The sequence below is a fragment of the Zeus faber genome (assembly GCF_960531495.2).
Source record: "Zeus faber genome assembly, chromosome: 5".
NCBI lineage: Eukaryota > Metazoa > Chordata > Actinopteri > Zeiformes > Zeidae > Zeus > Zeus faber.
Window position 1 is genome coordinate 12,361,470 of NC_137192.1, and position 58,615 is coordinate 12,420,084.

Consider the following 58,615-nt stretch of genomic DNA (forward strand, 5'->3'; position numbering starts at 1 on the left):
TATGGACGAGGTGGAGGATACAGCTGCAGCGTTTTTACTCAGGCGACCAAACGCACTCTCCAAAAGAAAGCAAATCTGAAACCGAAGTCCACTGTGAGAAAGTCTGGTAGAAATCCGAAGCAAGGTAAGGACATCGAGTGGACGTTTGGAATTTGAATCAATCCATCAGATAGGAATATATTATTATATATTATATATATTATATATCTATTATTATTGTCATTATGCTTGTTTGCCTTTTCCGAGATGTGTGTATCACGGCTGCTGCTGCTGCTGGTGCTGCTGCTCTGTTTCGGGGTTCAGCTTTCCCATGCTCAGCACTGGTCCCACGGCTGGTACCCAGGAGGCAAGAGGGAGCTGGACTCATTCACCACCTCAGAGGTACCACCCAGGGCTTTATCTGCATGTGGGAGAGGATATCGTTTTAGTTTTGTTCTGGTTGGATAGCTAAGGAATTTCTATATATAAAAAATATGTATTATAACTATTATTATTATCATTATTATTAGTAGTAGTAGTATTTATCGTATTACTATTATAGATGTATCTTTAATATCTATGTATCTATAAAAATTATTAGCCGTCCAGCCAGGGCTTGACCCCTAATAATAAAGGGTTTGTTGGATCCAGGGTGTTTCAGACATTTTAAGGTCCAAGTTTGATCCTCATTGATCTATATTTGGAACAGGAATTTGTTAAAAAACTTTCCAAAGGATGGTGGGATGAGTTTGTGGAGCAGGGGGCTTTGTGATATCATCCATTGTTATATATGTGCAGATTGTAACTCCAGGAGCGGGGTTTGGGGGGGACTTTTGGGACCAGGTGCGCAGTGTAGACTCCATCGGTTTAGTGGTTGCTTTGCGCAGGATTTGAGATGGATCGACAGGACAGACAGCAGGAGCCGATGCTGCGTTCCATGGGAACTCAATAAAATTGTAACTTGTGTGAGTAGTAATGCTCCGTATCACCAGAACTTGGAAAACTGTGATTGATCTCAGAAAGTCGTCACTGCATTACTGCTTCACCGCGTCGCCATTGCCCGAAATGGCACCAAAAGGTCACGTGAAAAAACTACAGGGTACTGATTGGTCACAGACAACAGTCTGCTAATAACTCCTGAAATACAAGCAGTTTATTAACTGCAGAGAGGAGAGCACAGTGGATCACTGATACACCACGGTCCACAGCTCATCAGTCTGGATCACTGATACTGAGATGTCATATATCAGCCTCTGAGAGTACAGCTGTATTCTGGCATGCACCACAGTGAGTTAGCACAATCACAAGCCCTGGTTTACAGCCAAACCCAGATGGCTTTGTCTGAAAAAGTAGGAGGCTATTCAGAGTGGCGACGGGGAAGAAAATAACGTGGAAAAACACATCCCGTTCAAGGCGGTTACATAATTAGATCTTCCAGAGTAAGTCAAATTCCAAAGTAATGGTAGTCTACAATTAACGTTATATTTCATAGTCAAAGACAGATTTCTGGCCATTATAACATAAGATTGTATTCCATTTTAAACAATTAATTTGGTTATATATCATGTTGAATTGTACAATTTAGTTCTATGTCATCTTGAATTGTAGTTGGTTATAACATTAATCTTAATATATTCTAGTCAAAGTATTGACATCGGTCTATATTTCGAGCACGAGCTAGTTAAAAAACCTTTTTCTCTAGAATGTTGAGCTGACGTACCGGAGGTAGCTGAGCAAAGGGACCAGGGTTTGGTGGGGTGGAGGAAGAGGAACAGGATGCTGATATAATCATCAAAATTTTTATATATGTGCAGATTGGGGCTCTGGGCGGGGAGGGGATTTCCCATGGGGTAAGTTGGGCGTGGGGTAAAGACGAGCAACAGCACGAACTGACGCTGTGTTTCTTTGGAACCAGGAGATTTGTAATTGGTGCCGGTAGGAAGTGATGCTGCGTTTCATTGGAACTCGGAAAACAGTAATTCGTTACTGACACAACTACATGGGCCCAGTGCATTGCTGCCTGCAGCTATAGTCATTCTTACTATTATTATCATTATTATTATAATTATTAGTGGTCCAGCCCGCAGGGCTGGAAAACTATTGTTTTTGTTCGGTTTTTTATTATTTATTTTTTTCCTCTGCATTTTTCTGGCTAAAAGTGTCGCACAGCAACTGCCGAACCCACAGACATGGATTAAGTGTCGTTTGATTGAGGGAATTCCAGACATTTTGTAGTCAAAGTTTGATCCACATCAATCTTTATTTGGATCAATCTTTATTGGCAAGTTGCTGAATGTTGGCGGACCGGGTTTGGGTGATGGAGTGGGGCCGTTTGTGCCATCAAGTTGTTCTACATGTGCAGGGTGTGGCTCTGGGGGGGGGGGGGGGGGCTTTTGCATGGGGTAAGGTGTGCGGTGTAGACCCCATTGGTGTGTATTGACTGCTTTGTTCAGGATTTGCGCCGGCTCAAGACAACACGGAACTTGGATAATTTGTTTGAACTGATGCTGTGTTCCATGGGAATTTGGAAAACTGTAATTCATGACCAGCGTCTGGGTCGTTGCTCAAAAAAAGTAATGTATTAAACATTACTTGTTACTTGGGAAAAAATGTATTCCTTACTTGACCTAATCACTCCCTGTAGAAAGTAATTTGATACACTACTTGTTACATTACTTTTGCGTTACTCCACAACATTGCCTGAGATGCATTGTCACCTGACTGCCACACAGTTGGGCCGCCAGGGGCGGGGTAGACCATGTGGCACTGGCTCGCGGGTGTTCAGGGGCGGCGTGGAGGGGGCTATCCTTGGCTATCCTTATTAGGTTTTATTGTTAAGTGTAAGTTTTAAATGTTGTATGCATTGTTATGCATGATTGTTCAGTGTTATCATTGTCTCAGTTTGGTTAGCAAATAAAGAGACTGTTAAAGCAAAGTCTGTCTTTCTTCACCAACTGCCACAAGACAGACAGAGACAGAGATTCCTTCCTTTATTAGTTAGATATGGAATTTATGTAGGCTGATGCAAGTAATGAGTGATGCAATGATTGTTTGCTTAGTAACTGTAATGTAATTACAGAATTGAGAACAGTCACGTGTTACATTACTTATTAAAGACAAAGGTAATGTGATAACAGTACCCCAAACACTGGATTAGTGCGACTAACCTAGAACCTGTGTATTGTTGCCTGCAGCTATATTATTATTTTTGTTTATATATAATTATTTGTTTATTAACCGATATCATTACATTTTAAATGCTTATGATGATTATTATTTATTCAAAATCCACCCTTCTAATTCAGCAAGTAAAAAAAAAATGCCAACATGATTTTTTCGCTAACTTTGAATCTGTGAAATAACCACGCCCGATTCTTTTGCATTTAAGGATTGGAAATGTGGCATTATGAAATGAAAGTCCCCTTAAATAAATACGTGTGGAATTATGAAATCAAAGTCCCATGAAATGAATGAGAGTGTTTGAACGTCCTTTTAAAAAATATATATACTGTATTTTTTTTTAATTTAACAAAATGTACCCGTTTATATTTACATTGATTTACTGCCTCATTTATTTATTTATTTTAGTATTTATTTCATAGGCATATTTATTCATTTATGTATTTAATATTTACTCAAATGTCTCTCTCTCGCTCTCGCTCTCTCTCTCTCTCTCTCTCTCTCGCTTTCAGATTTCCGAGGACATCAAGCTGTGTGAGGCGGGGCAGTGCAGCTACCTGAGGCCCCAGAGGAGGAACATCCTCAGAGACCTCTTTGTGACTGAACTGGAAAGAGGACACATGGTGAGGACCCGGCAAATACTGCATGAAGGACAAGAAACGCTTCAAACAATAACAGACGAAAGTTTAACAAAAGTGTCACAACCTCAATGTCTTTCTAACTGGATCAACCTTTCCACAGTTAGACGCCCTGGCTCGAGAGTTCCAGAAGAGAAAGTGACATCGTTCTATCACGGGAGGCTTTTTTCTGATTTGGGAAAATCAATTCATCATCTTATTTATCTCTTGATTGGATTGGTGCTCTGTGCTGGTTTATTTACATTCTCATCCTTGTCAATACATCTCTCCCAGAATAATTTGCTGCTCCTTGGAGGGTATATTCTCCAATAAAGGATATATTTTGGTATTCATTTTGTGTTTTGTCATTTCAGTATGCCAACGAGTGTAATAAAAATACATATGTATTTGTCATGTGTGGCTGAATTTTTTCATTTTCCCTTAATAATTATTGTAATATCAAATTATTATTTCTTAACTCAGTTGCCCTTTAGTACTTTACATTTTGGAGTGAATAGGAATATGAATGCATGCATGCTGCATATTTTGTTCAATATGCACAAATCTGTTAAAAGTTAAAAAAGAAAATTAAAAAGAATCACTTAAAAGTTGTAAACGTGGGAAAACCATCCTTAACCGTGGTGTCTAACAAAATTTGTTACACAGTATATTGGTGTAAACAATACCAAAGAAAAAATCAAGTTTATAAAATTATATTAGGAGCATGTTTCCCGGTTGTTTTCAGCTTGTCACAACTCGTTGCCTCGTGCTGCGCATGTGCACCCCTAGGAAAAATGTCCTTCACTCCGCAGCTAGCTATGGAGTCGCATGCTAACAGTATGGATTTTACTGTATTTTTTCCACAATGACCCCTCAGGACTGGGTATATTCAAAAACATGCTGACCTGCCGACCATGGGGCCCAGACCCGAACCCGCAAGGTCATAGGTCATAAATGTCTTTATCCACAAAACCCATTTTGAACATTTTGTGTTCCGTTATATGAGCTCTGTGCAGAATCTTGTATTGGATGAGTTGCATTTTGGAATTGCGGGTCACAGAAAAGGTGTTGGTGGGAACAGCAAGGTCTCTTTCCCATTCCATTGAAGGTAAAGATAAAGTGTCATCTGTTTTTAATAAAACTTTGTATACTCTGGAAAAGGGATTTTTTTTTTAAATTACCGATATGAGTAAGATGTTCAATTATCGGAGGTGGTTGTAAGATGTTGTTCGTCAATTTGATTTTAACTTTTAGAGACTGCTGTAGTTGAAGGAATTGAAGGAAGCTGTGGCCACCGATATTATACCTTTGGGTTAAGGTTGGGAAGGATATAAGCAAATTGTTTTCAAAAATGTGTTCCAGATGAGTAATTCCTTGTCTTTTTACCAAGACCTGAAGATTATTGGTCTGTTTTTAACGAGAAAATCTGGGTTGTGCCAGATTGGCGTGAATTTGTTTGGCGATACAGTGTGACTACTGAGTTTAAGGAATCTCCACCAGGCTAACAGAGTTGTTGCAATTAATGGGTTTTTAAAGCAATTAGGCATCTAAGGAAGCAATGACAGTATTTAAGTTGTTCCTTTGAGATATGCTGATCAGACCGACTAAACGGTGCATATTGCTGGATGAGTGTCTGCCTTTGACAAAGCCAGTTTGGTCTGGGTGAATTATTAATGGAAATTCTTTTTTCAGTTCTGTTGGTTAGTGTTTTACTAATAATCTTTGAATCGCAATTAATAAGGCTTATGGGTCTGTAACTGGAGGTGAGGGTTGGGTCCTTATTGGATTTGAGCAAAATCGAAATGAGAGCGGTGTTTATGTGCGGAGGCATGGTGGAGGTTGACTTAATCTATGTAACCATTCTGATGAATAATGGGGATATAAATGACCAAAGTGTTTATAGAATTCCACTGGGTAGCCATCAGATCTGGGTGATTTATTGTTGGGCATAGAGAAGAGAGCTTTACTGAGTTCTTCTTGAGTAAGTGGTCGATCTAATGTGGTAGCCTGCTCTGTGGAAAATTTAGGGAGATCGATATCATCAAAGAATGAGTGAATGTTTGATATATTTGATTCATTATCTGAGCGATACAGCTTATTATAAAAGTTTCTAAATATGTCATTGGTGTCTTATCCTACCCTGTGGCTCTTTGATGGCTGTAATAATTGTTTTTTCTCTGTCGCGTTTCAATTCATTGGCCAGAAATTTACCTGATTTGTCATTGAATTCAAAATAATTTGTCTTTTGATGGATGATATTATCAAGTTAAGATGTAATTTTCCGGATTTCATTTCGGATTTGCTTAGTGGGTGAGTGGGCTTGTTGGGAGTGCAAATCTTTTAATCGTTGTTCGGGTATATTTTGGCATCATTGTCCTTTCTTTTTCTTGTGAGTGGAGAATGAAATAATACTACCTCTTAGAACTGCCTTTGCTGTTTCCCAGAGTAAGGATGGTGATATTTCTGGGGAGTCATTCAGTTCAATGAAGGAAGGCCATGCTCTGGAAAATAAATGGTTAAATTCTTTATCTGTCAAAAGTGAGGCGTTAAACCGCCACCTGCTGGGAGGGTTCCAGTTTGTTTCATTTATGAGGTTGAAACTAATCGGCTCGTGATTGGAGATTACAATAGTGTGGATTTCAGGATTAGTGATTCTGGACATTACAGAGTTACTTGTCGAGAAAAGGTTGATTCTAGAGAAGTTTTGGTGGGGTGGTGAATAATATGTGTATTCTCTATTATGTGGATTATTTGATCACCAACAATCGCCAAGAGCAAGATCACTCATATATTGTTTAATAGTGTCCGACAAACACCAGGATTTGTGATTATTTCTGGTTTGTGAACGGTCTAAACTTGGATCCAGTGCTGTCTCCTCCCAATATTATAACAGAGTCAGGGAATTCTAAGAGTTTTAAAAATATATTGAGAAAGAAATTTGGGTCGTCCTCATTGGGGCCATATATATTAGCTATGGTTCATTTGATGTCATCTAAAATTCCGTTAATCATTATGTAACACCCTTCTGTGTCTGATATTGTAGTTATATTTTGATATGGGATACATTTATTGATTAATTTTAGAAACATCTCTTTTTTTGAGTTGTATGATGCAGAAAACATCTGATTAACCCATTTCGTTTTGAGTTTGAGGTGCTCGGATGCAGTGGGGTGAGTATCTTGAAGTTGACAGAAGCTGGGATTCATCCTGGTCAGCTGATTTAGGATTTTGCTACGTTTAGCAGGTGAGCCCAAGCCTCTCACATTCCAACTAACAAACTTAATGGGTGTCATTGAGGTTTGTTAGGGGGTGATAAATGTGGATTTGTAGTTTTCCAATGCAGCAACACAGTGCATCCAAGGCAATAGCTATACTACCGTTCCTATGTTTTCTCATAGACAAGTCTATGTTTTCCTCCTTTAGATTCCTTTTTACTGTCCTAGTATTGCAGGAAGTTTGTAGGGATATATATCTACACAAACAAATGACAAATAGACAAAGATAAACATAAAACATTGCATTAGACATACATATAGAGAGAATAAATAGAGTGAGAGTGATGGAAGAAGTAGGGAGGGAGGGATTATGGAGATGAGATGATGAGAGAAGTAGGGAGGGGAGATTAGGAAGGTGAGATGATGAGAGTGGGCAATATTTTAAATCCTGACATAGCATGCTAGTTTCTGCATCTTGCAGTGTTTGATTACCAGAATTACCAAAATACATAAATTATTATAAGAATAACGGGGATGTGGTGGAGGAGTCTCAGAATAACAGACCGTCTATATATAGTTTATCAACAACCAACAATATACCCTCCTGCCGGTTCTCCTTCAGGATGGGGTATAGCACCTTCTGTCGGTATTGATCTCCGGGGGTAATTGATTGTTCATACCCAGCGTGGTTCCTTTCAGCTCCCATCCTTTGTTCCCCACGTGGTGTCCCAGTCAGTAAACCTGGTGGAAGGTGATCTGCTTCACAATGTCCATGGGGAGTTTCAGGGCGGTGTGGAGGAAGTCTTTGTTTTCTGGGGACTTGGTGTTGTTCTCTGGGATCCAAGAAAAGATGAGGTCGTCCTGCGTACGTCTGGATTGTATATCCAGGATAGACTCTTTCATTATTTTATTTTATTTTTTTAGAACCTCCACCTCCGTTGTGAGGCCCTTCGCGGAGGTTTTTGATCCGCCAACCGGAAATCAAGGCTGGCTTTGATCTCGGAAATGTCTCAGAGAAGCGGACCAAGCAGGTCCAGCTTCTTGTTAATCTCATCCAAGACACTAACCTCTACAAAGCTCGGGATTAGATCATCTGTGTCTGCCTGCTGCGTGCTGCCCGTGCGGCCAGAGAGAGAGCGGTGGAAGCATGTTGTGATCAATAAACAAGATGAGGGAAATAAAGTATGTAGGAATCAGTGCAACTTATGCAGAACCAACTTAAGATGTCATCCGATGGTGAACATTATCTGCCAGCAGCTCAGCTCAAACTGATTAAGGCTTAAAAGGAGAAAGCAGACTATTTTAGAGAAACATAGTGATTTGCAATAGAATTGTAGATTTAGAGCACAAACGTAGATGGACTGACAGACAGAAAGACAAGCGGGGAGGCCATGTTGTGTGTGCTCTCTCAGGGAACATCCCCATTACTCTATGCTGCTTGGATGGCGGGGTTCCTGCACAAACTAGACTTCCTCAATGATGTCCTGCCATTCTGGAGAGAGAAGGAGAACGGCCCAGTACAAAACACAAAGTCAGAACCTTAATCAGTAGATTTCTGAGCTCAGGATGCAACCATAGCACTCCAATATGTTGAACTGTAAACTGAAATATATATTACTGTTCTCTGATCAAACACACCAATCCTGGACATAATAAATAATAAAAAATAAAGAAAATCAAACAACTTATCTTTAATATCTCATGTGTTTCATACAGCTCTTGAAAGGCTCAGTCTTTTGGTGGCCGCCATGATGGTGTTTGTTGTTGGTGTTTATGTTTCGTCCACTAAATGGCGACGTTTTGGAACTTTTCCTACTGTCTGGTCAATATAGCTACTGTCCACAAGGGGTTGGTGTGCTTTATTCCATTTTCACTCGTTTAAGTTTCAGAGCCTTTTTGTTTGTAGAATTCAAAATAGTTTGTATGAAGGCAGCAGTATCTTGGATGCATTTAAACAATATATATATCTTCACATGTCGAATCAAGCTTATTTTATTTATGTCAAAATATTTTAGCATTAAGCAATATATAACATTCATTGAATTAATTTGATTCGATAACCATACGTTACAATAAAAAATACATTTATTATATATAATTATGAAAAACATTATAAATCTTTAAACTCCACAAATATTTCCAAAAAAAACCCCTTCCCATCAAGGCTACAACAGAACGAGTCATATTCTTTCTGGACAGACTTCGGCACACTGCCGTAGACATTAAATACTTCCGGTGGAGCGGAGTAATATGTATTAGGAAAGTCACTAAAACAGGCTACACCTTTATTCATTTTTGATAAACACCTCCACCTCCTGTGGACACTTCACGCACACTCTCTCTCTCTCCTACGTACATAATAGTAAATCAACATGCTCCATACACACACACACACACACACACACACACACACACACACACACACACACACACACACACACACACACACACACACACACACACACACACACACACACACACACACACACAGGTATTATTTAATCAAACTTTCAGACAGGCTTTATTGATGCTTGTTGAGGCTACTCCAGTAATCTCCAGTGTCACATTAAGTCGTCATTGTGAATGTTAATTTAAAAATCTGAGCTTTTGTTGATGTACTTGACTTTAACATGTTAGGGATAAAGTCTTAAAGTAAAGTAAAGTTGTTACCAACCATTACATTTGGGGATCTTTGGCTGCCGAGTGATAATATCCAAAAACAGGTAAGGCCAGAACTCCACATGCAGGGACTTCTGCAGATGGGCTTTAGATGATTTATGCGATGAGGTTTATATGCCCTGAGGTATGACGAAGTAACTGAGTGTAATTAAATAAAAACATATATTCTATTCTATTCATATTCTACAATAGTTACAGAAATTTGGGAAGGGCCACCATCTCATCGTCATGAATGAGTCACACATTGCCACACACACATTCCCACGAACACCTGCCCGACTAGGTCTCTCTTTTCTTCTCCTTTGCTATAGTGACAAGAGTTTTCAATCAGTCCGGTTTCATAATGTTTTTGTTAAATACATGTTTTTTTAGACAAGAGCAAAATCCTCCAATTCTCAATGTTACATTTTGGTTTATCTGCCATGTCTGCAAAGTTCAAATTAAACACAAGTTTGTGGTTTATGGCTATATCAGATCACCTTGACCCTTGCTAAAGCTAGCCCTGGGTCAACACATTTTACATCTAGGGATCTCCTGTGCTACCTGTGAGGATGAAAATCACACTTCCCCGACAAATTATTTTGTGGGATGGTATGCGGGTAATCTAAAGGTTATTACATTTCACTGCATATATGTATGGAAGTATGTATATGTATGTGACAAATAAAAATCTTGAATCTTGAATCTTGGTTCGATCCCAGGCTCCTCCTGCTAGCATGCTGTAGTGTCCTTGAGCAATACACTTAACCCCTAATTTTTCCTGATGGCTGCGTCCGCCGGTGTTTGAATAATTGTAAGTCGCTTTGGATAAAAGCGTCTGCTAAAAATGTAATTTGTCTCCGCTCTTACCATCTGCGGTACTTCCTGGTGACTGAGAAAGGCGCTATATACTATAGGTATATAGTACACTATACTATAGGTGAACGGCCGCCCTGAACCACTGGGATCAGGGTGGCTGTTCACCTGTTGCTCATAAGAGCAATCAACGAGCAACAGGTAAATCACCCACCCCCAGAGACACACACGGGAGAGCCTTTGACATGACGTGTCCATCTGCTCCGAGCTTGTTCCATCATGCCACAAAAAAAAATGGTGCGTTTGCAACACTTCTGCCTTTGTTTCTGTGTCAGAGGGTCCTGAAAACGCCACTGGGATGGCGTGTGGCAGGCGGAACTGCCACATCGTAGTTTGCTTTCAAATGCATGTGCAGAATCTATACGTACATGATGTTCTTTCAGGTTTGCCACATCATTTTCAGGTTTCAATGAAATATCAAAAATATTAGGTCATAGATTGGAAGACGAGAGAAATGAAAATCAAATAAAATGTTAATTCAAATAAATATGATATTTGAGAGTTTCAAGTAACTGTGCATGACCGTTAATAATTTTTGAAATTGTGGTCATGAGATTTTTACGGACTTGTTTTGGAAAATTTGTTCAAAAAGGTGTTAAATCGTAAGTAAATGTTTTTCAGTTAACACTCTCAAACACTCCAGACCTTGTTATTAATATTAAAAAGGAAATTTGTTGATGCAAGTCTTTTTTAAAGATTTCATGTTTGAATAATTTGAAACCAAGATTTTATGAGAATCACCCAAATTACTTTTGATTTGCTTGCTTTGCTTTGGTCACTATTTGAAGAGATTCTTTTAACGTAAAGCACTTTTGCGTTACATGTTGTGTATGAAAGGTGCCATCTAATCTAACTATAGAGGAAGGAATGTCTGTCTGTCTGTCATCTCGACAACCGTTCATCCGATCTCCTTCACACTTGGTGGGTGTAATGCTGAGGACCCAAGCACGTGCAGTGTCGAATTTGGACACACAATATGTTTAATATTAAACTTTCCATAAATCAAGCTCGAGTTCAAGAGGTTATTTGTCACATACATATACATTGACACTTTGTTAAACTGTGCCAATAAAATGTCCTCGAAAGTCTTACATTCTGAATGGGCCTGCACTAGTACAAACAAAGGTTATTATTATTATATAACCGGCACGGAAGTTTCAGCTATATGCTTTACTGAGGTGTGGTGGAGATGCTGTGTCTTATAGATACAGTGAGAGAAACTAGACACGGACAAACAGCTCGTATAAGGCACAAGGTGAGTGCTAAAGACAAACTTCTCTCTTTATGATTATTCAAAGCCTCTCTGAATGACCATATGGCCATATTGGATAATATTATCATGTGTTTAGCCAGTTGGCTTTCCCTGTCAGCTTCTTTGAACATAATGACTACAATTAATGGTAGAAGCTGCAGCAGTCCTCCACCTACTGGTTATAAGCTATATCAAAAAATAAAAAAGGAAATAGAAAGATATTAAACTAGTCCAGAATAGGTTCATAAGAAGGAAGTCACAGCAACATCGGCTGCTGTTGGAGAACACCAGAATTGACAGCAAGAAGGACAAGAGCCGTTCTGAAAGTCAAAGTTGGTCAAATCCTCACCCTTGCAACTTTTATTTTCTAAGGAATGTGATGACAATTTGTTGACTTTTCTGGTCACCGGAGGGCGACACAGAAGTGTACTATGTTTGTTTATGGTTAAACAAGACTAGTAGTCCTGAGTAGTCTTGAAATTCGTGTTTTGTGAACAGTGTTCTGATGCCTATTGGTGTTATTGTTAAAGCAACTCTTTCACGAGAAGGTTTGGACGTTCCGCAGGCTGCCTTGTATGCTGTGAAAACTCTTTGGAGATGTCTCTAAATAACTGAGGATGTGAGGTTTTCCAATTCATTGTGATCCTGGTGCTTCACAATCATGGTCCCCTGAGTCCTTTACCGTCCCCTTGTGGACAGTGTTGGTACTGTCATTAAGCCTCTGGGAGCCGAATGGACATGAACGCAATTTTGGGGATAGAAGCCCTAAGATCACAACTGTGTTTTACAATTGAATACGTGTTGTTTCTGTGCTTTGGAAAGGAAAGTAATCCTCCCAAACAAACCTCATTAACTCAATCCAATTCCATGATCAAAGTGGTGATCCATCTGTCTGTGTCGGTGGTCTACACTTTTTTTACACTATTACACGGTGACGTAGTTTATTTGTCAACATTCGCATTCACTCTCGTCTGCCGGGCTCAGTTTCTCTTCGTCCAAAGTGGGCCTTCTTCTGATCGATTGAAAGGCGTACCTCACCACCAACAATGGAAACAGCAGATAGAAGGCCACATGTCTAACAGAAATACATTGAATGGATGTTTCTTATATAGTGCCATCAATCTGTGTGTGTGTGTGTTTGTGTGTGTGTGTGTGTGTGTGTGTATATATATATATATAAATAAATGTAGATAGCTAACCTCAAAATAAGTTAAGAGAAGGATAAGTAAAACAGGTAGAATTAAATCAAGAGAATACCAGACACCCCCTACATTTATTTTAATTGATTTCCTCACTCATGTAATGCAATTGCAATTTACGTCACTCATCCACCTCACCGCTAGATGTCGCTCTTGCGGCGGGTTCAGAGGAAAACTTCCCGCTCAAACGGTCATGCGCACGCGCAAATTCAGATTAAACGGACACGAGTTGCGAATGGTACTCGTATCCTGTTCCTTACTGCTCCAGAGGTATGTAAAAATTAAAAGTAAATGTATTTTTGGTTAACCCTGCACCAAAGCTGAGATATATATATATATCTCTCAATCCGTGCAGTATTTTGCAGCCATGTATATCTGTATGACGTTGTGCCAATGGCATCCACACTGGAGCAGCACAATGAGAGGCTCATCAAAGTGCTACAAATCATCCAGAAGTATGGACTGAAGCTGAACGAAGCAAATTGTCAGTTTGGTATGAACAAAATCACCTTTCTGGGAGGCAAGCTGTCCGGAGCGGGTGTGGAACCACAACAAAAGCAATATTGGAGATGCCCAGGCCCGAAGATAAAAAAGAAAATTGTGTGGGAATGATCGGTTTTATTGACAAATTCATCCCGAACATGTCCTCAAAAACAGAGCACTGGAGACAGCTGTTTCACGACAAATGTGAGTTCAAGTGGACTGACAATCATGAAGACCGGGCACGACCGAAAACCACTCGCACAACAGAACCGGTGCTGACGTTCTTCGACCTGTCCAAAAAGACAAAGATATCCACTGACACGTCGAAAAACAGGATTCGAGCTGTGCTAAATACAGGCTTATGGAGAAGATTGGAGGACAGTCGCCTAAGCACTTAGAACGATGACCAGGCTGAATGTCACTATGCACAAATTGAAAAAGAGTGTTTAGGATGAGTATATTGTGGCAGTTTCCCTACCTGCGCAACCCAAGGGGCGTGTTCAGGGACCTCCGGCACAGAGACACAGAAGACGGGGTTGTAGACACCAGTTTATTGTAGAGGGTGGGTTGGCTGGAATTGGCCCAGGTGCAGATAGAAACATGTCATGACACAGGCTCCTCTCCTGAGTGTGTGTGGGGATGGGGTTTTACTTGCAGCTTGTTAGACCAACCAACGAGCAACACGTATGCAGCCACTCTAATCCCAGTTACCTAGATCCAGGTCATGTGTGGCTGCTCAGACCACACCATCCCCACACCAAATAAACGAATTCAAGAAATCCCACAGCTATGTCTATGGCCTACCAATGTTCGTGGCAGAGCCAGACTACAAGCCATTACTAGCCATCATCAAGAAAGATCTCAGCGAGATGTCACCGCAAATTCACAGAGTGAAGCGCACAGTGAGAGTTCCACGGAGACTGATGTGAATCTCGACGTGAACCTGATCGCTGAATCGTTACCTGAAACAGAGAAAGACACAGGCCTACAGAGTCATCGAGAATCTGAATGAGGGTCGGCCTAGAGGTCAATGTCAAAAGTATTATAACAACAGAGCAGAGCGTTGTCAACAGGCTTCTACTCAGAGAGCACAGAATTGTCATTCCTCAGCAGGGGCATTGCTAGGATTCAAAAACATCAGGGGCTCAGCCCAAGCAGACCATGCCGCTCCAGGCACTCTGTTGGCGGAAGGAGCGGGGCGGGGCTGCAGCTCCAGCAGATGCGCACTAGAGCTCCCTACCTGCATTTTTGATCACTGATAAAAATCTTTCCGAGGGCTTTAATGCATGATCGGAATGACAGAGGAATAGATCCGGGCTATTTTTTTTTTTTATTCTTATTTTTGTGAAAATTTGATCCGGGAATATTTATAAATATGCTATTTATAAAATATTCGCAGCTGAAGCACCAGACGGCCACCCCTAACGACGCCACTGTTCCTCAGTCACTGAGACCGTAGATGCTGAAAAGGCTGCCTGAGGGGCACCTCGGTATAGAAAAATGCAAGAGAATGGCCAGAACAGCCGTTTATGGCCAGGAATCATTGCAGACATCGACGGGATGATCTCAGGTTGTGAGACCTGTCTGAAGCATCACGCAAAACAGCCAAAGAGCCTATGGCAATCACAGATGAGCCATGGAAGAAAGTTGGGACTGACCTTTTCCACCTGGATGGAAAGAATTACCTGCTGGTGATCGACTACCTTTCAAACTATCTGGAGATGGTGTTGCTCCCCAGCATGTCTGCTACTTGTGTGGTCAGACACATGAAGTCAGTATTTGTAAGACATGGAATCCCCTAGATCATCTACAGTGACAATGGACCAGGCTCCAGCTGCAAAGAGTTCCAGAACGTCGCCGAAGAGAATGACTTTCGACATGCAGCAGAAAAAGGCTTTCACATAGTCAAACAGCTGCTCAAGAAAGCACAAGACAGAAGCTCAGATCCATATCCAGCTCTATTAAGTTGCCGAGCTTCACCGCTAGAACATGGCATGTCTCCTGCTGAGCTTCTGATGGGACGTAGGTTATGCAACATGTGTCTGCATTGCAGAACTAAATAAGCACAAAGAGGTGAAACGGAAACAAAAGTATTTGCAAAGGAGACAAAAAGCAAACTATGACAAGTCATTGAGAGGCTCAGTGCCACGGGCAAGGCTCGACGATACCAACAACTGGAACAAGAAAGCCACTGTTTTGGAGATCCCACACCGTCAGAACGGAGGATGGTCAGATCCTGAGGGGGAATCGAAGGAGCTTGCTGAAAACACGAGAGACACTTCAAGAACAGACAAACGAAGAAGATCTAGCCTGCAGCGCATCAGCCGAACCACTAGCTGACGTATTGCACTTGTAAAAGGCAAAAGGAAAATGTCTGTTTATGCTGTTCAAAAAAATGTTCATGTTTGTGGTTCACAAAAATGCTGTATAACAGTTTGAAGTTGCCAGATGAAGAGTTTGTTTGTTGATAGCTTACATCTAAAGAAAAAGGGATGTAGCGTTAGGAGTTATTAATACGTCCGACCACCAGGGGGCAGTAAGATGAGCGCTATAGCCGCTTGTAAAGCTACACTGGCATCCCTTGATTAGACCGCGAGATTAAGTCGAGGTAGACACCACTCCATGCCGGATGTACACGTTAACACAGTTTGCTGCAGTTAAATAATCATATTTGATGAACCCCACGTTTCTTCTGTTTACATCAGAAAACATTACACATCCTTGCCTCTTTTCTGCTCACTCCCTTATTTTGTTATTTTCTTCCTTCATTCCTTTGTTCCCCATTTGTTCCCCTGCCTCCCTTCCTTCTTGTTCACACTCTTCTGTCACTTTCTGAACAACTAGACTTTTGAAAATGTTGCTTGAAAGTCAGAAAACTCCACCTCCAGCTCCAAAATTGGTAGCATTGGTGAGAAATAGGCTTTGTTTATCACCGGTCGCCACGGTGAGGCTAATTCATGACGTCCAATTACTTAACTCAACGCTGTGAAGACGGTGGAGGTGGTTGTGGATTTCCGGAAGAACCCAGCCCCGCCCACCCCCATCACCCTGGGTGACTCCCCAGTCAACACTGTCCTTCTGCTTCCCGGGAGTCGTCATCGGCCAGGACCTCAAGTCACTAAACATGCTCAGGGTGTACTTCCAGCGGCAACTCCGACACAACTCCTGCCCCTTCCCTATAGACACTACACGCTAAATTAACGTAAATTCCACACATCCGTCAATATGTTACATTAAAGCACATGCTTCTGGACTATCTGGACTAATGCACGTATTGTTAGGGGGATGGATGAGGGGGATGGTAGCTCAGGCGGTAGAGCTGGTGGTCTAGTGATCTAAAGGTTGCTGGTTGGATCCCAGGCTCCTCCTGCTAGCATGCTGTAGTGTCCTTGAGCAAGACACTTAACCCCTAATTGCTCCTGATGGCTGCGTCCGTCGGTGTTTGAACAATTGTAAGTCGCTTTGGATAAAAGCGTCTGCTAAATGACTAAATGTAAATGTAATGTTATACTTCATACTGTGAACATTTGTACGTTCCTGCACAAACTGTACAGCTCTTTATTTAAAAAACAGCCATATTTTACACATTTTTATATATTTTACATATTGCTTTCTTATAGGCGTTAATGGTAAAAGTGCTTTGAGTGGTTGTGGCGGCTATAAAAGTGGAATATTAACAAAATACATTTGTAATTTACCATTTTCCTCCCAGGTTAAATCCACATTTCCACTGCGTTCATCTTGAAAAGCACAGAATCTTTCATTTTTCAGGCAACTTTCATTATTTCAGCCTCTAAGCAGTCAAGCAGGTAAAACCTCCAGTTGCAGTTGGACAGTTTGGTTCCAGACTGCCTGTGTTTTGGCAGCCATTTTGTTGTTGTTTAGTTAGATTAGGAGGGAACATGGTGCCGGTGGAAGCCTCCCCCAGCTGCAGGGACGGGGCTCTGGATCTGGATGCGTGGCACAGTTGCAGTGTTTGTAGTTCCCCCAGTCTCATGGATGGGTGTGGTTAATGCAACAGAGGGCTGTGTTGCTTTCACATCTCCATCACTCAGACGCCACACGTACTCTATACTTTGAGTTGAAGGAAACATGATCTGGTAGTTCTTTATGGTGATCTGGTACTTTTTCATCATGACCTGGTAGTTCTTCATGGTGACCTGGTAGTTCTTCATGGTGACCTGGTAGTTATTTATTGTGATCTGGTAGTTCTTCATGGTGACCTGGTAGTTCTTCAAGGTGACCTGATAGTTCTTTATGGTGATCTGGTAGTTCTTCATCATGACCTGGTAGTTCTTCATGGTGACCTGGTAGTTCTTTATGATGATCTGGTAGTTCTTCAAGATGACCTGGTAGTTCCTCATGGTAACCTGGTAGTTCTTCATGGTGACCCGGTAGTTCTTCATGGCGACCTGGGAGTTATTTTTGGTGATCTGATAGTTCTTCATGGTGACCTGATACTTCTTTCATGATGATCTGGTCATTCTTTCTAGGGAGCTGGCAGTTCTTAATCCTGACCTGGTAGTTCTTTTAGGTGACCTGGCAGTTCTTTAAGATGAACTGGCAGTTGTTTAAGGTGACCTGGCAGTTCTTTAAGATGAACTGGCAGTTGTTTAAGGTGACCTGGCAGTTCTTTAAGATGAACTGGCAGGTTTTTAAGGTAACCTGGTAGTTCTTCATGGTGATTTGGTAGTTCTTCATGGCGATCTGGTAGTTCTTTAGGCTGATCTGGTAGTTCTTTATGGTGATCTGGTAGTATTTTGATGGTGATCTGGTAGTTCTTTATAGTGATCTGGTAGTTCTTTATGGTGACCTGATACTTCTTTCATGATGATCTGGTCGTTCTTTATGGTGAACTGGTAGTTCTTCATGGTGACCCTGTAATTCTTCATGGCGACCCGGGAGTTCTTTACGGTGATCTGATAGTTCTTCAGTGTGATCTGGTAGTTCTTTATGGTGATCTGCTAGTTCTTCAAGGTGACCTGGTAGCTCTTCATCATGACCTGATACTTCTTTCATGGTGATCTGTTAGTTCTTTATTGTGTTCTGATACTTCTTCATGGTGACCTGGTAGTTCTTCATGGTGATCTGGAAGTTGTTTATGGTGATCTGGTAGTCCTTTATGGTGACCTGATACTTCTTTCATGATGATCTAGTCGTTCTTTATGGTGACCTAGTAGTTCTTTATAGTGATCTGGTAGTTCTTCATGATGACCTGGTAGTTCTCTGTGGTGACCTGGTAGTTCTTTATTGTGATATGGTAGTTTTAAAGAACAGTGATCTCTGTGTACTGATTCTGATAAGCCTCCTCCTGGATCTCCATGGAGAGCTGATCCATTCTCTGGAAGGCTAAGTATCCCTTCTTACCTAGAGAGAGAGAGAGAGAGAGAGAGATAGAGAGCCTTATTTCTGCCTTTAGACAGGTAGATAGACAGAGAGACAGACAGACAGACAGACATACCAAATGAAAGAACAGTCTCTCTGGCTGCATTGCGAAGCTCCTCGTCGGCTGATCTCCATAACTCTGAGATCTGATCCACACTCTCTGTGGCCTGACATGCATTCACACCCACACGCACACACACACACACACACACACACACACACACACACACACACACACACACACACACACACACACACATTTTTTATACCTTTAAACACTGTAACATGGAACATTTATTTTAAAAAGGCAAAGTGTGTGTGTTTGTTTCTCACTCCAAGGCTCTTGAGAGCCAAACAGGAAGCTTGTTGCACTCTGACATCAGTCTGCTTCAAACTCTCTGTGTAGTAAACTACAGCCTAGAGAGAGAGAGAGAGAGAGAGAGAGGGAGAGAGAGAGAGAGAGAGAGAGAGAGATCTGGTGGGTTTCGTATGTGGCCGCAGGAGGGCACTCATTAACCATTTACAATAGAGATTCTCAAACTAAGAGGCTGCATAGTGGGGTCCAACACTCAGGAAGTAAATATTTCAGTCGAAACTCGACAAAAATGGACGCGGCATAAACGCTAAGTCGTCCATCAAGAGCTGTTCCGGGGAAATCTGTTTCAAACACTCGTAGGATCCCACGGAGAAAAGCCACTTAACTCTAAGATTGATCATTGTTCTCGTTCTCCTTTAAGTGATTATTCTGCAACTGCATGGTCCCGTTTGTTGTATTAAAGCTTCCAATGATTCAAATATTGCCACACGATGACACTAAATGCTGATAAATGGTGATCCTATGGTTGTCATGTGAACATGGCCTACTCTACCTCTCATGTCTCAAAAGTGTTTGAGGGATATTTCAGGCTATAGGGTTTTGTTAGAGGGTCAGGTTGAATTCTATATTTTTTGTTCCTCTGATCCAGCAGTTTTGGTTGGAATCCCACCCGACACAGACACTGGCCGGTGTATCGGTGGCATCGCTAGATAAAACACAGGACAATACAAGTACAGACTTTTATTTTGGCGACTAACGGGAAGCCCACCTTGCTGCGGAAGGCCTTGCAGCGTGCCGCCCGGCCCAGGCATCTGGCGGCAGCTTTGCACACCTTGTGGTTGCAGTGGGTGTGCAGGGCGGCGAGGGAGTGCAGGGTGACACCCAGTGGGAGGAGCTCCGATAAGCCCCGCCCCCCAAGCCGATTCAGAGCCCGCCTCATTTTGGAGCCATGCAGTTCCGATACCAGGTGCACTGTAACACAGAAAGAATAACAATACTGCACTAATTCTAATGTGAAAATGTGAGTAGTTGTACTGTAGTAGTAGTATTGTTCATAATAATATTATTAAATAATAATAATAATAATAATAATAATAATAATAAAAATAATAAAAATAATAAATATAGCTGCAGGCGGCAATACATAGGGTCCATTTTAGTCATGTCAGGTTAGTATTATAGGTTCCGAGGTTCCGTCACACTGAGGAAATCCTGCCGTGATTGAGGGTTGCTCCGAGTCCGCCGTGTCCACGTGGCGGTCAAGCGGAGGGACGCTGGTTTTTTTTGACGTCGATTTTGTTTTGGAAATAAATTGTGTATCAATAAAATCGCAGTGAAGCATCTAATTTTTGTCTGATATTGTTAATGTTTTAAACATGTTTTTAAGTATGTCAGTTACCAATGCTTCATTGGCTCATATGTTCAACCAATCACCATGGACTTACGTCACTGATGTCCCTCAAAAACGGTGTTTTAACAATTACAATTGTTCCTGGATCAGACAGTATGGACACAAAAGGAAGGGAACTTCAGAAATGTCCCTTTCCTCCATCCGACCATTATGCATTTTTAAAATAAGGCTACTAGCAGGGCCGTTTCTTGCTATGTGCGGACTATGCGGTTGCATTGGGCCCCTGATGCCACCAGGGGTCCCCCAAGCTGCCAATATAGCCTTTAAAAACTTTTTTTTTTTTTTGAATGAAAATGACCTGTCTCTCTTGGTAGCCAGGCGCCCTCTCATTCTGTGTAATGGCCTTATTTATTTTATTTATTGTTTGTTGTTTGGGGTAAAGGGATATTTGTATATGTTTAGTATTTATCAATTGTGATGTTTGCCTTAATTTTGATTCCTTAACAAATTTGTTCCTAGCATTTAAAATAAACATTTTAAGGAAAATGCAGCATCTGTCTCATATATGCAATTTCGGAGATGTTATAATGCAGATTAGGTGAATCCTGTGATATTTAGTAGTTTCTTGATGTAGGGCAGCCCCGGTGATTCCTATTTATATTCATGTTATGTAGGTTCAAATTGCTGTGGTCAACTTGAGATATTTGATTTGAATTTCAGAGAAAAAAATATTAAATGTTAAATATTTTTTCACAAATCTTAGCCTATTTTCCTGCATAAGTGCACCGAATTGATGCATTTAAATGCTGAATGCATGTCCTCGGACCACCTCAGAGGGTTTGGAAACATTGGGAAACAACAAAAACATTGGGAAACTATGCAAAACAACATTTTGCATTGGGAGGCTGCGGGCTGGATGGCTAAATGGCTTTTTAATAATAATAATAATAATAATAATAATAATAATAATAATAATCAAAATATTATGAAATAACTTGATTAATGGGATATTTAATAGAAGGGTTAGGGTTAGAGTTGGAGGGGAAATAATGAAGAACATTCACCAGACTGCATCTTTTTGATCTTGACCCCGCATATGTATAGTATACATAAATGTAATTGTAGTTATTGATGTATCAATCTTCATGACTCTGAACCTTTCTAAACATGAGCCTGGAGACTGAGGGACTGAGTGAAATGAATGACTGAGTGTGTGTTCTGGGTAGATGTCTGTGACTGTATTTAAATAATGTGCTGAAGCATGTGGACGCCAAGAATATCAGAGTTATGGCATACACACACACACACACACACACACACACACACACACACACACACACACACACACACACACACACACACACACACACACACACACACACAGTCAGAGACATGTGCATGTGAGCACAGCCCAGCACAACAATGTGTGACCACTGGCGGCCATGTTGACAGACACAGGACAGATGCACCGAAATGTGGAAATGTCTGGAATTCTCTCGTGCTCTTGTATTTTCTAGCACAGCCGTTCCCAACCTGTGGTGCCAGACCCCCACAGGGGGTCGCCAAATATCATATGAAGGGTCTTGGACGATTTGAGGCAAATGTTTAGTTGAATTAAAAATTGCAATAAATCTGTGAATATAATGTGTTCTGATGTACACAGGGTCCTTCAAGAGGTTCCAGCAAAATGATTAATAGTTAAACTTCACCATTATTTATTTTTTAGTTTTCATATAGGGAGTCTCAGAAGGGGAAAATGTTGTGGAATTCCTGAAAAACTCAGCAGGAAGCCCAGTGGGTCACTGGATTCCTGCTGAATAGAGAGGAATAGCAAGGGTCTAAACATGTCTTTAGGCAGCACTCATGCAGTCACATTATGCATGTCAAATGTTATCTAGTTCTTTACCATTTAAAGTGGATTAAATTCAGATAGCTACAGTTGGAAATCTCCCATTTTGGTTTGGACTTGTGCAATATGATTGTATACAGGAGTACTGAGTTAATTAGAATGTAAATACAATTATCCCCCTATCCATCGTATCACTGTTCACTATCCATCTGTGAATCCATCCAACATTTCATGCATCCATCCATTAATCTCTCCACCCACTCACCTGTCCATCAATCTATTCATTTCCCCCATCCAGCCATCCATCCTTCCACTCACTAATCCATCCATGAATCCATCCATCCATACATTCATTGATTCATCTGCCTGTCTATGAATCCATCCATCCATCTTTCCATGAATCCATCTATCCACCCACCCATCTGCAATCTGCTTGGTCCAGTACAACTTTCTTAAGATGTGACAATAACCTGTTACATTTAAAAGTCAAAAATCAATGTCAATCATCTTGGAATAAACCTCAGTAGATTCTGCTTAGAATAGATATGTTTTTGTTCTGCACCTTCTCTGGAGAGGCGGGAGATGTGCTCCCCCATGTCATGGATGCTCCAGCGCTTCAGGTAGACCGACAGCTGGAAGAGGGTTATCCGGTCTGGGCTGCGGACGGGCCGGGAGCAGGGCACCATCCTGGAAGTGACCTGGACCTGCTCCAGGAGCTCGCTGAACACTGGCAAGGAGGAAGAAGAGTAGGTTTCAGATAAAATTTGATTTTAGAAATAACAGTCGTGCATGCATGACCATATTTGGTTTTAATGAAATTGCTCATGGTTTCCATGATGTGTTACATATAGTAAAATATGAAAACATGTTCATATATATACAGAGATTTCAATACACTGGATATTGAAGTCCCACATGAACATTTCTCTAAATACAAATGCATTCAGTGTGAGAAGGCTGTCAACTTTGATTGGCCAACCTGCATCATTTCCCTGATTAACTTCCTGTTGACTCACGTACCTTTCTCTGATTGGCCGGGCTGCTTAGCCTTCACCTTGTGTGTGTAACGTTTCCGTAGCGCCCTGGAGAAACTGTCGGCCCGGCAACAGAAAGGAGGGCTGCCGTCTGTTAGACACTCGTCCCAGAACAGAAGCAAATCCTTTGTTCTCTGGCTCTTATGGAGGACTGAGGAAGAGGAGGAAGAGAGAAGTCAATCATTGATTCAGCTGTGCAATGTGTGAAAATCATTACATAGATAGTCTACTGACTGTCTCTGGCAGAGATGGTATCGTTCTTCTCCAGGAGCAGAGCGCTGACTCTGTCCAGGACTTCAGCTTGAAGAGAAGTTTCATCGAGAAGGTCTCTCCTGGAAAGACTGAAATCTGCTGAGCCCAAAGCCTGCAAAACAGCAGAGTGTGTGTTGAGTTGGGGGATCTCATGTTTTCATCTCAGGTCTTTATATTTGCTATATTTCCAGCTTCATTTTTCAAAAGCTGGATTTTTCACCAGTGAATTTAGTTTTGTATTGAGGACGGTAGGACGCAAGATAAGAGCAGAGCTTGTTAACCCTGGACCTGTCTGCTGTGAAGAGACATGTTTGTGTGACATACCTGTAGGAGTATAGTGCAAATATCAAGGTGGGTCTCCAGGGTCTGGTCAAGACTCCAGCTCCCAGATGTCAGTGGGGCAGCGAGAAGCTCTTCCTCGGAAGCTGATTGGTCATTGTGGCAAAGAAGGCCAAGACTCTTCTGAGTGCTGTGCTGGAAAGAACTGATCCTAATAGATCGGTTCACACATGTGCAAGTTACACCAACTGACTCAAACAAACAAAGTAAAAGAATGTAACATATCCTTTTCCCAAGTCACTTTAAAAAAGCTGAATCTTAAAAGAGAATCCTACTTTTCATCATTCGTCAAAGTGACAGCTCCATTGATTGTACTCTATGTGCTGCATTATTGCATTAAAGTGCTGCAGTCTTTTTAAATCCATCTCTGGCACTCTGTCTTATTTGCTAGGAGGTTGCAATTTTAGAAAATCTGACCACTTAGGACTCTTTCATTACAGATGGAAGTACAGGATACATCCTAGTTAGGTTCCTTAATTTGGTAAAATTTCCAGGAAGTGTTGGATGGTGACACGATGACGCTTGACCTCATCACATGAAACTACATTGCTTGCTTGTCTCATTCCTACGCAGATACACCAAGGTCTCTCGGTGAACTCACCCAGTGTCTTTTAGGCTCAAGCTGCCCAAACACGAAGTGTCATCATCCTGTGACAGGAAGTCAAAGCTTTCCATGACTTCCTCCACAGCCAGCGTCTCCTCAGAGGACGAGTTCTTCAACAGCGAGAGATTATTCTGCACACACAGTCACACAGTTATGTCAAGCTGAACAGCCAACCCTTCATCCATTTAATATTGCAATATGCATACAGGGTATTAGAATTGTCAAGGATCCAAATACAGGTCTTGTTTAAATGGTAAATGGACTACATTAATATAGCTCTTTTTTAGTCTTGCAGCTACTCAAAAAACTTTACAGTACATGCCTCACATTGACCAATTCACACACACATTCATACACTGATGGCAGTGACAGCCGTGCAAGGTGCACACACCTGCTCAACGAGAGCTGTTGGGGGTTCAGTGTCCTGCTAAAGGACACTTCGATGTGCTACTAGGAAGAGCCTGGGATCGAACCGCGAATCCTCTGATTCGCGGTTGAATGAATGATCCCCTCTCCCTCCTGAGGCACCTTCACCCCATTAATGGTTAACCATTTGGCTACCTGGCCACATCTCTAGTTCCCATGCTTGACAGGTACCTTCAGTATTGTTGCCAAATGCGTGATCTGGTTGTCCAAGGCTCTCAGTTCCTTCTCTGAACAGTTGAGGTTCTGCAAGAGGCTCTCCAGTTGGACTACCAGGGCTCCCAGCCTCAGGGACAGAGTCCTGTGCCGGGGGCCACTCCCCACCTCACTCCCCTGGGTAACAGCTGCAGTTTGGGGTAAAGATGGAGGGTCGACTGGGGATGGAGATGTGGATGGAGCTCCTTGACCTTCTTGGGGCTCCTGTGATATGATGAGAATTAATGCAATGAGTAAAACCATTATGATGTAAATACAATACAATAATATACCAAGATGGCCTTTGGTACTGTCACACAAAACCCATTTGACCTTCACTAGAAAAAGGACATCGCTGTCCTCCTTACCTGCCTGCTTTGGGTGTCCCTGCCTGGGGAAGGACTGTGTCCGAAGCCCAGCCGCTGCTCAGGGTCTAGTTCTCCAACTGTGTTCTGTCTGAGGATGTCTGGAGTGCCAGACCTACGCTCAGGTCATAGCAATCATACATACAATTGATATATTAACTGAAGTTTATAGCTTCTCTGTGTATGTTTTATCTACTCGTTGTTTAATAAATAAAGTTTGATTTATTTACTGGTGGATTGGTTAAATCGTACTCGTTGACTAACAAAGGTATAAAATATCAACATTAAAACCCAAAGCCTTCTTACCTATGCAAGGGTGAGAGGGACTCTGTGTTATTGTCCTCTGGTGTGGTAGGAGCATCCATGACACTCCCCCATCCTTCTTCCCCCTCCTCCCCTGCTTTCGTCCCCCTCTCCCTGTTCTCGGTTGCTTCTGGGAACCTTCCTTCCCCCAGGGAGAGCTGGGTCTGACTGCCCCCCAGACTGGTGCCCTGGCTGGGGCTTGTGGTGGACCCGTAGCTAGACATCCGTGTGAGACTGTGGAGCATCACAGTTTGGTTTGGTCTACTTACGTACAGTAACCTGAGGAAGGATGTAGCTACACCCTAAGACCTTGGACACTCCAGTATTTGAGACAGATACATTTTTGCAGAAAATATATTTCATTTCAATATATTCTTCATGACCAGCTTCGTTTCTGACTCGCTCGGTTGTGCAGTGACCTAGGTGTTCAACCTCTGTGAACTTTTTTTTCACACAAATTTTAGTTTTGACCAATAGCCAGCTCTACTCTTCCTCTACTCTACCGTCCTCTCCTCTAGTTCTACTTTACCTCTACTCTGCTTTACTCTACCTTGCTCTACTCTACCTTCCTGTCCTCTACTTATGCTCTACCTCTACTCTACCTAGCTCTACTATACCTCTGCTCTATATCTGCTCTACCTCTACTCTACCTCTACTCTTGCTCTACTTGTCACCACTCCATGTATGCGTGGTTCTGTAAGACAAATAACTTACTCTTACCTCTGCTCTACTCTACATCTACTCTACTTCTACTTTACCTCTTCTCTTTATCTACTCTACCTCTGCTCTACCTCTATTTTAGCTTTACTCTAACTCCCTCTAGTCTACATGTACTCTACCTCTTCATACCTCAACTCTGCCACTTCTACTCTACCTGTTCTCAAGCTCTACTATACTTCCTCCAATCTGTAGAGATTTGATGAGGGAATCCACAACTTTCATCAATATCTTGAAAAAAGATAAGATATTTCGGCACAGTGGCTCAGTGATTAGCATTGTTGCCTCACAGCAAGAAGGTCCTGGGTTTGAGTCCCAGGTCCTTTCCATGTGGAGTTTGCATGTTCTCGTGTTTGTGTGGGTTTTTGCCGACTGCGCTGGTTTCCGTACACCATCAAAGACATGTTTTTTATGGGGTAAATACATGGTGCCCCTGACCAAGGAACTGGCAAAAAAGCTGGAGTTGTTCCCTGGGTGCTGCAGTGTGGCTGCCCACCGCTCCTAGGTATAGAATGGATCAATTGCAGATGATGCCTAATTTCCCCCAGAGGGATAAAAAAAGTATGCCATTTATCTGTTTGGTGGACATAAATATGTCAGATAAAAGATAAAAATACCACTTTACCTACAATTTCCCACCTGACCTAACCACCCACTGCCTGATTACCTGTGGTGAAAGGGACTAGCGGTGCTTGTTGAGCTGAGGACTGGAGTGCTGGCTCTGTGGGCGGGATCAGACAGGTAGTTCAGCAAGGTCACGCCTCCTCTCGAGGGCCGGGGCCTGGACAACAGTGAGGGCATTGAACCTTCTGGGTCCTGCAGCTGACGGACCATGGACTGAGAGAGAGAGAGAGAGAGAGAAATGGTCTGCCTTAAGAACCAATTCGCTTCCTAAGTAATGAGCAATTTTACTTTTTTACTTTTACTGATCTGATAGGCTAAATTGACAGGGCCAAAAGAAGAGCTTGGACAGCGGCATGAGACATTTCAATATATTCAATATTTTTCTAAAATTAAAAAGCCACAAATGTGGGACATATTGCTGTAATTTATGAGTCGACATAAGATGAGATATTTATAAGGAATACCTATACTTATATTCTAATATTCTCAGTAAAATAAGGGCTTGAAGGTGTTTTTATACTCACTATATAATACTTCTCAGTAAAAGAAGGGGTTGAAGGTGCTGTCCAGCTGTAGGTTGAACTCTTTCTGCTAGGCGAGACGGGGTGCACTCTGTCTTCACTGTGAAATGGACTGACGCACACATGCACACATATGCACAAATGGTTGTAAGTAGGCAGTTAGAATGAAAGAACAAAGAAGTGAGGGCCAACCAAAATGTCCTCACTTCCCCAAATGCCCTCACTCTGAAGGTTAAAAACTCACACTGGTCCTCACAAGTATACCAATGCAAACACAGACACATTCACGCTGAAATATCCCATCAGAGCCCATGTGGAAGACCAATACTAAGTACTAATACAAATATGAAAGAAGAAACACGGCAGAAGGTGCATTGTTTCTGTGAAGAGACATTTAAATTGAATTGTTTATCAGATATTTTGTTGGTGTGGTTTCTTGGATCTTTATTAGAGTAAACTCAAAACAGAGTTTGGAGCTTTGGGGTCGCTGAGCTGACTGTATGTTTGTGCCTGTGCACCTTTACAGAGGTGACTCAAGTCAGACTCAAGACCACAGCCTTGAGTCTGACTGTGTGTGTATGTGTGTGTGTGTGTGTGTGTGTGTGTGTGTGTGTGTGTGTGTGTCTCTCCCTTAAGTCTATTGTAAATTGACTAAAAAATTACCTCCTCCTCCTCCATTTCCTTCTTTTGTAATATGTTTCACTTCTACTTGTTATATATCATATTTATATACATCAGAAGATCATGTTGCAGCAAAGATCTTCTATCTTTGCTGCAAGATGATCCCTCGATAAAATCAACTTCACTAAAAATGGGAGATTATTCAACTTGACAATATCCCAGGCCATCTTGTAAAGTACTGAAACTACTACTGCAGTAGGAGTAGTAATAAAGTAGTAGTAGTAGTAGTAGTAGTAGTAGTAGTAGTAGTAGTAGTAGTATAAGTAGCAGTAGTAGCAGTAGTTGTAGTAATGGTAGTAGTAGTAGTAGTAGTTCAGCAGTAGTGGTTGAACCTACTTCCATGTGACCTCCAGCTGTAGTTTGATGGTTCCCAGTTCAGTGATGTCCACCAGCATCAGCTGCGACCGAGCCACGAAGAACTCAGCGCTCGCACACGTTACCATGCCGACCAGCAGCCAACCCAGGCCCTTCGCCTCAGTCACCTGTCGGGATGGATGAGGAAAACAAAAGTACGACTTAAACACCGAAAGGATGCACACATTCCCTGTGTTCAGGAATCAAGAATGCCCCCCGGACGTTTGTGTTTGGGTTTGTTTGGGAGCTTGAGAATTCTACAAGCTACAGTTGACCATGTTCAAATACCATGACGACTAGAGTGGATTAGCTCCGATGTCAGATATGTTTTCCAATAAAAACCCACGCAAACTTAACTGTCACCATGTTGCCATGACGTCAGGTCTGTTATCTCATCAAACTCTGGCGATCTGCCTTAAAATTCCGACTTGTACATCACCGTGTTGGGAACAATTATCAGCGTCATAGACACATTTGAATGGATAAACACTTGGTGTCGTGCTTGTATTTCAATCATCAATGGAAATAGCATAGGGGCGTTCCTTGTGACGGAGGGGACTGTGTCCTTAAAGGCATAGAGTGCCACACTGTGTTTTCACCTTGATCTCGAAGTTGTGGTGCATGTGAGGGAGGAAGACCATCTCCTCTTCCTCCCAGGACTGAGAGTCGTCCGATCGGATCTTCCCTCGGATCCTCCAGCGCTGGCGACCTAACCGCACCACCACCTGGTCACATGGTATCCTCAGGTCACATGACATCGTCAGGCGACATCATCAGGTCATACGACCACACTATGCTACTGGTGGACACTCACCTCGTACTGGTCTCCAGGACAGAGTCTAGCGAAGCCGATCAGACCTGCAAGTGAAACCCCGAGTGTCACAAGAGTCTGTGTGTGCGTGTGTGCGTGCATGTGTGTGTGTGTGTGTGTGTGTGTGTGTGTGTGTGTGTGTGTGTGTGTATGTGTGTCTACCTTTCATTTTGATGTGCAGTTCTCCCAGTAGGATTTCCAATTCTCCTTCCATCACTGACATGTCCTGCAGAGATAGATAGATGGATGGATGGATAGATGGATGGAAATAAGTGCTACTATGTAATTTGTTTTTACTAGGAACTAGGGGCTAGTAACTAATTGGTTGGTTAGGGTGTGTTACGCTCAGTCTCTAGAGTGACTAAAGAGATCTATTTGATATAACAAGATAAGAATGTAAAAATCCTAGGGGGAGTTTTATATGAATAGAAACATCTGCTGTTCAATGCAAAATTACAGGACTTAGGTTCCCAGGAGAATAAAGCAGAGCTCAGTAGTCCGTGGAGCAGCCGTGGACCTGGTCTGATGTAAACACGACATTCTTCCAGAAGAACCAGCGGCATGGATGGGGGGAGGATGCAGTTACGCTGGGGTTGGAGCTGGAACGGGCTCCTGTTGGACCGACGTTCCAGTGAACCTCTGTGGTCGTCACTCGGTCTAATTATTCCATCGCAAAGATTCCGAATCTGGAGTAATTAAGGAGTTCTGTGGGAACCAAAAACGCTTGCCGTTGCATTCTTTTGATTCTGAAGAGATGAACAAAGCTCCTCTGTTATGGACGGAGGAGGAAGGACGGATGACAGTTTGGAAGAGGAGTCCCACTCTGACCACCAGGGCTCAGAGGATGTAAAGCTTCTTCTCTGTTTTTATACATTTCTTCCTAGATTTCCATTCCAACGTCCAGCGGCCGCGGACAAGCCCATTCAAACTCCAATCCCATCTCATGGGAAGCATGGAAGCATGGCGGCCGCTTGTGGATGCAGACTTAACAGGGTTTAGGATGGTTTGTGATGTCCTGTGCGCTCTCCCCGTGTGGTTGTAATGACCTAATCAGGCCTTCTTCATGTTGCCACATGTTCTGTCCATTGGTTGAAGGAGCCATTCAGCCTCCAGACCAGACTTTCAGGCATGCTGGTACTTAAGGCTTGACAAGGAGACCTCAGGGATGCTCTTCTGTCCTCTGACACAGGGTTCCTTCGCTTAAGAATTGACATTGGCTGTTCATCTTTCTTATTTACAGCAATGTCTGGATAAGTACATAATGTTCAACGTTTTCTTGTAGTTTCATTTCAATCGCCGGTGAATTAGAAAAGGCAGAGTGTCTTCAAGTCTTCCACCTTCCGGAAGTTTGTTTTACCAACGTGCAGCGTAGTGACCAGAGGGGAGGTGAAGTGATCCTGAACGTCTGGACATCTTGGCTCCTGGAGGCCCGCCTGCAGGTCGCTCTTTATCACGCGTGACGGTGTTTATCCGCATTCAATCCGCGTCCGTCAAACACATATTCACACCTACGTCCGGCTTGACCGGTTCAAAAATGCATGCTGGCGGGGAACTGCATTTGGAAATTACAAGGGTTTGTTTTTTTATCGGTGAGTTGAAGTGATTAATTTCATTAGGATAGTGTGAAGAGAAATTATTTTGAGAGACATCCCAAATTTACTTCAAATTGTATTTTCTTTGAAAGCTCTAGGGGGGAATCACAGGGAGGTATTTATGTATTCTTAGACCTGGTAATATATTAGAAATTCATTTTTTTAAGCCACAATGTTTTTGAGTTTCATAACCGTGACGACGCTTGGGACGCTGGGGATGGATGAAAACCGACATTCTCGTAGCTGTTCATGGATTTACAAATGAATACACACACACACACATACACACACACACACACACTAACGCACACAAAAGACAACCTGCATGCTGTGTCGGTGGTTGCGACCAAGCTCCAGGAGACTTTCTCTGGAGGCCCGTGTGGACGGAGAGAGAGAGAAGGCTCTCTTCATGTTGATCGCCCCCTGACACAGTCTCCACTGGATGCAGTACCCTTCATACAGCTCCTCCACCTGGAAGCACGGGACACATTCGCTGTGATTGATGAAAACAGGCATGTCGTTTGCATGTGACCCCGGCGGTGTTTCTCCGTTTCACCCGGAACAAAATAAAGACTCCTTCACATAAATTAGGGTGATCTGAAGACGAGCAGACCTTGCTGATGTGGAACTCCAGTCTGCGGATGAACCTCTCCAGAGCTCTGATCTCCTGTGAAAACACTGAATTAACTAACGTACGATCATCAAACGTCACGTAAAACACAACAGGGTGAATTTGCTGTCAACAGTTTGAAATTTCCACAAACAGATCGAGACACAACTAACCTTCTCCAGGTCATAGAGAAAGGCCTGAAAACAGAGACAGACAAGTTCATACAAAGTTATACAAATATATTGTACAGGAAATAGTACTGAAAGTTGAAGGCCCCTGAGAAAATATGTTTAAAGCTATTTATCTGATAAATGTATATTTCCCCTGAAAAAAAAAGATGTATGTGTCTGTACTCACTAGTCTGGAGTTGCGCTTGGTCCCTCTCTGTTGGGAAGACAGGAAGTCCATCTCTGCCTGGTGACCGTCCAGGAACTCCCTACAGGAAGTGACCTTGTCAGTGCTCCTGCCATGGAGTGTGATACTGATACATACTGTATATACATCTAATTTTGCTATTGTACTATATCTGCTTGAGTTCCGATTCCTTTACTACTTGAATTTTCATATTATTTCACATTATTCATATTACATATTATTCATATTTGTTTTTATTTATTTAACCTTTATCTAACCAGGTTCGCCACGTTGGGATTGAATCTCTTTCCCAAAGGCCTCGGCCACGAAAAGCAACGCACGCAAAAAACCCCAGAAACAATCAGAAACACTCCGAAACGGGTCCCACATTCAGTATTAAAAATCTGAATATTTTAATTTATTACACACTTGAGGCCTTTGCGAAGCGCCTGGAAGATCCTGTCGACCTGCTCCGGCTGGCGGCTTAGGAGGGCTCCGCCAGCCCTGCTGGGAGAGAGGTGGATCCTGGGAGATTTACTTCCAGCCAGAGTCCTGGAATAGAGAGAGCTACGGCCTGCAGAGGGTCTGAGAGAGAGAGAGAGAGAGAGAGAGAGAGAGAGAGAGAGAGAGCGAGAGAGAGAGAGGGGTGATACATGGAAGGAGGAGATTGACTACACAGGGAATAGAACCCCAAACCCTGTGTGTGCATCTGTGTGTGTGTGTGTGCGTGTGTGCGTGTGTGTGTGTGTGTGTGTGTGGGAGACATGAATTCAAACACCAAACATTTATAAACCATTAAAGTCATTTGGGAAGCGCTGTGTGTAATTATGCACTAATAAAACATTTGAACTGTTTCATATTTGACATTCTTATACTTTGAGTGGTCGCATTGAAGCTTGCTGTTGGTTTTTTCTTGCACACATTCAAACAGTGTGTATGTATGTGTATGCATGTGTGTGTGTGTATGTGTATGTGTGTGTGTGTGTGTGTGTGTGTGTGTGTTTGTGTGGGATTTAAAAACTTTTATGAGCATTTGTGTGCTTTACACACACACACACACACACACACACACACACACACACACACACACACACACACACACACACACACACACACACACACACACAGGAAGTGCATTCCAGGGCTTTGAACTTTGTTCCCCCAGTTTCCAGATGATTCTTTGTCACATGGGACATTGTTGGGGCCTTAGACCTCAGTTTGGTTCCCTTCCCAATAATTGTAATTGTTCTTAATTTATTATTAATTTATTATTAGCAATGATGAGAAGACATGAGATAATCTCCTTCACAATACAGGGTCTGAAATATGTATACAATACAGTAGCATCTGCGAGGAACCTCAAGCTCGATCATTTATCAATCAAGCAGATATTATTCCTCAGTCGACACCATGTGAACAGAATGTTCACAGGGTTCAAACTACATGGATGTAGAGCCAGCCGGATGTTTATGATTTCCCTGCCGTGTGACTGGCCGACGCCCCTCGTCGCTCACCGCCGCCGTCCCGTCAGAGAGCTGAACCCAGTGAAGGAGCGACTCCTCTGGACCGGACCGTCCGACGGGGAATCGAAACGCAGCTTCACCGACATCCTCTGTTAGAAGGGAAGGGAGAGAGAGCGAGAGAGAGATAGAGATTAAAATAGTTTCATGAAATGGTATTTTTTTGAAAACCACAAAGTTTTAAAACAACTCAGTTCAGTGTTTCTCATGGAGGTGGTCAGTAGAATCTTCTATGATCGAGATGAGAGAGAGAGAGAGAGAGAGAGAGAGAGAGAGGGATGACAATAAGGTGAGTTGGAAGAATAAGAAGTAAGGACACAATAAGGAGGAGGTGAGTAAGCGGTAGATGGAGAGGCAGGTCAGGATATAGAGACTGAGAACTGCAAATGCAAGATAGAGAGAAGAAAAGGTAGAAGAAGAAAGAACGAAAGAAAAGTAAAATGAAAGGCGTGAGAGGAACAAAACACTGTTCCTCATTTACTTTAAATGCCCGCGAAATTGTGCAACAGCGCCAATGTCTTATTTGCGCCAGAGGACTTTCCCCGAGGATTTCCGTGTTCCCAGACAGAGTTTTACGTCTGATCATCGGCGGTTGTTTGGTTTGAGACTCTTGCGATCGCTTCAGACGGCGCATCACTTTGGTGTGATATCGTCTTACATCTAAAGTCCAGGCTCCTACAGTGTGCGAACTGCTGTGTCTCTGTCACGGCTGAAGTAGCAGGTCGCGTCAGGGTTTGCACAGACTGCAAGACCAACTTGGCATGGTCACATGATCACACGGTGCAAAACGTCCGCCTCTGTCAGAAGTTCTGCTGAAAATGGAATTTACCCGTTGCATATCTGCAGCCTGGTGTATATCACAAACTGTGCCTGGCTGAGTGGCGACGGAGGGACAAAGAACCAAACAGTGAAAACATGCAAACAGCGGTTGGAGGAACAACTTGGAGATGATGATCCTCCTCCTCCTCCTCCTCAGAAGAAGAAGAAGAAGAAGAAGAAGGGAAATTCATCCTTTGCTTTTTACCATCCTGACTGTAGTTCCAGAGCCCGTGCCTTGCTCAACGGCATAGGCAGAATAGTGAACCCGACGTTCACAGTCTTTTAGGGTGGCAGGAAACATGAGGAGAGCGTGCAAACTCCACGGAGACCCCCAAATCGGGTTCAAACCGAGAAACCTTCTCGCTGCGAGGCGGCAGCGCTTACCACAGCTGCACCCTGCCAGAAAATGGTGATGACGTACAAGCAAGCCGCCAACTCCTTGACCAGGGTATGCGCCCGTCGCCCGAGACGACACGTGCACTATTGTTTTGGGTTTTCCTTCGGTCTCCCACGGTGTCACACTGAAATGACCCGGGACCAGCGACCGACCTCCAAGATGTTTGACCTCTGAACCAAAGACATAAACATCTGCTGGAAGACACCAAGGAGAGCTGAGGGGAGGGAGATGCGTGGACTGGTGCGGATGAACAGAAAGATGGAACGAATTAAGGACGGGCCAACCACACACGCACGCACACACACACACACACACACACACGCGCACACACACACACACACACACACACACACACACACACACACAAACACACACACACACACAGACAGACACAGTGTTTGTTTACAGCTGGGATGTCAGGAGAACACACTGTAACATAATATGTTAGTAGAAAGTTATGATGACAAAGGATGAAAAATTGAAGAATTCCAAGCGGTTAGGAGTGGATATGATGGAGGGATGGAATGATGGAGAGAGAGAGAGACAGCGAGAGAGGGCTAAGCTAAAATAATTTGTAAGATAAACTGTAAGATGTATGGGATCCAACGTGTGTGTGTTTGTGTGCGTGCGTGTGTGTGTAAGTGTGTGTGTGAGCATTTGACACACACAATGAACTTGATTCCATGAGTGGCAAAGACAGGACCTTGTCACTCTCTTCATTTGTTGTCAGACACTTAACAACGCTGGAGACAAGACATTTTAGATTACTCACCTCTTCCTTATTTTGCCCTTACATCTTATTCTTTCTTCTAACTCAACTTATTGTCTTCCCTCTTTTCATCTCTCTCTCTCTCTCTCTCTCTCTCTCTCTCTCTCTCTCTCTCTCTCTCACTCTGTCTCTGGTTCACAGCAATCCTGTTAACATCGTGTGTCATTTGGAACATACTTTAACCAATCCACTTGGACATTCCAAAAATGTCCAACCAGATCAGTTGGAATATAAATTCTAAGAAAGTAGAACCAATATAGACAAAAACAACCTTTAGGCGGGAAAAAAAAGGTGGGAAACCCCTGCTACAGACCACTTCCACTCTATAGACCACCCCAATGCTATAGACCACCTCCCTGCTATAGACCACCTCCATGTTATAGACCACTTTCACCCTTTAGACCATCTTCATGTTACAGACCACCTCCATGCTATACGGACCACTTCCACGCAACAGACCACTTCCACTCTATAGACCACCTCCATGCTATAGACCACCTCCATGCTATAGACCACATCCATGCTATAGACCACCTCCATGCTATAGACCACCTCTATGCTATAGACCACCTCCATGTTATAGACCACCTCCATGTTATAGACCACCTCCATGCTATAGACCACATCCATGCTATAGACCACCTCCATGCTATAGACCACCTCCATGCTATAGACCACATCCATGTTATAGACCACCTCCATGTTATAGACCACCTCCATGCTTTAGACCACATTCATAAGAAACAATGAGCTGAGTTGTTTTAAAACTTTGTGCCTTTCAAAAAACACCATTTCAGGAAACTATTTGGGCCCCCCGGACATGTGAAGGGGTCCCCCCAAGTTTGAGAAACACTGATAAAAAGGTGTCGCTATGTGAGGAATCCACCGTCCAGATGTAGTTGCTGTTTGGGGCTGGTATTAGCTTGTCAGCTGATTGGCTGCGAGGAGAAAGGTCAGAGGTCAGCAGTGACTATTGTACCCAAGGGTGAAGAAGAATGAAGCTGTGGGAAACAGGACACACACACACACACACACACACACACACACACACACACACACACAATGTACAAATGCCTGGTTTAAATTTGGATAAAACTTTCAAAGAGCTTTGATGGAGAAGAAGAACAGAAGGGTGGAGGGGTGAAAGAGGGGTTGGACAAACAGAGGTAAATAAACAAGGCAAGAACAGAGGGATGAATCTGAGAAAATTCAGAGGAGAGAATAGGACAAATAAATCAATCAGAGGAGAGGGGGGAGGAGGGTGGAGGAAAAACAGTGCAGGTGGGAAGGGAAGGAGGGGGGAAGGGCAAGAAGGAGGGATGAGGGAGAGAGATAGAGGGAGTCAGGAGGGAGGTATATCTTGCTTTCCATCACTGCTCAGCTTTCACAAGATTTTTCTATCCCTCCTTCACCTCACTCTATCTCTCTACAGCTCTCCGTCTATATACCTCCACCCCCCTATCTCAATCTCTTCATCTCCATCCCTCATCTCTGCACCTCTTTATCTCTCTATTCCCTATATCCATCGATCCACAACTCAACAGCCCTCCATCCTTTTTCTCCATCTCTCTATCTCTCTGCAACTCTTCTCTCTGTCCCTCTATCGTAATCCATCTATCCCTCTACACCTCGAGCTCTCCATCCACTATATATATATATATCTGTATTTCCTCTATCTCAATCCCTCCATCTCTGTATAACTTTTTCATTTCACTCTACAGTAACTCATCCCCCTACAGCTCTACCTCTCTATCCCTCTATCTCTCTACAACTCTACCTCTCTACCCTCTATCATAATCCCTCTATCCCTCTACAACTTGAACTCTCCATCTACTGTATATATCTATATCCCTCTATCTCTATCTCTCCATCGCTCTACAACTGAACCTCTCTATCCTTCTATTTCAATCCCTCTATCTCTCTACATTTCTACCGTTCTACCGCTCTATCTTAACCCCTCTATTCCTCTACAAGTTGATCTCTCCATCTACTGTATACCTCTATATCCCTAGATCTCCATCCCTCCATCCCTCTACAACTCTACCTCTCTATCCCTCTATTTCAATCCCTCTATCCCTCTACAACTCTACCTCTCCATCCCTCTATCCCTCTGCAACTCTAATTTGAAAAATCAGCATAGATAGGATATCAAAGCCAAACTGTGACACAAACACAGGAAGTAAACGAACATCAAACCTGATCTGATGGTACATCTGTGACAATTGAACCCTGAAACGCAGCACGAATACACACACACCCACACATTCTAAACCCTCAGAATCGCAGCATTGCATCTCCAACATGAGGAACATCTGTGTTTTCAATATGAAACACAAGATACACACACACACACACACACACACACACACACACACACACACACACACACACACACACACACACACACACACACACACACACACACACACACACACGGTGTGAATGTCTGTTTACCAACTGCTTGATGGAGTCTTATCAGATTCTGTTCATCAACAAGCAGCTTTCTGTGAAACTATGTGAGTAATGTTGAGGATCTTGGACGAGGAAGCATCTTAATCCAGAGTGTTCACTATGACGTGCACGGCAGAGGGACACTAGCCCACACACACACACACACACACACACACACACACACACACACACACACACACACACACACACACACACACACACACACACACACACACACACACACACACACACACACACACACACACTCTACCAACAAGCAACAGGGAGTTGAACAGCCAACCCTAGGAGCGATCTAAAACTATCCCTAACCCAGACCCTACAACTAGAAACGTGCAGAGGAAGTCAGCGCTAAATGGTTTGTTTACACGGGTTCTCTTCAAACCTAAATGCAGCCATCGCAACCTTGAATTTCAAAGACTCGGCACTCGTCTGATCGCTTTTCGCAATGACGAAAGGGATTAATACACAAGACAATACAGAGATAACTAATTCAAACCTCTCCCTCCTAGGTCCCTCGTACGTCCGAAAGCAGCCATGGTCCAGCCGCAGCTCTTGGACCAAACAGAATGGGATGCACCCAAATCTTTAGGTTTTGTTTTTTTTCCTGTTTTATTTTCGTTACCATAGCATGATCAGGCCATTGTCACCGAATGTCGGCAAATTTTTAAAATTGTGTTTACACAATATCGCATCACGGTTGGTTTGAACTCATACTGAGCAAGTCAAATTCACCGCCATATCATTCGCAATATTCATGTTGTTTATTAATATCGTTCCTTGTGCGTAAAGGCCGTCATCCTTCCTTTGAATTTCATTCTGTCTGTCTCTTTGTCTTTCTCCTTTCTGATCTCAGTGGTCCAACCAGACATTGAGTGTTCTGTGTGGGTTCTATGTTCCATGTACAGTGTTCTGTTACAGTCCACTGAAGAATCCGTCTGGAATCAGCTCTCTACCCAAGCAGCAGAAAGGAAACTCTCTCCGTCGTCCCGAGCGTTAGTTTTCCTGCTCCTCCAGCGCCAGGCAGGAGGAGTTGGCCACATCAGGCTCAGCCCAGCTGGACAGAGTTCAAATGAAAACTACCCACACTGAAGCTCTCATATTTACTTTTCAAAACCCCCTTTTTGGCGCATGCTGAAGTGGTGTTACCACCCCACCCAGATCTGGGTTCGTATTCAGGGCCGGAGCAGCCGTTGACAAACGGCTTCACCCTCACCTGCACTGGGCGGAATAGAGATACTTAGTGAGATACTTATAGAGGCTTTTTAAGTCACCACATATGGGGGTTTGGACCAATTTCCATCGCACACTTAAAGGCTCTGCGTAAGTGCCTCAAAACCACCGGCCCGGGAGCCACATCCAACCCACGAGAAGATTTTATGTGGCCATATACTTTTGTTGAGTTGAGAAATCGATAAGCCTCGACAGTTTATGTTAAGTCCAGGATATATGGCCTCTGTATGTCTTGACCAGCTCGGCACATTACAGCAGGAGTACTGCATAACTCACTGGGACGAGGTAAATTTGGGATACTGGCAGTTGTCAAGTTATTCTGGAGAAGTACCTTAACCAGCATATCCTTCTAGAGCCAGCGATTTGACCAAATAAGTCGATTCTATGGATAAATGGATATGCGTAGGACCGGCTCCAGATGGTTTAGTTGGTACCAAGCAAACTGCCACAGCGTGGTCTATGTACATTCTCTTTGTCATTGTATCGTTGAAAATGTCCCCTACAGTTCCAGAAGGTGAACAGTGAACCACACCCCTTCATACCCACGTCCAGCACGCTCCACCACCGTTGTTCCATGATTATGTGATAATCCTTACCACCACCGGCACTTCACGGACCTCCCAGTGACGAACCCCACCGGTACCGTTACTCTCATCTACTAAGTGACTTATTATTGAGGTAATTTGGACAGGAACGTCGACTCTGATTCTAGGGAACAGAAGAAGACGTGTTGTTGAGTTGGGACCGTTATGGATTGACCACAACGGTGAAACCACTTGGCAGACAGCTTGTGTCCCCACAGCAGGACACCGGTCCCCACGTTTCTATGACAGTGTTTTGTAATATTTTATGGCACATTTTCGCCAAATCCAGTGCTGGAAGTGGGCTGGTACTCATCGATATGCAGGCGCACCGGTACTGGCACTTCTATGTTTTACTCTGGACATATGAAGTAGACATATTGTAAAATATTCAAATTCTATTTGCCAACACGTGAATTACGGGAGTAGAGGCACATACTTTGTTCTCCAAACAAAACAAATAAAAACAGTGTGTTTTTATTTTAGATGTATTTACTTTACTTTGTTTCTGAATGAATTAAACAAAAAAGCCCTGTGCGTGCCATGTCCCGCAAGCCATTATTACATCACTCCTGGATTGCATAACATAGTAGTCAACCTTGACTTTAACTCATAAAAACTCGAGGCTCGCTGCCTTTACTGTGTATTACTGGTGTTACTTCCCTGCTGTTTAACTCGCCACAACTTGATAGTCATCAGTTTCATCGTGGATAATTATGTTTATCCAGTATTTGAAGGCCAGTTCTAGAAGGTTTTTTGGAATTTTGAGAAATTTAATATTTTTCTATATGGCGTTTTAGCAGCTCGCTCTTAAAACATTACTTTTTCAAAAAGGAGCCATGAAATGACTTTCCAAGCTGGCATGTCCACTCGCTGTGAAAGGAAACCATTTCTCCACTCGTTCTGCCTCTTTGTGCTTGACTGACTTCACTTTAACTCTTCATTAGTGATGCCAGACGATGGCCCAAATGTTGTGAGAATCAACTTTATCACTGGTTGCTACGGAGTTGCTCACATGTGACGTTGCTATTCCATTAACTATCTCCATCGCCAATTTCAGATGGAGGTTAAAAAAAAAAAAGGAATTGGGAGGTGAAAGCAAGAGGTGGAAATGGAACAATTCTCTCAAAAAACGGCACTTCTGCACCAGATTGACGTGAACTCTTGCTGCACATTCGGCTTTTTTGAAAAATATTCTCACTGTTCAGTGTTGAAGGGGAATGGCGCCCCTAAACGTGACGGTAGAGGAAACAGTGGATTGTTGTGTTGGGTATTTAGCAGCGACACATCGCCTCCCCTTAAATGACACCCTGGTCTTGTTGTCTCCCCTTATGCCAGCCACTTACTCTGGTTCTTACAGTATCGCATGCTGGGAAAGCACCAGCTAGATGAGGAGCTTTTTCGACGCTTGATGGATTGAACAGAACACACGGAACAGAAGGATGAATGGAGGATAAACAGAGGTCTGGGGGTCTTTATGATGCCTGAGGGGGCTCGTTAGCAGCCTGTGGTTTGGGACGTTTAAAACCACTTTCCAGAGTTAAAGTCTAATTAGATTAAAGTCTGTCTATCTATCTATCTATCTATCTATCTATCTATCTATCTATCTATCTATCTATCTATCTGTCTATCTATCTATCTATCTATCTATCTATCTATCTATCTATCTATCTATCTATCTATCTGTCCGTCTCTGTCTGTTTTAATTTTGTTACTTTCATATGATTTACACACACACACACACACACACACACACACACACACGCACGTGCGCGCGCGCACACACACACACACACACACACACACACACACACACACACACACACACACACACACACACACACACACACACACACACACACACAAACACACTGAGGTCTCCTGTGAGCAACCAGGAAATATAAATTTTAAGTTCAGTGTGTTCAAAAATGTGCATGCGTGTGTGTGTGTGTGTGTGTGTGTGTGTGTGTGTGTGTGTGTGTGTGTGTGTGTGTGTGTGTGTGTGTGTGTGTGTGTTTCTGTTGCATGTGATACTCACTCGCCCTGTAGGGAGTGAGGGGAGTGAGTTCATACTAGCAGAGAGCGCCCTTTACTCCAAACAACACGCACACACACACACACACACACACACACACACACACACACACACACACACACACACACACACACACACACACACACATACACAAACATGGCTCTCATCTCAAACCAAAACAGTGACTATATGCAGTGGTTACAGCTCTGAACTACAGATCCATTATATCAACACAATGCTCTAGTGGTCCTCAAAATGAGGTCCGCAGACCAACCAGGGGTCCTTCCTTTGGATCCTAGTTTCACTGTTATCACCGTAACTAGAGCAGAGACACTGAATAAAGATATAGATAAAGGTACTTTATTAATCCCCAAAGCGAAATTCCAGAGTTGCAGCAGCAATGACATTCATCAGATCAATATCAGATAACATGAATCAGATCTAATAATAACAAATTAGATTAGATCCTCTAGATCCCTAAATCTGATCAAATGGAGGATCCTTTATGTGAAACAGGTTGAGGATCACTGCTTTAGATAAGTCAAGGATTTGGGCGTGAGCTGCTTCATATTCCAACGTGTTTTTCAGAAAACACCCTGAACTTCCTTTAACCTCCATCCCTGCATAATGTGACCTCCATCTCTGGATCTGTGTCCCAGGACCAAGATGTCGCTTTGCATTATACACAGCAGCATGTATGGATGGAGGGTGGAACCCCACACCACAAAAAGAGGCCATCCATTATTATTAATATTATTATTTATACGTATCACTTGTTATGTTGTTATTTGAACATAGAAGATAGATGTCCAAAGGCACATGTCCACGCAAAGACAACCCGAGCACTGTTCTTGTAAGTTCAGGCAAACATTCTACAGTATATGAAGAAAAATAGATACTTTATTGATAAATTCACATGTACATATAAGTAATAACTGTATTATATTGTATAATGTATTCATATTGAGAAATTCAAAAATTTAAATCGTATGATATATTTTGACCCAGACATTGACTAAAAGGGTGGATTCCCTCATTGGTTTCCTACAGAGGAGAGGTAGAGTACAGTAGGGGTAGAGGAGAGGTAGAGGTGGAGTAGAGGGAAGTAGAGAAGAGTGGAGGGAGGTAGAGTAGAGTAGAGTAGAGTAGAGGTAGAGGAGAGATAGAGGTAGAGTAGCAGTTGAGTAGAAATAGAGTAAAGGTGGAGAACAGATAGAGTAGATGTAGAATAGAGGTAGAGAAAAGGGACATAGTCTCTTGTTATGCATAACATGAATACCCTAAGAACATAATCATAATTTTCATGATTTTTATTACTATCTTAATATTTGTAAATCTACTTTATTCATGAGTTTTATTATTTTTTTTACTATTTTTAATGTCATTACGTGTATTGTTTAATCATTTTGCTCCCCTTTCTACATTTTAAGCTCCATTTTTCCAACTGTCTGTTGATTTCTCTAAAATAAACAGCCGTTCCATGTGTGTGCGCCCGGCGTCCTGGTTTGATCGTTCAGAACTCTGCTCTAATTGGGTTAAAGGTCCATTCCACCAGAGAGCCTCACACTAAACCATATTTAAAGGCTGCTGGCGCTGTGCAAGTGGAAAGGTGGAACGCACATGTGGGAGCGTTTATCCTCCGCTCCTCTTCCTCCTCTTCCTCCTTGAGTGGGTTTTCCTGCTCTGAAAGTGGGTCAGCGCCACGGTCCGCGCCAGGTGGGAAACGCAGGAGAATGGGGGCTTGTTCCTGCTTCGTCTGGTCTCCAGTGTCTCGCGCCCCCCCGTTAAAAACCACTCCCGCAGGGGGGTGGCGGGTCGCATAATGAGAGAATCTAAGCCGTTAAACAGGAATAACGATGTCACACTGAGAGTAGGAAACCTCTCCCTGTCATGACGTTGTTGCGCAGGAGCTTTAGTCCAAGCAGACGACAGCACATTTGTCATTAGTAGTAGAACCGACTGTGCTTCACTCTTCACCAGCAAAGCCTCCGATGACAACTAGTAACATTAGTTAAGTTCACAATTGTATTTTCTTTTTTTAGTGTACACTGAATTTACATAAATTTATACTGAATCCGACGAACGCCAACAACTCAACAACAGGAAGTCTCTGGAGCCGGACGCCCCAGCGATAAGCCACGCCCCTCTGTTATAAGCCACACCCCTCCGTTATAAGCTCCGCCTCTCTGTTATAAGCTCCGCCTCACTCTGATCTCTGACTTTGGTTTCCGACCGAGAGCCCGGATACGATGAATCGTTGAACCGTTGCAATAAATTCCGACGGAAAGCTACTGTTGCTAAGCAACCAACAAGCTAGTGTTATTGGAACTGGGCTTGAACCTGAGTAAAAAAGTTAAGTATAAAAGATAATTACATTATCAACGTCATTAACGTGTGAACGTTGGAGGTCACCGTACAGTATTCACAAGCAATACATCTCTACTATTTCATTCATTGATGACATTGGTAACAGTCCAGCTGAGCAAACTACTCTCTATTGCGTCGTTGTTCTGGAGACGACACCAAGGGATTCCAGGCCCTCCCATTTTCTCCGACATATTTTGCGATACAAGATCCCAAAGCATGCAACTAGGACGGCCACCAGAGGGTGTCGGTCGGATCCAATGTCGGATTCGGTCTAAAGGCTCTTTGGATTGTCAGCGAAGACAATGTATGAACGGTGTGGTGTTGTTCCGACCAGTAAACGCCATAGAAGACGTTCTTGTCGGTGCTTTGGTCGCTGGTCTTTGTACAGCTGATGCACTTGAATACAAATGGAGTGATTGTGAATGAATGGATGGACTGGTTTACATGATCCAAGTGGACCGGAGCGAAGCCTCCACCCAACTAGTTAGAGCATGTTGGAACAGGACAGGTCCCTGGGTGGACCAGTTCAGCTCCCGGAACCAGTCAGGGCGTGGGCAGCTTGTGTCAACTTCACCACTGCACCTTTTCTACAGAGCGGTTCATCCAGGGTTTTTGGTAAAACATATTTTTGAGCGCGGTGGTTCAACCGGCGCGTCCTGATCCGAAACTGTGTTGTGATTCAACGACAGAGGACAAATGTGGGTCCTGAGGGCCAGAGCGGTCGGGAACCTTCTGCTTTCATGAATGATTGTTGGCTTGAGGACGTATCATCTATGAGTTGCTAATGACGTCGGGGTTCAAATCTCCTGCTTATCCTCACTCTGAAGAGGACTGGGTTTTTCTATATTTGACGATATCGCAAAATCGACTGTGATACGATACGGTGCCGTTCAATATGGTGGCGCACAATCAACAGGTGATCCGGTTCAACGGTTCAGCTACGGTATTTCTTGCGGTAGAAGGGTTTTGCAGAGATACAACCAAACTGAGGTTGAAAGAGCGATGATGATTTTGAAGTTATTTATAACACTTTATGGTGAGATGTCCCTCTTGCATTAGACAAAAAAAACCCCAATAAAAAATCATTTTTATGAATTCAAGTGCTTCATTTTAAGTTGATGAAGGCGGTTTCATCTCAAAGTCTATTCAGAGTTGGGGTCTTTCATTTTGTCGTTCAGAGTGTTATTAAAAACGCACTGATGGCTCATTAAAAGCAAAATGTTTAATCAAGCCCGGTGCTACTTGACATTCATTTGTTGTGGGTAGTAAAACAAAGGACACCTTCAGTTTAATTACCAATAAACCCTGAGAGGGATTTAAAACAGCTTCCCCAGGGAGATCGAAGACGGACTCCACGAGAAGAACCTGAACATCTGTTGATGTTGTGTATGTATGCGTTTCATAGCTTCCACAGGTGGGAATAAAGACGGCATTCCCAATGAGCCCACGTCGTCTCTTCGGGCAATTCCTTTGACTCTTCGGGCACAAGAGTCCAGAGTTGATCGCAGAAGAAAAGGTCCGGTTGGATCCCACTTTGGTTAAATTTTTATTCCACATTCGATGCAACCGTCATTCCGGCGACAAAATCTTAGTCCAGTTTTAAAAAATTTGATCATCCCTGAGACTGAGCAGACGTGGAGTCAGATTTCAAATCACCCGGGGTGCAGCAGCGTGCGAATCGGACTCTGGTGGTGTAGCGTAAGGCAGCCCTGACCTTTCACCCTCGAGTGTCATGATCCATCCTGCCCCTAGAGCCTCCGAGTCTCTCTCTCTCTCTCACTCTCTCTCTCTCTCTCTCTCTCTCTCTCTCTCTCTCTCTCTCTCTCTCTCTCTCTCTCTCTGACTCCCTTCAAATCAACCTTGTCTGTGACCTCTTGACCTCCTCAGAATCACCCTGTTTAAAGACGACCCCGCCCTCTCTTAATTGTTTAACTCGGTCTCGCTGGGAGCAGCTCGGACCTAGTTACGACACCGGGACCTCCCGGCGTCCAACAAAAATCCGTCACAGTGGAACCAAATAAATCCATTAACTCGATCCGTCGGAGGTCTGTATCGGGTGGATTGCACAACAAACCCCAGAGTTCCATTCAAAGCCGCAAACATCCGGGTTCATCCTCGTCTTCGTCGCTTCCCTTTCTCCCTTTTCCTTCTTCTGGTCGATTGTTTTGTTTTGTTTGTCTTGGTGCCGTGAGGGGGTGGAGGATGTTTTCCGTTCTTTGTTATGAATGTTCTTCCGTATCGACAGTTTACTGACCAGAGAGGCGAGGAGCGAGGAGAAGTCTTATGTGGTCTATCATAACCTCATCAACGCAAACCAAGAACGCCATGTCAGAATCCACCTGGGGCCTCCCAAGCCTCCATCCTGTCAAAGCTAGTTCAACCTTGGTTCCATTTTCTTATCATTTGGAGTATCAGAACGGGGTCTTGGTTCAACTATTGGGCTATTTGATGTAACATGAAATAACTGCAACTCTGTGTGTACAGAGAACAAGCCCACACACGCACACACACACGCGCGCGCGCGCACACACACACACACACACACACACACACACACACACACACACACAACTGAATATTCCCACGGTGAGCAAAGAAGTTATTATATTATATTATTGTTTTTTCAGTATGACAGTAGCTGGCCGCCACATTTAAGTTAGTCAAAGTATAAATAACATGTAAACAAGGTGTAAATAATATAAAAGAAAAGTTGTAAATAAGTTGTAAATAATGTGTAAATAAGGTGTAAACAAGGTTCAAATAATGCATATATTACGAGTAAACAAGGTGTAAATAAAGTGTAAACAATGTCAAGACATGTCAAAACAATGTGTAATCAAGTGTGTTTAAAGTGTAAATATGTAATGTAAATGTAAATAAAGTGCAAATAAGGTGTGCATAATGTGTAATAAGGTGTAATTAAGGTGTAAACAAAGTGTACATAAAGTGTAAACAAGGTGTCAACACAAATTGAAAAGGTGTGAATAAAGTGCAAATAATGTGTGGATAAAGTGTACATATAGTGTAAACAAGGTGTAAACAATGTGTAAATACGTTTTAAATACGGTGTGGATAAAGTGCAAATAAGGTGTGCATAATGTGTAAATAAGGTGTAATTAAGGTGTAAACAAGGTGTAAAAACTGTTTTAAAATATGTAAATACGGTGAAAATATGGTGTGAACACGGTGCAAATAAGGTGCGCCTACGGTGTAAACGAGGTGTAAACGATGTGTAAATGAGGTGTAAATGAGGTGTAAACAATGTGTAAACCATATATAAACAACATGTAAACAATATATAAACAACATGTAAACAATGTGAATACAGTGCAAACAAAGTATAAACAAAGTGTAAGTAAGGTGTAAATAAAGTGTAAATAATGAGTAAATAAGGTGTAAATACAGTGTAAATAACGTGTAAATAAAGTGTAAATAAGGTGTCTACGTTACTGAAGAAAGGGTCTCCACTCCATGTTGTTAAAGGTTCTGGGTGAGAATCTGAACTTTTCAAGCTTCGTGCCTCATGTAATATGTGTTTAATCCAGATGTTTTGATAAGAGAGACATGGAAAAGAAGAAGGTTAGAAAGAGGAGAAGAAGGAGAAGAAGGGTAGGAAGGGTTCACACTCACCGTTGTCGTGGAAACATCAGCTTGTTTTCCGTGTGTCAGTGAAGAGTCATATCCAACTGTTTACTGTGTGTGTGTGTGTGTGTGTGTGTGTGTGTGTGTGTGTGTGTGTGTGTGTGTGTGTGTGTGTCTGTGTGAGTTTGTGTGTCTGTGTGATAGGCAGATGCCTGTTTGGTCCTGATTAAAAAAACGTTTGATTCCAAGAAAACAGAAAACACACCGTCACTCGCTCTCTCTCTCTCTTTCTCTCGCTCTCTCTCTCTCGCTCGCTCTCTCTCTCAGGTCTCCCCACTCCTTAAATCTGCTATTTTGTCCCCCCCCCCCTTCATCTGTCACTCCCCTTTTCTTAGATAGTGCCTCTCTTCCTCTCTCTCTCTCTCTCTTATCTCTCCCGCCGTCTGTTTCTCTCAACACTTGATCACTCCCCCCCCCCGTTCTTTTTCTCCTCTCAGCCTTCACGTTACTCCCTCGTCTTCTGAACAGCTCTCTCCCTCGCTCTGTTTCTCCCTCGCTCTCTTTCTTGCTCCCTCTGTCTTTCTCACCAGTCCATCCCCCACCTCTCCTCTTCTCATCTATCAGTTCTTCCAGCTGTTCGAAGCCGCACCCCATCTCTTCTTTCATACACCCAAACTCTGCAATGCCTCTCCCTCTCCCTCCCTCTCTCTCTCTCCCTTTCTCTCTCTCTTTCTTTCTCTCTCTCTCTCTCCTACATACATAATAGTAAATCAACATGCTCCATACACACACACACGTGCAAGCATGAGCACACACACACAGACACACAGACACACACACACACACACACACACATACCAAACACACACACACACACACACACACACGCTCCACTTGGCCAGCAGTGCATCGTGTGGCTCGGGGGCACGCATCAGTGCCGACGCTGTTTTCTCCTTTGCTGACGGAGAAAGATTTAGAGATGAAACTAGACGCCGCTCAATGTTTCTGTTTCAGTTTCTGTTGGAGCCGCCACGTTCTTCTGACACAACACTCAGGTTCTGGTTGGTTTGTGTAACAAGAATAGACCTGTACAGGAAAGTGTTAAATATTAATTCCACATAGCCACAGAGACATTGACCGATTATTAAAAAGCCTAGTGTGAACTCTGGACCGCGGTTCCAAAACTTTTAGCAGCAAGGCTCTCTTTGTCAAACCAGGTTCTGCACTTTTACTTCCATACAAATGCATTTGAGAATACTTTTGATGCGTAATAAACTGCACGGCAGCAAATTGGGCCTTTTGGGGCAGTTTCCCAATAATCACATCCAATTTAGCTTCAAACAGCTACCTGTTCCACTCCTAGTACATGAAATCATTTATTTATATATTATTATTATTATTATTTTATTTTATTTTATTTTATATAATTATTTTTTACTTTACTTTATTTTATTTTATTTTTATTTTTTACCTGTGTGGTTGGAGTATTTATGCCATTGCATCTAGGACAGAATAAGTCCTAGTGTGTGTGTGAGTGAGTGTGTGTCTGTGTGTGTGAGTGTCCGCCGGGGAATGCACAGGACTTCTCCTAATTAGTTCTGGTGTATGAATTAGGAATCATATCGTAGAGCTTCCAAGCAGCGGAAAAGGCCTCATACTGAGTCCCGCAGCCGTATAGTATAGAGACGCCACGACCACAGGAAAGCCCTGAGCCCTGCAGCCACAGAAGACCCCCCTCCAGCCCCACCCCTGCACCCCTGAGGCGCACACATACAACCCACCCCCATGTGCAGGCGCAAGACGCACCCACAGGTGCAGAACCTGGGTTGCGGACACACGGCACGGACCACTGCTCTCTCCCCACATCTCGACACCCTGCCGGAATCCCCTGTATGGGCACCCAATGCCCACCAACGCCCCGCTCAAAGGTGAGGCCCGCCATACCACCACCGCCAAAATGCCCCACCCATGCAGCTGGTTGGGCTCAGCGCAGGACACCCAGATGACAGCCTCGACGCCCGCAAACTGTCAGATATGTGGGTCCTCCCCTGCCCCTGGCACCCAATGGCGAACTAAATACAGTAGCTAACTGACCAAATAACTTGATTATTTAATTCAAAAATCACCGTTTTATTTTATCCAATCCACACTATGCACACCTCCGTCTATCTAATCTATCTCTCGTCTATCTCTCTAATGAACAAATTAATTAAAGTAAAAAATATATATTTTAATTATGTCATCTTCCATTCACCCTTGCATCTTTACAGCCGTCATCCATCCATCTTTTCATCCATCCATCATTTGATTATAAGTATATGCAAAAGAGCCATCAAAAACATCTTGGAGGCTGCTGAAAAAGCCTCACAGTGGCTGCGGATCCGGAGGGGAGATCCGTGGAGTAGCAGGGGAGCTGGGGTCTGATCACCCCTGGCTGGGTCGCCCGGCTGCGGGTGTCCGATGATTAAAGACCCGAAACACCCTATGACCCCGGGTACATCACTGAAGATGTGTCCAAGTAGCACCACATGGTGTATTCACAAACGACATCACTCATCCAACGATCCATCAATCATATCATGCTTCCCTTCACTTGTGATATTATTCATCCATCCATCCATCCATACACTGCTCAATAAACCATTGATTCGGTCCCATTATAAATGGTTTTGACATCACTTATTTTAGGGTCTTTAGCGAAATTACTCTTTTGAAAGTTGCGAACATTAGTTTGCGGCGGAGAGACATCTGTGGGATTGTTAACACAAATACTTAAGCCATGTTGTAGTACTTAAATCCAGGAAAAACAACACGCTGAAATATAATATATAGCAGAAGAAACGTGAAGACAGAGACACTAGTTACACGTACACACAGTACACACAGTACCACAGTCCTCAGATTACTCATTAAAAACACATTACAACACATTCCTTGCATGGACACTCATTTAGGTGTGAGACGCAAAGTACTTAATTAAAAACACTGACGGGAAAGTGTGTACTTATCGCCACACTCACACACACACACACATACACAGTTTAGAGATGTGTTAGTGAGATAAGCGGAAGATTAATGTTGTGTGTGTGTGTGGGTGTGTGTGTGTGTGTGTGTGTGTGTGTGTATATGTGTGTGTGTGTGTGTGTGTCCGCCATATCCTCCATCCATTATCATGCCATGCATCCATCCATCAATCCACCCATGCATCACATCATCCATCCATTATCATTCCATGCATCTATCCATCCATCCATGCATCACATCACCCGTCCGTCCATCATTTCATTCATCCATCCATCCATCCATCCATCCATCTCTGGACTAAACAAACTGTAGAGCAACGATTTCCAACCTATGGGCCGATGGTATTGCAAGTGGGCCGCCAAATCATGGGCAAAACATAAACATTGAATTGAAAAATGTAATAAAAAAGTATTAACTACAAAAACGTTTTTTTAAATGTAAAATAAAAATCATTTCATTGTATTTTTCCTTTAAAACCTTCAAAAATGCACCATCACCGACGGATTGGAACTTGCGTTTGAACGTGCACGACGTGCATCGACGTGCACCTGTACATTTTTGAATTTGCGGTGATAATAACAATGGATCGGACCGGCGGGACAGTCCTGCCTGTCAAACAAACAGGAAAGCTTCTGAGAAAGTATGGCGCTGAATATTTATCATTGGGATTTTTTTTGGACAGGCACGGAAGACGAACCGTTACCGCCGTGCGTGGTGTGTTCTGAAATTTTATCAAACGAAGCTCATGTCAACTGCGCCGTCACCTCGAGACAAAACACCGTCAGGACATGTCCAAGCGGCTTGAATTTTTCGACGATAAACTCGGGGAGTAGCAGGGCAAGAAGAAAGTCATGGAAAGGCAGCGGAAGCGTGCTATCGGGCCACCCGACTCATAGCCAAGCCTGGTAAGCTGCATACGATTGGGGAGAATTGAATTCTCCCTGCCACAAAAGTGATCAGGGGGCTGATGTTGGGAGAGAAGGCGTGCAAGCCTTTCCACCTCATCTCATTGTCTGAAGACTCACACGCAGGATTGACGTGACGGCCGAGAACGTGTCAGAACAGCTGATGACGGGCGTACGAGGGAGCCGCCTCTACCGAAAATGGATGCGTGTGCCAGGCGAGTTGACCGGTCGAACTTTTGACTTGTTTGAGGATCCGTCGGATTTTTTTGACAAAGGAAGGAATGCGGCTTCCCGTCACCGTGATCAATCACGTCAAAGAGCACCGGATTTTTCCCCATCCCACATGTGCAGTGCGGCTGGATCGATAAACCCCTTCGCCGGCCACAGTGACGAGACCCCCGCAGGCCTGAGCACAAAAGAGAGGGACGGTCCCGTGGATCTCTCCTGCGACAGCGCATTGAAACTGTCTTTCTCAAGTCCCTGACAAACTTTTGGCTTCATGTTGCTTCAGAGTACCTCGATCCGTCCGACAGAGCCGTGTGATTTCCGATGCCTTTCCCGCACGACGTATCTCTGAGAGACTGGCCTTTCGCCGCTTGTGGCATTGAAGACCAAATACAGGAATAAACTAAATGCTGATCCAGATCTCCGCCCGAGGCTGTCGTCCCTTAAGCCAGACATCAAGCATTTGGTGTCTGTCATGCAACATCACCCTTCTCATGAGGTGACTTACTATTAATGAGCTCCGGTTATTGTTAGTTTAACATTACGCAAAAGTTCAATAGATGTATGGTTATCTTTAAGCGACCTCTATTTTGTTTTTCCACTACCGCAATGTATGTATGAGAATGCATTTGAATGTTAAAATATTACTTCTGGTCGGATGTGGGCCGCGATTCCGAAAAGAAGAAAACCACTGCTGGAGAGAACCCCCCCCCCCCCCAAAAAATTGTTGTTGAAGCCACAGAGTTGTGAAGTAAAATGGCGCCCCCTGCTGGTCAAACACTGCTCCTAATTACAGGAACTGACTCGTATTTGATTTATCTTCCGATACTGACTGTAGGACTTCAAACAAAAACGTTTTTAAAAATAAATTCTCCTGTTTTGATTCATCGACACTGCGTCCCAGAGCAATGTAAATGAACAATAAAGCACGTTTAGGGAAATACATGTTGTTGTGATCATCGTAAACCTCATTTAAACCTGGAAACAAAACAAGATAACGATCACGTCACCACAAACAACGATAACGAGAATAAAAAAAAATAATAACAAAAATCATTAATAACAATAATTACACGTAATAAAAATGCATGATTTAAGCAAAATCAAAACAAAACACTGGAACACGGTCATGCATAGGTCTGCTTCTCCTGGAGACACACACAGTAGATACACAGGGGAGCGAACAGAGCAGATGCTCAGGAACGAGGGAAGCTTCTATTCTGCTTCAAACTCAGTTTGATCAGACAGAAGCCATCAGATCAGAAACACACACACACACACACACACACACGTACACATGCACACTAATGCACGTGCGTACACAAACACACAGACACACACGCGCACACAAAGACACAAACAAACACACAGACACACACACGTGTGCGTGTACACACCCAGGACATGCGTACACATGCGCGTACAAACACACACACCTGCACACACACACACGCACACGCACACGCACACGCACACACACACACACACACACACACACAAAGACACAAACAAACACACAGACACACACGTGTGCGTGTACACACCCAGGACATGCGTACACATGCGCGTACAAACACACACACCTGCACACACACACACACACACACACACGCACAGACACACACACACACACACTTGTAATTAGTTACGGCTCCTGATTAGCTTGTGTCTGATATCAAAAATAAATGATTAGTAATGACAAACAGACGCTTCACACACACTTTCTCCGCTCTATCTATACTCTATCATCACACTATGTTCCTGTACCGTATCTTTACTTTACCTTTACTCTACATCTACTTTACCGCCCTGAAAGCTACAGTACCTCTACTTTACCACTACTTTTACCCGACCCCTTCTCCATCTGTGCTCCGCCTCTACTCCACTATTCCTCTACTCTTCTGCTACTCTACCTCCCTTCACTCCCATCTGGCCATATTTTGACTTTTATCTGTTTTTTTTTTCCATTTGTGTCAATAAGTGACTTTGATCATGAGACAAACCAAAGAAATCTCCGCGTGCAGAATATGCTTATTTCCCTGTAGAATAAAAGATGTGCTGAGAGAGAGAGAGAGAGAGAGAGAGAGGGGGGGGTAGAGAGAGGGTGAGAGAGAGAGAGAGAGAGAGAGAGAGAGAGAGGGGGGGGGTAGAGAGAGGGTGAGAGAGAGAGAGAGAGAGAGAAGGAGAGAGAGAGGGGGGGGTAGAGAGAGGGAGAGAGAGAGAGAGGGGGGGGGGGTAGAGAGAGGGTGAGAGAGAGAGAGAGAGAGAGAGAGAGAGAGAGAGAGGGGGGGGGGGGTAGAGAGAGGGAGAGAGAGAGAGAGAGAGGGGGAAAGGGAAAGAGAGCAGAGAGTCGTGGATTTCATGAGGCAAACGTTGTCGTTCGGCATCTGGGGAACAAAAACCCATGAGGTCTGAAACGTGGACGAAGAAAAGAAAGGAAAGGGGGAAAAATATCTGATCCTTCTTTTCCAGTCGGTTCTGGGCTCCGAGCCAAAAGGGAGGGAGGGAGGGAGGGAGGGAGGGAGGGAGGGAGGGCAGGATGCAAGGGTAGGATTTAACCCTTCCATCACCAAACAACATTCATCTGGAGAAACTGCGACCCCCCATCTCCCCCCCCCCCTCTCTCTCGCTCTCGCTCCCTCTTGTTCCCCTCTCTCTCTCTCTCTCTCTCTCTCTCGCTCTCCCAATTCGAAGTTGGCGAGGCTTCTTTCTGACACATTTTTCGTCCCAAACAGGGACAGTCACGGTAATAACTGATTTTGCACGGCGGCGTCATTGAAGAGGCAGGATGTAAGGTCCTCACAAAACACAGCCCATCTTTCCATTATCGATGAAAATTTGACTGTGTGAATGGGGGAATTTGTCAATGGATCCAGCCCAGGAGAATCTCGGTTGTTCCATGGCGGCCGGAGAAACCGGACGTGACATCACAGCGGCGTCCGCCAATCAAGCTCCTTCCGTTTCCCCCGGGCGAGGACAAAATGTTGGGATAACACAGGTTAAAGGTTTTCCAAAATATTCAGATGTTGATGGGGAGCCATACGCTTCACTTATATCCAAAGTCTCACTTCATCGGGCCACGGCTTGATGAAGTGAGACTTTGGAAAAAAGTCATATTAACAGACAGACAGACAGACAGATGGATAGATAAATAGATAGATGGATAGATGGATAGATAGATGGATAGATGGATAGATGGATAGATAGATAGATACTTTCTTCACCCCCAGAGGGAAATTGCAGTGCCACAGCACACAAACTTTCAACAATGTACATACTGTATATTGTACTGTATATACTCTTATAATTAACATATTATTCTTGTTTACTTTGTGGAAAGACGTGAAAGTCGTGAGATTGGAAAGTTATGGAGCCTGTGCTTAGCGAATGAGAACAGGTGGAAAAACACCTTTTTCATTTTCCACACGGTCACTGCTTCATGAAGGGACAGTTCCTCAACTAAATCTGTCCAATCAGCGGACAGTCAAAAATAATAATGAGATATTTGTGTTGTTCCTTTTGTTTTTCTTCCTTTTGTTTTTTCCCAAGAGTGTTAAGAGGTAACATTCTCTCTCCGCTTCAAATCAAACACCTTCTTTCTTTTTTCATTAAAAAAGCAACAGACAAAAAACATCTCGGTAAGAGAAGATTCCAGCTCCCGTCATCGCACCTCTCACAAAAAGACTTGAAGTGAAGTTGACTGGAAGCGAGGAGACGTGGTGCTGGAATCTTCTACAAGAACAGTATTCACAAATCTGTCTGGAAAGTCATTTTATCCGACGAGGCCTTTGGTGGAATCTCTATGTTTATGGTTAAACACAGGAAATCAAAAAGTCCAGTACGCCAGTCAGAGAACAGCTGTTATTAAACTCATATAAAATAAACATCATAAATGCCGTCTTCCTCTATTTATGATAGAGGAAATAATAATAAATGTTATTAGAATAACAGAAAATAGAGGCTACTTTAAATAGTAGAAACCCGCTGCTGCTCCATGAGGAAACCTCCACGACGCTCTCTCTCTTCCTGTTGACAGAGTCGGGGCCGTGGAGTCGGTCCCACCGTCCCAGCTTCCTCTTCCTGTTTGGAACCTCGGTCCAAAGAGACAACGATGTTCAACCTGCCACCGGCTGAGGGGCCTGACCGATTCCACAAGAAATAATTCATAAAATAAAGGAAAGAGAAATGCAAAACCTCCTTCAAATGATCTTTATCAAGTTTGAAATGAATATATCATTACGTTTCTGAGTAAAGTTCTCTGGCGGTCATGATCAGTGTACAGCCAGGCTGTGCCTGCACGCTCTTGAGCAAGGCGTTGTGCATTCCCCTGGCTAACGCCGCACAAACCCCTCTTTATTGAGAGCTTAAGTCAAATGACTTGAATATAAAAAGGAGTAAACTTTCCAAATTAGTTATATTATTACAATACCACAAATTAGGGTGGTAATCCGGGACATTATTTTGGTTAAAAATAATCCATATTTAATACTTTATTTGGCTGACACTCTATAAGAAGCAGACATTTAAAAGTGTTTGTGTTCTGCGTGTGTGCTGTTTCCATGGCTGGGTGGCGCGTACACCACACACGCAAGAGGCTGAAATGCAGCCGTGGTGAATTTTCTACAGTAGTGTAGCTGGTTGTGGTCCGTAAGCTTTCGCTATGGATAAAAAAATGTGAAATAAAACGCTGCGGTTTCTAATGGAACTCTGGGAGTCGTAGTGTAATCCACCGAACAGATCAGACCACCTGATGGATCTCCACTTTAAAGATTGACACTATTAAAACGCATGCCAAAATCCATCCAAATATGTATCGCACATATTTCAATCCTCAAATAACATGGACTAGTTTTCTCCACATGGATGTGATATGTCCAAATATGCGTTAAAAATTCCATATACTTTACTACAGTGTGGTCTGAACTATGACCTCAATTGGATTTAACATTGAATTTTGAATGTACAGTATGAACACGATATATACAGTATGTGTGGACATTGTGTAAATATTCCAATATTCAATATAAATATAGAATAATCATGTTAGCTAAGCTTTATTTATATGGTATATTCAACTGTGAATCACATCCTTAAAGTCTGCGTTGGGTGGAACTCCCAGAATTCCATTTGAAACTACTAATCTAATTTTGTACATTTTCTATTTTTTACCATTATATTTACTAGATTTACCCTCGTTTTCCCTCTGAGACGGTCACTTTCTTCCTCCAAAGTTTTCCCTCCTCAACCCAACAATGGCACGGATTACCACTTTAAGGTTTACCAGGGTGTCTGCAGGACTTAGATGTAATACTTTTTTAAAGACACATTTTAACTAAATTTAAGGCTGACCAGGAGTATTACAGTTAAGTTTTGCAGGTAAATCACAATTTATTTGGAACGGGTAGGTCAGTATCAGGGAGAAACAGGGCAGGTTATTAACTTTCTATCAACTGTTATTAAAACAGTTTCCTTCGGGTCAGATAACAAAGATAAGAAGGTAAGGTAGGTGATAAGTGATTGCGAACTGGAATAAATCTAAACAGTCCTTCAGACAGGAACATGCACAGGGATTTTCTTGGATTCCTCTTAATAGGTAAGTACAGGGGCCTCGGGCCTCAAACTCCACGCCCAGGGGCCATCTCTGGCCCGTGCGACAATTTAATATGGCCCGCTCGCTACATGGTGATAATATGTTGATAAAAAAAATTTCAAATCACAATGATTATGATGATTTATAATTAAATGATTATTGATTAATTATTATGACATGAATTATTATCCCCACAAATGCACTTAATGTTTTTGTAAAAGATTAAACAGAATTAAATAGATGCCAAAGAGAGCTATTTCTAACAGGATTACGAGGCAACTCACTAATGTGCAGGAGAAAAACACAATCAAACAAACAAAAAGGCCGGTTTTCCCTTGGCATTCAACAAGGCTCCCCTAGAAGAAGACAGCGTGACCAGTGGCCCTCAGGTCATTTGAGTTTGGGACCACTGTGGTTGAGTATGGTAGAGGTAAGCGTTAGATTGGGTTTAGGTTTGGGTGTTTCAGAACATCAGAGATGTTGACTCTGATGCGGAAGAAGTGAAATTAATTGAGAAATAAAGTCAGACTGAATTATGACGACTGTAGGACTATCTTAACCAGGGGTCTCAAACTACAGGCCCAGGGGCCACATCCTGCCCGTGAGACAATTGAATGTGGCTGCTACATGGTGAGAATATAATGATAAATCTGGCCCACAAGTATTTTATTTCAAATCACAATGCTTAATTCATCCGCAAAAATGCACCTAATGTTTTCAGATATAAAACATAATTAAACAGATGATAAGAGAGCCATTTCTAACCGGATTACGAGGCAATTCACTCAAAACAAACACACAGGCCGGCTTTCCCTCGGGCCCCCTGATAGAAGACAACCTGACCAGTGGCCTGACCGGCTCATTTTGCGCTGGGACTACTGCGGGTAAGTACGGGGGTGAGTTTGAGATTGGGTTGAGATGTGGGGGGGGTTTCGGAACATCCCAGACGCCGACTCCGAT

At 43.1% G+C, this 58,615-nt stretch overlaps 2 protein-coding genes across 2 annotated transcripts; one reads left to right on the top strand and one right to left on the bottom strand.

Annotated features, from left to right (window-relative positions):
* Positions 1-246: 246 nt before the first annotated feature.
* Positions 247-3,939, top strand: gnrh2 (gonadotropin-releasing hormone 2; the record flags this gene model as incomplete). The annotated part of the gene is made up of 3 exons (XM_080000870.1): positions 247-381; positions 3,672-3,755; positions 3,901-3,939. The coding sequence occupies 3 exons, from the start codon at positions 247-249 to the stop codon at positions 3,937-3,939; spliced, it is 258 nt and encodes an 85-aa protein (XP_079856996.1).
* A 14,749-nt stretch (positions 3,940-18,688) lies between these two features.
* Positions 18,689-48,133, bottom strand: ripor3 (RIPOR family member 3). Its single transcript, XM_080000476.1, has 25 exons — positions 47,960-48,133; positions 33,654-33,751; positions 32,569-32,724; positions 32,143-32,221; positions 31,959-31,982; positions 31,789-31,842; positions 31,497-31,646; positions 29,746-29,809; positions 29,587-29,630; positions 29,372-29,497; positions 28,755-28,900; positions 27,741-27,849; positions 27,260-27,429; positions 25,879-26,109; positions 25,576-25,687; positions 25,187-25,432; positions 24,587-24,720; positions 23,971-24,136; positions 23,629-23,758; positions 23,381-23,545; positions 22,923-23,087; positions 19,930-20,132; positions 19,178-19,261; positions 18,921-19,011; positions 18,689-18,826 (listed from the first exon to the last, which is right to left on the bottom strand). Exons 2-25 carry the CDS (start codon positions 33,746-33,748, stop codon positions 18,726-18,728), a joined length of 3,045 nt encoding a protein of 1,014 aa, XP_079856602.1. The 5' UTR covers positions 33,749-33,751; positions 47,960-48,133; the 3' UTR covers positions 18,689-18,725.
* Positions 48,134-58,615: the final 10,482 nt, after the last annotated feature.

Excerpts from the sequence above, each read along its gene's own strand:
- ripor3 (XM_080000476.1), bottom strand. The coding sequence starts at position 33,748 with ATGTCGGTGAAGCTGCGTTTCGATTCCCCGTCGGACGGTCCGGTCCAG. Across the intron at positions 25,433-25,575 it reads GGGACACCCAAAGCAGGCAG|GAGCCCCAAGAAGGTCAAGG; the intron begins GTAAGGAGGACA and ends ATCATATCACAG. Across the intron at positions 20,133-22,922 it reads CTCCCGCCTCTCCAGAGAAG|TGCACCTGGTATCGGAACTG; the intron begins GTGCAGAACAAA and ends TCTGTGTTACAG.